This window comes from Lissotriton vulgaris, chromosome 6, assembly GCF_964263255.1.
Source record: "Lissotriton vulgaris chromosome 6, aLisVul1.2, whole genome shotgun sequence".
Classification (NCBI taxonomy): domain Eukaryota; kingdom Metazoa; phylum Chordata; class Amphibia; order Caudata; family Salamandridae; genus Lissotriton; species Lissotriton vulgaris.
The window spans coordinates 1879289064-1879361152 of record NC_141694.1 but is presented as its reverse complement, the minus strand read 5'-3'; positions in this window follow the sequence as shown (position 1 = coordinate 1879361152).

Here is a 72089-nt window from a genome sequence, read left to right as displayed (position 1 = left end):
GACTCCAGGTAATCGGCAAGCACCTTATGCACGTGCTTTTCAATGACCTTCGCAAAAGCCGGCAGGAGCGAGATAGGTCTATAATTCGCTAACACCTCCACATCCAGACCAGGCTTTTTAAGCAGGGGAATAATCATTGCCTGCTTCCAGGACTGGGGAACCACACCCTGTGCAAGAGAACAGTTCAACAGGGGGTTCACGAGTGGATTAATGACAGCTGCCATTTTAGCCAGAAATTTTGCGGGGCAGGCATCCCGAGGGGAACCTGACTTTAGTCCCGCCATCAGGTCAAATGAAGCTGTCAGCGAGAGAGGAGGGAAAGCTGCCAAGGCCACACCGGCGTTCGGTCGGGTAACAGCGGCATTCTCCGCCCGACCTGGCACCTCAGGCTCCAGCACAAGGAAGGAGTCCTGGATCCGCTGGATCTATCTATCTATGTTAATATGGAATCGTATGTATATGTTGACGAAAATTATATCACATCCTTAAAAGCATTCTATCTATCCCTCGGAGAGGTGGAGCAACATTTCAAAGGGTCAAAAGAGATTGCCCAAAAAATCATACATGTCTGAAGGGTGTACACGCTTTGGTAACACAACCCATCAGGGCCCACTACATGTAGTGATCACGCATACCAGATGCCGGACATCTGGACACTCTCACCACTGGTTGCACTGTGTCCACACAAGGTTGAGACCCACCTGTGGTGCGATTAGACAATGAATGTATTACTCCAAACTTTCTCAGCATATATGGATTGATGAAAACATTTTATTACGTACAATGAAATGTACAAAGAAGAACCACAAACTGATTATAACTTGAGACAGTCCTCAGAATCTGTGTCTGTAAATTCTCTCCCAGCCACTCTGTTTTATTAAACAAACTGTTCCTGTTTTGCCAAATGCCTCTTTTATCTTTAGGTATTTTGTGTTCAAGCAACACTGAGATTCTATCTCAAATCTCCCCTGATCACTACAGTAGAATGGGTTGTTCAATTTCTCCTTATGACATCATCAGGAAGTGGCAGAGGGATGGTCAGTAAAATAGCCATTCTCAAAATTGTGACTAATAAGAAAACATAATTAAGGAATACTGTTTGAAACAGGAATTTTAAAGAAACCTAAGTACATCTCATAATGCACATCCTGACAGGTGGGATGATGAGGCTTCACCATCTTTAGTCAAGATTAAAAATAAAACTGTGAAAGCTTCCAAATGCATGCGTAGATGAATTTTAACATATATGTAACAAATCGATAGGATGTAAAAAAAAAACAAATATAAACTGTGATTACAGTGCTCATTTAGTAAGGACTCCTATTTGGACAAGTATTATTATCCCCAAGCATGCTGCACTGGCGCTATCGAAGACAGTGAGTAATATACAATGTGGTGAATGGAAGGAATGACACTGAGTAGGAATCCAAGCATCTTTATAAAATGTTCAAATTTATCTATAGATTATAACTGTGTTAATTTAGCCATTCTTCACCTCCAAAAGAGTTTTCTCTCAGAGTTCAATCCTATAAAAAAGTCATACTTACCTCTCCTATGTTTAAATCAACAACTGCTATGGTATTCTAGAAACCCACATGGAAACCTAGTGTTTTATCAGAAGTCGCCTGGTAATTATTTTACATATTTCAAATGTTTAACATGCAAAAAAGCTTTTTCGTATATGTATATACAAGTTGTGCATTTTCACAGAAAATGTGGAGGTTGTTCCACAATTCCTTCTTTGACATGGATGTACTACTGCCCTTGACAAGAGTAACTTTTCAACCATATCCAGGGTTAGAATATACCACTCAAATAATATTCACCTATATAACAAGGCATTCCGACCAGTCCAACAATCATGTATAATTTTAAATAACAGCAGATCACTTTCCAGTGCATATTTACATTTTCTGAATGCACTTTAGTAGTCTACAATGTGAATGTACAATGAGAAAGTAATCAATTACGCACAACTTAGATCAAATGTATCCAACCTATGGATGGACTTGTCAGTCACAGTGTAAACATTTAGACCTCTCACAGTAATTACCCCTGTTTCAGAATCTAATGGTACCCATTGGTGTCACCTACTTGCATGAAACTAGAGGATCAGCGCTCTTGATATCACAATGAAATGCTTGTGCAGCGATATCCAACAGCTGCATCTCACACCAGAGCTAGTTTGGACTTTTAAGGAATCTTGTAGCCAATCCAAATCCAAAAACACCTGGCCAAATCTTATCAGTTTCCTCTGGAGTGGAACCCCACCCAGACAGCCACTTGGGGATTTCTAATGGTTGAAGCAGAGAGAGAATTGACAATTAGCTTAATGTGTGCACTGCACAGATTCAGACTTGTCCCAGAAGCATGTGTCTTCACATTTCTCATCTTCTTACACCTCATGCCCCCCCCTTTGCCAGAGATGAGGAGAAAGAGATCATCTGTATACATTATCCTCAATAAGCAGAAAAGAAAATGTGTGTTGACACTTTGACAGGGGGGGGGGGAGATATTCTAAGTAGATTAAAATGATTGTCCAAGGAGAAATTTAGTCATGGGGAATTTTGCAGGATTTCAAAGCAGCAAGAAAATATGATGTTGTAGTTGGGATAGCACACCTTAACCTTCTCCGTGCTGATGACGGAACCGCTCCGTCATCAGCCGCGGTGACGCTGTGCTGATGACGGAGCGGTTCCGTCATGGCCCACCTGACGTGCCTGCGTGGCACTGATTTTGCGCCTGTGCGGCGCGTTCTATTGAGCGGGCGGGGCCATGACGGAACCGCTCCATCATGAGCACAGCTCAACCAAGGCTCGTGACGGAGCGGTTCCGTCACCAACATGGGCGCGCTGCGCGCCCCCCTGCCCCCTTATTGGTGCGGCGGAATAGCCGCCGCAGCGAAGGTGATAAAGGGATTAGCAGTGAATCCAGAAAACAAGAGGCACAAGTAATTTGGGTATCTTTGCAATGTCCATGAATCTCTCACATTGTGAATATTTTATAAATGCCACATAGATTTCTGAGGCGCATACGTATTTGCAATTCAGATCAGCGGATTTACTCCCTTCAAGGTGCTAAATCCACATAGCACTAATTACTATCCTAAGATAGTACTGCCTTTCCAAGGTACCTGACTTAACTGAGGAACCACTCTTATTGGATGGAGTGAAAGAAGTCAGCACATTGATTGAGCCTTCTATGATCTTAAGTGACAACAGTAGGATGGGGAAGCAGTAACCAAAATCCACACTTTGTACGTGATGGGTAAAGATGATTACAGTGTTCATCTTCACATATGCCTGCTTTTATGTTATGATGAATTTAAACATCTGTAAACATATTTCAAACCAGTCATACATAGGAAAAACAAAAATGAAACAGGATTGATGCTCTCAGTCAGCACTGCAATAGTCATGGATGATATAATCATGTAGTAGGTGAAAGTAATTACATTTTTTGTTCAATGATTAAGGCTATCATCTTGTCGAAACCCATTACAAACAAGAACTCCAACTGTAGAGATTGAGTTAGTTTGACTCTGGCGTACTGAGCTCCTTCTTACTATGGCTCTTCAAATTCAGCAAAGTACAACATCTTTCACTCTGGAATCTCAGGACAGCAAGGATCAGCTGTCACAGATTTCTCAAAAATGGGGACAAGAGCTCAGAACTCAATAGTAAACCAACAGACACAATACTTAATGTTATCCCAGTGCTTGTCTTTGTGATAATCCAAGTACAATAGTCAAACATCAGAACAAAATACTATTCTATTGAATTGAATTAATGAACACGCCATTGTGTTCCTGGTTACAACACCCTGCCTTTGCAGTGATCTTTCCCAATGAGGAAACTCTATTAGCTATAGTCCATCATTTTCTGTTGGCAGATGTATGAATTAACCACAGGTACTGATTACTTAACATTAACCCCCACAGGTGCAAATCAGCTTTCTAAATTTTAAATAAATTGTACAGAAAGTCTCTCATATCCTCCAGTAGGATTTCACAGAGCATGTCATACTCATGTGTCCCATTCACAATATTAGACACAAAATACGTGTTCAATGGTTTTGCACAGAATGTGGGGTGATAGCATGTGACCTCAGACTTTAAAGTAGCCTCCTATTGGAACAGGAATCACTGATTGGGTTCATCCTGGCTTAACATCATAGTGCTGTCAGTAGAGAGAGCCTTTCAAACTGAGTACAGGAATCTATCTTCAGCCGTTCCAGCATATCATAGTGATCAGGCCACACAGAGGCTGTCAGCGGACATGATAACACATTTGATTGTGATGTCTTTGGGAATTTCTACAAATAAACCGATCAGGATGCCCATTCATGAACAGGTAACTTCCGGCTTCATTTTCTCATGTAGTTCAGATTTTCCATGTTTATCACACCACAATTTTGCTGTAATACTCCTGCTAAGTAGTCTCTGCTCCTGCAGGGCAGGGCCAGGAATACTACTTTCAGCTCCATGCAGTGAGGCAGGCTTCTCAGCAGTAAGGAGACCCTCTGCTTCACCAGCAGATGATGCAGACACCAGATATTAGAGACTCGCTAAGAGGCAGACACCCACCCTGTCCACACACTCGGCAGAATAATCCATTCCATGGTTATTATGGAAAACCAATATGTTTTTTCGATGCAAATTAAATTCACATTTTCCAGACAGGGGATATGGATGCACTCTCTCATGCTTCAGAACTGGATTAGGTTGATTGTCTTTCATATATCTCTTCTGGATTGTGCTGCATCATCAGACTTTGTGTGGAGTGATATTTCAATGCCGCATGTACTCATATTGCTACCCTAAACAACCTAGTTTAGAAAACCTTTATACATTGTTGTCTTCAGCCTTTCTGATGATGTAATTAAAGAGAGACAAAAGGAATACCAGTACTAGAAATTTCCTAATACTCAGCAACAGAAGATTCAGTCCCACTGCTCGACCCTCTCATAAACCTAATGGTAGTGATCAGAAAGAACTAATCATCAAAGCCTTCATGCAATTTCTAATGGTGGCCCTGCCTCCATCCTCCTTACTTTGGAGTATGGATCTCCATCTTCCAGTCACTAGATGTCATGCTATTTCTCCAATACATCCTGTGTCATGCTAAATTAAGGTCAGAATTCAAAATTAAAACATTGAATCCTCTGGTTTCAATACATGCACTAAACCTTACGTGTTATGTTAACGGAGTTGATCATACGCACAGCTACTCAGAAGAGTCTCACGTTGTGAGACATAAGTAAAACAGAGATAAAGGAAAACAGAAAGAGAACATTTCAGTTAAAAGGGAAAGTGTTTTGTTTCCTTCTAAATTAGATGGGATCCTGCAGGCTGCGTAAATCAAAAGTTTCAAGTTTCAAGTTTATTTTATTTTTCCATAGTTAATTAAAACCGTTGCAATAATAACACTTTAAAATTCCTAAAGCATCCTTGCTTAAAACCAGTAAAAAGCCAAAGAGAGAAAATTCATTACAATTTAAAATCACAGTTCGGGTGTGCTAGTTAAAAAAAGTCATTGAGTAGCTGGATGCTGTAATGTGCGTCTCTCAGATTTTCCTTACTCCAGCCCTTCTTTCCCATTTGTCGCGTCTTTCAAATGGACTCTGCTTATTGCCAGATTTGTCCCTCTGCTGCTGGTAGGCATCCTTATTAAGGTTCCGCTAAGTTCTTTTACCCGCCTGCTGGTCAGCTTGTGGCGGCGGGTTTTGTGAAGTTTTTTTCAGTATTTTTTGGCATTTTCTGTTTAGCTACTGTCATGAATTTTAGTTGGATATTTGTTGGGTTTAAGCTGGTCAGCCCTGCTTGTCTTCTGGTGTGGATACCTTTCTGTTTAAGGGACTGTTGCCGCGCTTGATGCAGTTCTTCGCATAGGCAGATTAAATTAAGAATGTCGCCATTGTTAGTGTTACACAGCCTGCAAATATTTTGTCCTTTTCGTCCTCAGCCATGGTGGTAAATGATGGGTGCATGGAAGAATCCCCAGTCTGTACCTTAAAAAGTTCATTTTTTTGGCCCTAGGATATCCCTGGTTAAAGTATGGTTGTGGAGCAAGTGATTTGTAGGAGGTAAGGGTCATCCAGGCATGAGATCTTTTCGAGAAGCTCGCCTTGTCCTCCAGTAAGGAGATACATTTTATGTTTTTCCAGACTTGTTTTTTGAAGTTGGGGTAGCCGAGTTGTGCATCCCAAAGACCAGAGAGTTTGGTAGAGTCCAAAGCTAACTGAAGGTGGTTTCTTGCCTGAGAGATCTCCCTGTGTTGTATGTCGTGCAACAACAAATAGTTTAACATGTTTATAGAGGCACTTCTTATCTTATGCCAACAGATGATGTAAGCGCGATACCTGGCTAAGGCTTGTTGTTGAAGGCCAAACTTCAACCTTATTTAATTGAGCGGGTGATGTATAGAGTGGGAGGCAGAACATAGTTTTATAAAATTTAACCTGTGTGCTATCCAGCTTCTTAGCGTCTCTTTCCCGCATCGCCTCGCTGCCATAGGAAATGGAGGGGAGAAGTTTGACCTGGACTACCGTCAATAATGGGTCCCACAATTGGTTTGCAAGGTTTTTCATCGTCATGGCAGTCAATAGACCTTTCCTTCTTATTTCCTCTTTCTGGTGCCAAACGACCCTTCCTTGTCGAATATAACTCCTAGATACTTGTACTCACAATCTGGGTCAATTTTAATACCGCTGAGGAACCAGTTCCTCTTTGGGTTCTTTTTGGTATTTATTGATATTGTCATTGTCTTGCTTGGGTTCATTTTTAAGTTGTTTTCTGTGGTGTATTTCTGCATTTCCGCCCGTAGACTTTGGAGACCAACGTGAGTGTGACTGAGCATAACTACGTCATCTGCGTACATAAGATTGGTTAAAGTTCTCCCTCCTACCCTTGGACAGTGGGAGTTACAGGCGTCAAGCACCTTTGGGAGGTCCGCCATGAATAGATTGAACAGGGTTGGTGCAAGCACACAACCCTGTTTCAGTTCTTTTGTTGTGGGCACTTTTGAGGAAAGGTTGGTACCACGGCCTAGTTTTACCTGCACCAAGTTGTCTTTGTGTAGAAGCATCAGCATATTTAAGGTAGTCTTTGTTATGCCCCATCGCACCAGTTTCCCCCACCGTCTACCTGTCTCTACATTGTCAAAGGTAGTGCTTAAGGTAAATGTAACACAGGTGTGGAGGTAACATGGACAATTTTTCGGCATCAATTATTAGCGAGGATATTTGCGGAAATCAAAAGGGAGAGAGTTCCAAGCCTACGCAGTCAGATAGGCCAGAGAGCTGCCGCCTTTCCTTTTCAAGCGGAATCTGGGAGTGATTGCCCTTAGCATATTTGACGAGGGCAAGTGCCTACTAGGGACGTAGAACTGAAAGAGCTTCCTAAGATAGACAGGGCCATAATAATACAGGGCAGCATGAGCCATTACTAGGGCCTTGAACTTAACCCTTACTCTCACAGGAAGCCAGTGAAAACTATGCAGATGCTGCATGACAATAGTTTGATTGGGGAGGCAAAGAAGCATTCTGGCAGTGGCGTTTTGGACCATCTGTAATCTATCCAGGAGGAAGCCAGGTAGACCTACATAAAGTGCATTAGCATAATCAATATAGGAGGTGACAAGCGCAAGGGGAACGTTTCTTTTGCTGCTAAGGGGAGAAGAGGCAGAAGCATTTTGAGTAGCTTAAGTATACCAAGACAGGTACCTGTCAATTTACTGATTTGGCTGCTGAAGCTAAGCTTTTCATCAAACCAAATCGCAAGATGTTTGACTGGAAAACCCAAGGAGAAGGCTAAAAAGTGTGCTAGAACAAAGGGGAAAAATCGCAGAAGAATAAAATCTCACTTCTATCTTCATTGCAATTGAGCTGGGCAGAAGTGAGCCAATTGAACACAGCTGCAAGACAAGTGTTAACATGAGCAGTAGCAGACTCATGCTTCTTCCAGGTAAACAAAAGTTGAGTATCAACAGTACAAGTGACAATTTTGGCACCTAACTCCTCCGCCAGCTGGATGAGAGGTGACATATAACAATTAAACAGTAGCGGGCTTAACACAGATCCCGGTGAAACCTCGGTCCGAAGTTCTTGAGTAGTAGACGTAAAAGGGGTATCCAAAGTCCCTGATTTCAACCTTCCAAACGGAACTGAGCCACTTGCTAGCGGAACACATGATACCCAGTTGTGGGCAAGGAGCAGTGAGTGGGGGGACAGTATCAAAAGCAGCAGACACGTCCGAAAGGACCAGTGCTTCCCTGCCCACCATATCCAAAGTTTCGCGAATGGCTGCAGCAAGTTCCACCAAAGCTGATTCTGTGTTATACGAGGCTCTAAAGCCAAATTGGGCCGGTGGAGAAGTTTGTGCAGTTCACCAACATCTTCTCACAGACTTTCTCATGCACTTACGCAATAACCCGGGCACTAACCATGCACTGCTCCAATCACCTCATACACTACCCCATGCACTCCTACAATCACCCACCCACTATCATGTAGTTACCCAATCACTCCGCTGATACACAAGCACTTATAAAATCACCATGCAGTATCCTTGCAGTCCTCTAATCATTCAGGCAGTACCCATGCACTTGTCATACAAATACCGATATATTACACTTACTACTATTCATACAACACTTGCAAATTGATTCCTTTTTAGACCAAATAGGTATTTCTGAAAATAACTATTTTTTCTTCTTTTTTTGTTTAAAAATTCCATTAAAAAAAACAGAACAAAGTAGGAAAACAATGAATAAATTAGGCGAGTGGAGTTCTGTGCCTCACCTGTGTCCCAGCAATAGCGGATCAACGCGGGCGGAAGAAGATTCAGCGTCACAGCATGACTGTGAGCCCCAGGCCTCCTAGCGGCGTGCTTGCCAGCCGCACCTGGTGACTCTTCCCGATTGACCCCGGCCCCCTTTCTGTGTGCTCAAGACCACGACTCGCGGCCCCCCCTCCGTGGGAGACCCTCGTAGTTGTGTGGAGTGGCGAGTGGAGTTCTGTGCCTCACCTGTGTCCCAGCAATAGCAGATCAACGCTGGCGGAAGAAGATGCAGCATCACAGCGGGACTGTGAGTCCCAAGCCTCCTAGCGGCGTGCTTACCAGCCGCACCTGATGTCTCTCCCCGATTGACCCTGCGCCCCGTTCTGTGTGCTCAATACCACGACTCGTGGCCCCCGCTCCGCGGGAGCCGCTCGTAGTTGTGTGGAGTGGCGAGTGGAGTTCTGTGCCTCACCTGTGTCCCAGCAATAGCGGATCAACGCGGGCGGGAGAAGATTCAGCGTCACAGCGGGACTGCGAGTCCCAGGCCTCCTAGCGGCGTGCTTACCAGCCGCACCTGGTGACTCTTCCCGATTGACTCCGCCCCCCTTTCAGTGTGCTCAAGACCACGACTCGCGGCCCCTGCTCCGCGGGGGCCACTCGTAGTTGTGTGGAGTGGCGTGTGGAGTTCTGTGCCTCACCTGTGTCCCAGCAATAGTGGATCAACCCGGGCGGAAGAAGATTCAGCGTCACAGCGGGACTGCGAGTACCAGGCCTCCTAGCGGCGTGCTTAGCAGCCGCACCTGGTGACTCTTCCCGATTGACCCCGCCCCCGGGGCCATTGGATTCTAGTTCACGCCCCCGGATGCGCATCGCGGAACACGCGCGGGACGGCGCCGGGTGAAGCCTGGGCAAAGGGCGGGCCCTCTTAGGCCCTCAGAGGCCGGAGGAGTCCGGACCAGGCCCCCCCCTCTGAGCTGTTAATTCTCAGGGGAGGGAGGAAGGGCCTGCAGTCCGTGTTGTCACTTGTAGCTAAGATATTGTTTTCCATCTGATTGTGGTGGGTTGTTTATCTTCCGATAGGGCTACATTCATATACTTGGCTTTGAGTAATTTTAACACATAGCCCTAAGTCGACATAATGTCCTCATCAATGCCAATTACAACGACCCCAGTAGGCGGGGGGTAAAGCAGGGGACCCTAGACAACTATTTAATTGGGGCCGTAGGAAGAACAGACAGGGATAGTGCCCTGGCAGAACGACGGGCTGAGCGATGTTGCTCGATAGAGCTAATTAAGAACAAACGCTCTTCGCTGGGGCTGTCCCAACTTGCCTTGACTCCCCTCTCTAGTACTAACAGTGATAGTAATGACGTAGAAGACCTCCCTGAAGATAGTATTCCTTTATTGCTACAAGATATTACTTCTCCCCATCCTGATATGACTAATGACTCGCTTATAAATCTCTCTGTAGTCTCAGGTATTAAGTCACCAGAGGCGGAAGCTTTGGTAATTTTATCACCACCAGTGATTGAGCTCACTAATAAACCCAATAAACCCCCGAAAAAAAGGCACGTTCGTATGGTCCTCCCTCGAAAAGAAGGAAAAGAGGGGTCAATTTTGCCCAGAAGAACAACATTTGCAAAGTAGCTTGTGGTAATATTACTACCCCTGTGTTAGTTATTCCAAATACTCCTATATTACCTATAAAATCCCCTTCAGTTCTATCGGATCCTACTGATACCGCCTTGCTGAAAAATATCAAGAAATTAGTAAGGTCTCTCATATTACCTTTGGTAGAGAGGCTACGACTAATTGGGCAACAACTGGGAAATTTAGAACAAGTAATTAAAGAACTTAAAGAAGGAACTAGGACTGCTCTAGCTCCCCCAGCATTAACTAAAACTCTCACATTGCCACAAATATTCCCGCTCAAAACTCGAACAAAACTACCAATCAGATAATCCCCCAAAATATAATATTACCACTCTCTAAAGCAGTGAGACCAAAGGGAAGAAATAGTGATAAGTTAGCACAGGAGGTCCCAAAGACAAACATCCATCCAAATCCCATAGTAAAGATATCCCTGCGAAGCCCACTGCCTCTAACCTGCCAAACGTAGAACTACCTCCAGAAGCAGTCCCATTAGTGGTGGTGCTCACCGGAGTGCCGGAACTGACGAAGGAAATGCTAGTAGAAACGAAAATCAAACTCAATTAAAAAATAAAGTTATATTTTGGCTTAAGAAAAATCGTCCTCTTTCCCCTAATGTGAATGGTGAGATTCTCCATGTTAGACGCCTTCCTTGGTTAGGGCCTAGCAAAAAGAATATTACGGGGGACATCATCGTAATAAGCTTTAGCGACACAAAGGCAGTTAGTTACATCTTAGATTGGACTTCCCCCACTGACAGTAATCTGATTATCCCCCGTAACTTGACATATTTTTACCCCAGAATTAGGTTAACCTATCCAAATTCCATGCCTCACGAATATTATCAAGATGATATTATTAGACCCGTATTATAACATGAGCATAATTACCTTGGTCTTTTTCGGAGTCACGAGTATACCATTCCAGGCCTTTATTGCAATGTCAGGATGCTCCGACCAGGTTTCAACCAATAAAGCAATTAGAACATTATAGAAATGTACCCAATTATCAGAATAATTACATTGACCCTCCAGATAATAACCACTATCCCTTATCATGGAGAAATTCCTCTATTCAGATGGGTGTTTATAATTATAATTACCACCTTTTTTTAATCCCACACAAAATCGTTATAACATTCTGTCAGGTTTAGATGACATTGAATGACCACCACTTACTCTAAATCCTGAGGATAGCTCTGTTTTGCCTTTGCCAGCTAACCCTGGAACACCCCAAAAGGAATGACAAGTGGCCGATCGTTGTGGTAGTTTTTCTTTTACTGGTGTTAGTCCAATGAACAATATAGATATTATTGCTCCTGTAGAATGTTCAAGGATTCCTATACAGGATGACTCCCTATTATTACAGGGACAAATATGGTAATACCAACCTTAACAAGTACCTTGACCCTCTCTATCGTTTTTTGGAATGTCGAAGGTCTCCGTACTAAAATTGATCAACCAAATTGGCTAGAAACAATCAGTCAACATAACATAGTATGTTGCCAGGAAACCTGGTCAGCTACTGCAATTCACCTCCAGGGCTATAGATTGTTTCAGTCAAGTGCACGTCCTTCACCCGCTGGTAGACCCAAGGGAGGTTTATCAATTTATGTATCCAATATCCTTACATTTGAAAAATTGGTAGAAATTTACACCGATGAGAATTACCAGCTTATTAAATTCTCAGTAAATCCAGGGGCTACATATCTCTTGCTAAACATTTATAATAATCTTTCATCTCCTGACTTTGAGAAAGTCCTAAATAGGATATATTTGGTCTTAAATGAGCAACGGATGAAATGTCCTGCCCAGCATTTTAAATTAATTCGGGGCGGCGATTTCAATATCGCTTTGTGTAATGATTATTCCAACTCGAACTGTGGAGTTGTAGATGAGGAGGGGGCTCCCATAACGCATTTCGCACACTCCTGTGCTGGGAGTATTTTAGGTGAAAAATTATTTGCCCTAGGACTGGGGTTTGGGAACAAACTTGTTGAACCCCCAATTGATTTTTCATGGCAGGGGTTGTAATCTTACAATTGATTTTATTTTGATATCCCTACACATGAAGGAGGACGTGATTACATTTAATACTGGTAAACGACATTAGTAGTGATCATTTTTCTAACAGTGTTACCATTTTAGTTTCTACAGGGCGTGATCAGACAGGTAACCCAGGATTGCTAATCCAAAAAGCCTTGTCTTTAGATAAAATTAATGGTTACTCAGTAAAGTGGGCCAGAGTAGACCCAGATGTTATTACATCAAATGTCGTTCTCAAATCACTTCTTATGTTGGAAACATGTCTAAATCTCCACTCCACTGTTGATGACATTCTAAATAACTTTATTAATATTACTAAAGTAATTAGTAAGTAGCTGCTCCGCAAACAAAAGCAGACTGGTTCTCAAGATAATGGGTGGTTCAATTCAGAATGCCGCAGAGCCCTTTCTAAATTAAAGGAGGGACTGCACAAAACCTAGAGGGATCAGCAAGAAATCAGGAAGCTGAGACGGACTTATAACCTGGTGAAAAAAGAATGTAGAAAGGAAAGGAAAAAAGATTTATGGGAAAAGCTCCACAATAGCTATAACAGAAAGGATGGTAAAATGTTCTGGAGTGTAGTTAACTCACCCTTCTTGAAGGAGGGGAATACTGGACCAAGTCTAGAGGTAGCAATTAACGCAGACGGATGGGTATTACATTTCTCAAAAATATTCTCAGTAAACGTAGGTGAATCAACTCCAAGTACAAATACCTCTCCATATCCAATTGATTTAACTTTTAGCCCAGAGGAAGTAATTGAGGCCATGACATCCTCGAAATCTGGTAAAGCCCCGGGCCGGATGGTGTACCGCTAGATATTTACACCCATACCCAGGAACTCTGAGCTCCGGTATTAACCAGAGTACTTGAAGCAGCCCTAAAAGGGGGTCTCATAAAATCTTGGTCAACTTCTATCCTGCTCCCCAATTTTAAGAAGGGCGATCGTAACAACCCGGCTTGCTAAAGGCCCATTTCCCTCCTGGACTCCTTTGGTAAAGTTGCAGGTCGGTTGATTCTAGACAGACTTCGGATCTGGTCAGGAGATAATCACAATCTGACCGACCTACAATATGGTTTCCGGGAGGGACTGGGCACAGGCTTTGAATCTCTCTCTCCTAATGGGGAAGTATGTTCAGGCCAAGAAAGGTAATCTTCACCTGGTCTACGTGGATTTGACCGCAGCTTTTGACTGTGTTTCACATTCAAAGCTGTGGTCAATCCTAATAGAACTGGGTGTTGACCTCCCGATAATATGCTTTTTACGTGAGCTGTACAAGGGAGCAACGGCCAGGGTTAGATTCAGAGTGAATGTGGAGCTTAGTCATCACTTCCCTGTTACAAAGGGGGTTAGACATGGATGTGTACTGGCTCCCTTCTTATTTAACCTCTATACAAATGGGCTTGAGAAGGCCATGTTAGAAGGGAGCCAGGACTTACCTGCTATTGTTCGTCGCCCTATTCCCACGTTACTCTATGCGGATGACGCAGTGATTATGGCGCAAACTCCAGTGCAACTCCAAAAGCAATCAAACTGCTACTGTAATTTTATGGCCTCATTGGACCTAAAGATTAATATTAAAAAAACTATTGTTATGCACTTTGGGAAAAAGGACAACCAAAAATAAATCGATATTTATTGAAGAATCTAGGCTGGAGTGCACTAAAACATACCCTTATTTGGGTATATTATTTGATAGTGCTTCATCTTGAAAACCTGCAATCGTTTGCAGACATCTCCTATTTTTAAGAGCTACATCCGCCCTAATTATGTTTGCACGCAAACTAGGGAAGCCCCCCCAAAAGAACTTTTACAAATATACTATGCAAAGTGCCACAGCGTAGCTGTCTATGGCTCTGGGGTATGGGGCTATGTACCAGTTGATAGTTTGCAGAGGGTGGAGAATACCTTGATCTGTTATTTGTTGGCCGTTTCACAGTGCTCTCCAACATATGCTTGTCATATTGAACTGGGAATGGACTACATAGCTGATTATATAAAACTTCAGCCTATTCTATTGTGGCACCGCATTTGGAAAATAGAACAATGTTCTTTAACTCGTGCTTTAATTTTAGACTGTTTGGGCTTACACAACTGGTCAAATATTCCGTGGCTGTCCTTTGTACATGATACCTTCAGGGATTTGAATCTTTCTATATATTTTAATGAAACGCTGCTTTTATCTGGAATCACAAAAAAGACTCTGAAAATAACATGTCTGTCACATTTAAGAGAGCTACGCTTAGCCCAAGAATCTAATAAAGCTTCAAATCGACACTCGTTAAGCATTCAATGTAACCAGGGTATTCAACCATATTTAACGTATAGTTTGACCAACTATGAAAAATATATGTTGACACGGTTTAGATTTAATACCTTCTTTCGCCTGCTTACATTTCCGAGGAGACAGGACTGGTCTTCCTCAATTACTAGGTGTCCATGCGATGGTATCTCGGAACAATCTAACATTCACGTAGTACTGTTCTGTAAGTTCTATGATGTACCAAGCAAACGCTGGTTACTGCCAATATTGCTGACTCAAGGTCTAAGGAGATGCCGACCCGCGTTTCTGGTTTTACAACATCTAGAAACTGCATCAAATGCCAAAAGTATTGCCATGTTTCTTAAAAAAAAATGTAAATACAATGTTCTTACGACCAACCATAGTCTCAATTTTGTATTATAATATTTTTCCCTGGAGTCTTGAACTGTCTAATTGCTTTTAATGCTGAAAATATACCATTAACCGGAGGTACCCAAACTTTTTATTTCTTCATCTGTAATTATAATAAGACTCTATTCGGTAATCGTAATTAACCTGTTTAATATTAATTTTAGCTTGTTTTCATGTTAAATATGATGAAACTGTATAACATGTTGAATGCTTTTATGATTTTATCCAGCTCTAAAATCGAATAAAGCTTTTACTTACTTACTTACTTACTTATGCAATTAAAACCCTTTGCATAAAGAATAAAAAAACTAACACTTGTGGTTCTCAATTGCAATGAGGATTGCATTTACTGACTGCTCCCCTACACACAATTGTTATCCACACTTTAAGCAACACTGTTTCTCACGGGACAAAAGTGGATGGATGCTGTGACGGAAGTTGTTGTTCCACCAGAAGAGGTACTGGGTCCACTATTTGTATTATCACCAACATCCTTTTCCCTGCTGGTGTGGTAGTTGCTCTCTGGCAAGCCGTCGAGTGTGCATGGTCTGCAGATGCTTTAGCATCGACGACGTTCCACACAAGTATTTTTTTTCTGATTCACTAGGTAATACAGTTTCGCAGATCGTGCAGGTAACCTTCCTGGCATTAACATTTTTCCCACCAGGTGAGAAGGTAAAAAATTCCCGTACAACACTCTCAAATCTCTTCTTTCTGGGCTCTTCATGATCTTCCTCATCCTCTGGTGAAAGCTGCTGTGGTGGTGGTCCAGCTGCTATTTCTGCAGAATGCAAAACAAAAACACCAGAGATGTCAAATAGAGCTCTAAACAAAACAGGTCTGTTTCCATAGACTCTCCAGAAAGAATGAAAAAACCGTCTGGGGTCCTTCAAGTTCTACAATCAAAAGGCCCTTAACTTGGGGTGGGTGGAATTGGCGTTGTCGTGCTACGCAAAGCTCCGCAAAATGGTAAAAAATCTCTGCGAGCACGCAAACATTCCGCAAACACATGTGGAATTGCTTGTTCCGCCTGTTCGCGATGCCTTTTACCTGTTTGCGAACGCTGTTGCCTGCTCGGGGAGGAATATCTTGCGAACATGCATTTTGAAAGCATGAACAAGCAAAAAAATCTGCGAAGCCGCGGATCGCAGAATTTTTGGCAATTCCGTGTTCTTCGCGGAAATTAGCCAAATTCTGAAAATTCCGGAGCGGAACTAAATTTGCCGCCCAGGCCTACTCTAAACCAATAAAAGTCTTTCTTTTGAAGTCACATGGGATTCACGCAGCAAGCGCGCACATAAGATAGCCCAGTCTGAAAAATACATTTAACAAAAATATATCTTTATTCCAGTTACAGTTACATGATATGTACAAATTATGTTAAATCATGTCTTTGTATAATATATAATATAATGGTATATAGATATAGTTTTAAACGTTAAAGATTTGCAGTGAAGTCGCACACCCGGTGCCAACGACAGAGCCACGTATGTGACGTTATGCAGGGCAAAATCCACACATCCTCCTCTGACAAAATATGCATTCTACACGACTTAACCAATATGGCGGCAAAATACTTAGATTCGTGCACACATCGTGATAGGAGCACGATGGGTGCGGAAATTCATTTAAAAAAAAATATTTTTAAGAAATGTAATAAAGAGAAAACATTATATTATGTCCATAAGATTTAAAAAATCTAAAGAAATATTTTTTAACATTACACTTACAAAATATTATTTAAAAAACCTTAAAAATTCACTGAAAAAACATAGGTATTCAGAAACTTTATAGTTAAAAATTTTCATTTAAAAAACCTTTTAAATTCACTGAAAAAAACCACAGGTTTCAGGGACGTCATAGTTAGAAATTAGCATTTAAAAAACCGAAGAAATTTCCTGAAAAAAAACTGAGGTTTCAGGGACTTTATAGTTAGTTGGACAATACACTTGTGCAAAACCAGAGAAATTCACCCATTATATTTAATTGCGCTAACTATAGTTCGCACCGTCGTAATGCACTGCTGATGACATCACATATTACATCACTCATGACACGGTCAATAACATCACTGATTACATCACTGATGACATCACTGATGACATCATCCAGTGACCATGTGTTTCTGTAAAGTTTAAATATGTTTTATATATATACGCTAAGGTAAAGAATGAGTGGGTGTATAAGTGTCTGAATGGATGATTTAGTAGGTGCTGACTGACTGTATAAGTGAATGATTAATTGTTTCTTACTGAATGTATGGGTTAGTGACTAAAGAGTGTGAATGTCTGTATTATTGAATTATTCAGCCACAACCAATACACCCAATGAATCACCTACTCACACATCCATGCACAGAGTCAAACACCCCCACTGACCGCCACAGACACACAGGCATCCATACAGAAACTCATACAACGAATCAATAACCCATATAGACACTCATTTAGCTACTCGCCACCCCATGCAACGACTTACACATCAACTGACAGACTGATACAGACATTTACACAGTTTAGTCACTAACCCATGCCTTCACTAAGACACGGTTAATCAGTAACTTATACAGACAGTCACATACTTACTAAATCATCCATTCAAACACGCAGATACCCACTTACTCTTCAATACACCTTGGCCTATATATATATATATATTCACTGAAAAAACCATAGGTTATAGACCATATATAGTTAGGAATTAGCATTTACAAAACCTTATTTTACTCACACAAAACCATTGAAATTCGCACGTATAGTTAGTTGCATTAACTATATATCGCGCACCCGCAATCCACTGCTGATCATGTCACATATTACATCATTCATGACATGGTCAGTGACATCACTGATGACATCACTGATGACATCTCAAATGACATCACCGATGACATCACTGATGACATCTCAAATGACATATAGGCCTTTTGTCTAAAAATGAGTTCCTTTTCTTAAAGAATGACCACCCCTCACCTCCCATTTTGTACTTCATTCCGAAGGTACGTAAAGGCATATCCCCTGTGCCTGGTAGACCTATTATTTCAGCAAGGAACAATGTTTTGGAGGCTATGTCCAAATATGTGGATATTTTCATACAAGAGCACATGATGCGTTTGTCCTCCTTCTTTTGGGATACAGGAGATTTCCTGAGAAAAATGAAGGAAGTCGAGTGGTAGTCCAGCTATTTGGTAATCTCCGTAGACATAGCCTTATTGTATACAAGTGTTCACCACACTGATGGACGTGTGGCTGTCCAGTAATTTTTTAATGATTGAGCTCTGTGTTTTCATGATCATAATTGCATGCGTCTTATCATGATTGAATTGTGTTTAAACAACAATCTGTTCCTCTTCAACAAAGTCTTATATCAGCAATTGAGGGAAATGGCCATGGGGCGTGCTTTTTTCCCATCTATGCCTGTTTGTTGGATGGCTGGTTGGATGGGGGAGCACATCCTCAGGTCACAACACTAAGCAATTTGGAACACCCATATCAGATACTACTGCAGGTGCATTGATGAGGTTTTTTTTGGTATGAGGTGACTCCCGGGAACAAGCGTTGCAATTTGTGATGTTCATCAATGATAACAGGCTCAATCTTAACTTTATAGCATCCCTCAGTGACAAAAGGGTTGAATTCCTAGATGTGGGAGTGTTTGTTAGGAACAATTGTATAAAAACTAAGTTACACAGAAAGAGAACCGCAGGGAACTCAACTGTGCATGCCCGAGCCAGCATCCTCAACATCTGATACGTAGCATAGCATATGGTGAATTCCTTCACATAAGGCGTATATGCAGTCTTGAATCAGATTTGTTTGAGTGTCAACTCGATGCCTTTATTTGATTTCTCAGGCGTGGCTATAAACACAATGATCAAAAAGTGGCTTTGGATAATGCCAATAGTCATACTTGTGACATGTGTTTAGTACCTAAGAATATATTGACTTTGGACTCTGTCATTCAATGTACTATTGATGAGAATAGTACAGACAGCCCACCTATCAGACTTATTACAGATTTCAGCAAACAACAACAACGAATTTCGTAGGATCATAAATGCCCAATGGCCTATCGCCCTAACAGATTTGACTTTAAAATAGTTGTTGCCACCTGCCCCTACTATAACATTCAGAAGAGCACCCTCCATGAGGGATGCTCTTGTTAAATCCAGCCCAGAATTAACATTCAAAAGTACTTGGCTGTCTAAATCAGGTTTGAATGCACATCATGCAGAGCCTGTAAATTTGGAGTTAATCGTACTGAATTTATGACAGCTTTCAGCAACATTCTGGTCCCCATTAAGGAGCATTACACGTGCCAGACTGAATTTGCTCTGTACATGTTAGAATGTACCTGCCATCTGAAGTATATTGGTAGCACCAAACTGCCTGTGTGCAATCAAATTCTGCATCACTTGCGGCCCATCATTAATTCGGATTCTAATTATCCCGTGGCGCAGAATTTTTAAAGCAGTGCATTCTAACAGAATTGATTACCTTAAATATTCAGCACTTGGGGCAGTTCCCATTTCCATGCGTCATGGCCACAGAGAGACGGGAGTAGCAACAGCTTGAAGATTTTTTTATCATGTTTTGACACAAAATTGCCTAATGGGCTTATCACAAGTGAAGACCTACATACATTTTTATAACTTTTTAGGCACTTTTAGCTTTGGTAGATCTCTTGTGCATCTGATATCATACTGTCATTGCCCAGGCTCCTTGAAGATTAAGCTGTCTCTTCCTCTAGATTGATATTTGCTGCATAAACCTATATTTATATTTATGTATTTGTATCTGAAATGTTCTGCTATTCAGAATTTCTGCTTTCTATGTTATCTAAATTAGCTTTCTCTGGCTTCTTTCATGTTTTGATTGTAAGTATTAGTCATTCATGTTTCCACTCAGGCTATTTTACAATCCAGCACTTGCACTTGCAGGATAACCTGTTGGGTTTAGGCGTCCGTACTCAGTCTCTCCTACAGTTTGTGTACACTTGTACGGTTTTGTGTTTGCTTTTTGCACTTGCACATTTTGCACACAGTTTGGATTTACATTGCATAAAGCAATTGGTTCATCGGTTATTTGTACTTATAGAGTGCACAGCCATCATAATCTCACAATCAGCATTGCTTATATGTTGCCCACTTTGCATTTTGGATACCACAATACATGGAATAGGGGAGCATTTTGTAAATTGGATACAATCACCGGCCCAAGGTGCAATTGTACTTTACCTGTTCAATGATATTTTGCACAGTGTAAATATTTGACATTTGTTTGACAAGGATAGTTTATCTTGTGCATGCAGGTTTTACACATCTCCTCTGTAATCTATTCTATTTTAGTATTTATATTTTAAATGATTTATGGGTTTAACTTTTTAATTAGATCAAATGTTGTTTTTTTCATACAAAGAATCACATGTATTGATCTTATGAATTGCTATTTATAATGCACTCTATTTATGTATACGTTTGGATCAATGGACATTGATACTGAAATTGTCCTTCACACTGTAGTCTGTTTTCTATGTCCCCACACCATCACCTGACCAATCTTATGTTCTTTGATTGGTCATACACTGAATATCTATTATGTTTAAGGGTGGGCGGCAAATTCCGCTCTGCTCACGGAATTTGTAAAATATTGGCAATTCCATTATCCTCTGCGTAGCGGAATTCGTAAGAACGGTTGGTGGGTAGAGGTATTGCACAAAACAGTGGCATCTTCTTGGATAAATGTGCTGGGGTGGATTCATTCTGGCATGATGCTCCTATCACAAAAATTAAACCTCAACAGGAATAAATAAGGATAAATAAAGCAGGTGCCCGAGTTGAAGCTCAAATTTAGTAATGCATTAATCTGCCAAAAATGTTCATGAGCAAGGTCAATGCTGGGCAGGTGTGCTTTCTACCCACATCTATTGTAAAAAATTAGCTGTGATCCTTGATGTTGGTCTTTGCATCCATGAGTTTCTCAAGCGCAATCCCAGTGTAGTTCCTGTGACCAGGAGGTTCTTTCTTCTCATCTGCTGCTCTGATAGGTCTCTGACCTTTTATAAACAAGAGGCATGTGAACTTGCATAGAAGCCCCACCAATTTGGCTCCACCCCACATACACTAGTGGTATGTAAAGTCTTCCCGCCCTTTACCCATTATGATGGACAGCTCACTCAAGGGACCCCAGCGCCTTTCGGCACGGTGGCAAAGTTACAGACACACATGGTCATTGGAGACAACTCTTCTGGCCTGCAGCTGTAGTGTAGGAGAAAAAAAAAAACGGCTGAGCAGATTGAATTATTAGAACAATACAACACCTAGTGAAATCAGTTGCTAGGTTGGACAACCATTTGTGTTGAGTTAATTCTTATTTTATAAAGGTTTTTCGAAAGAGTTTTTTGACATAAAAAGACCAACACGATATTTACACAAATACATAAATACATTCAATCCACTGAAATAAACATGTCAAACAGAGTAATTAAACAAAATAATTGTCACATAAATAGTCACATAGACAACTGTACTATGCCTCAGATAGATCAATTGTTGAGGCACCAGTCCTGAATAATAATGAACAAGTGGACTAACAGATTGTTATATTGGCCTACTTGTCAACACCGACACAAGATAAATAGTAAAGTTCATAATAGAGTGCTATGACTAGGAATGACACATAAACTGTTAGGTGATTGCAAGTGTGTTAATTAATTCCTATCAAGCCCCATCTATTTTGTATCTTGGAGGGAAGGACGTCCTTCTATTTATGACTATTTATGTGACATTCTTTTGTTTAATTACTCTATTTGACATGTTTATTTCAGTGGATTGAATGTATTTATGTATTTGTGTAAATATCGTGTCGTGCTGTGATGTCAAAAAACTTTTTAAAAAAACCTTCATAAAATAAGAATTAACTCAACACAAATGGTTGTCCAACCTAGCAACTGATTTCACTAGGTGGTGTATTGTTCTAATAATTCAATCTGCTCAGCCATTTGCTTTTGTTTACTTCATAGCAGTGGTCCAGGCCGGACAGTGACAGGACCCAGGCCTTTCCTTGTTTTCCTTTGTAGTGTAGGAGAGGCACTATGCATTTACTGACTAGGGTAGCACTTACTGGTACCCGACTCCCGGAATTTTTTTTATGTTTTAAAACTAGATGTATATAATTTAATGTATATATGAGACCAAGATATTATCTAATCCATTAATAAAAATCAGATATTTCCACTTGTAATAAAGTTCGCGAAGTCACATCAGATGTGCGCTGGTTGCATGCTGGGTGCACGACTCCCATGTGACTTTAAAACAAAGCATTACATTGGTTCATATCGTTTTCCATTCTAGCAATTATAGGACCCCACCCATTTTTGTCATTCTCTCTGCAGCTTCACTGGAGAGACACCTGTTGTGTTTTTGCAGCTAGTGTAAAAGAGTAGGATCTGCTTACTATGGTTACCCCTACTTGTTGCTGGTGTTTCACTGTTTTTCGATTTTAGTCTGGCTGGGGCCCTGCTATCCAAGACCCCAGACTAGCTGCTTCCTCTCTAAATTAATTGCATGTACTATAGGTACACTCCACTTTGGTTACTGGGGTACCCTTGTGAGTCACTAGTATATGGTACACCAGGTACTAAGGGCATAGGTACCCCTGAGGTTTACTGTGCTTTATTTCAGTGGACTGCTATTTTTCACTTTCTTCACGCTCTCTTTATGGGGAAGCTCCGCAACCTTAAGCTCTCCACCTCCACTCATCCTCGTGCTTGTTCAGACTTTGACTCTACTCCACCAGACATGGAAGTTTCTGCGTCACAAAAAGCGGATGCGAACTCTGGAGCTGTTCCAAAGACACAGCCCTCAAGTAAGCTTCCGCAGTCTTCATCGACTAAAAGACTCAAGAAAGATCCGCCTTCACCTGGAAACTCATCAAATTCCGCTGCCATGGATCTCATCCTAGAGGAAATTCGAGCATTGAAACCTGTTATGGCAGAAACTACCAAAACTTTGCAATTTTTACACAAAAAATGGTCATCCTTGGAATCCAGTGCTCTTCTTGTAGAACAGTCCACAGAATCTTTTCAATCTTCCTGCTCTCGGATTACTATCATGGAAAAAGATATTTCCCTCCTCAAGAGACAGGTAGAAAACCGAAATTGCAGAAATAATCTCGTCTTTACCGGAACTTACAGAAGGTTCAAACCCGACTGAATTTTTTCAGTCATTTCTGCCAAAGATTTTGGACGTTCCGACTTCCTCTTCTTTCAATATTCAACGAGCGCACAGGCTGGGTCCCAAAATTTCCACCAAACCTCGAGGCGTCATCATGTTGTTCTTGCAATATACTGACCTTCTCCAAGTTTTATCAGCTGCCAAAGCTAAAAAGCAGATTATTTGGGAAGGCCACCGTCTATACCTTTCCCAAGATGTGGCCAAAGTAAACGCAGACTGACGCAAGCAAATCTTGGATTTGCGACCGCAGCTGCGTGCCCTCAATGCCAGCTATGGCTTACTTCATCCTTCCCTCTTTAAGGTCACATACAGAGATAAAACCACGACTTTTGAGGATCCTCTTGCTCTGATGGAATTTCCTCGTCGACATGGAGCTGATGTTATGGACACCTCTAGAGTTGTTTAGTTGTTTGTCCATTTACTATGTAATCCAATTTCACCACGTATTCTTTGAAGTGTCTCATCATCCTTGTGTTCTCCCTTAATATTAATCTATTCTTATGTGTTTATCATATCTTCCCCTATATCTTATTGTTTATTGAACATGCTCTCCCTTTAGTCAACTCATCGCCTTTTTTTTCTTTACCTTCGCAGAACTACCCCTTTTTTCTCTTCACCCCGGCTTTTCTCGTAGTCAAGTATCATGTTGTCCTTTTCGATTGTCCGATGGCGTTTGCTCTTGTTGTTAAGGTCATAATCCCTTGGCGTCGTCGCTCCCACTCTTCAATTTGTATTTGTATATATGTTTTTTATTGTTTTTCTTTGTCTTTTGCTGTCTACTAAATTTCTCTCTCTCTCTTTCTCTTCTTCTCTTTCTCTCTTTTCTCTTCTCTTCTTCTGTTTTTGCATTTACATACTTTTGTACTTGGTATTTTTTCTTTGTTTATACACTTTTATTCTCTCCTTCTACCCAGTTGCATTTTTCCTCTCACTTTTTATCTAGTGACTTTTACGCACACACTTTAATTGTTCCAAATTCCGAGTTGTTACATGGAACGTTAAAGGGTTGAATAACCCTATAAAAAGGCAACGGGTTCTGTCTCATCTGACTAGAATAAAGGCGGATGTGGCTCTTTTACAAGAATCACACCTTTCTGAGACAGAAGCCTTGAAACTTAAACGTTGCTGGGTGGGACATGTTTATCACTCACCGGCTTTAGGTAAGAAAAATTGAGTTGTTTTGTTTTGTCACAAGAAGTTGAATGTTTCTCTTATCTCTCAAGAATGTGATGTTGAGGGTCGGTGGGTACTAGTTAAGTTATCTATTGATAAGATTTCTGTGGTTACTTTTAAAATATATGCTCCTACCGGTATTGATAAATTGTTTTGGCCTGACCTGTCAGACAAAATCGCTACACTTACTGATGAATACGTTATTTTTGGGGGTGACTGCAATCAAATCTTTGATCCCATTTTAGACAGGAATTCTACAGTAAAATGTTCTGCTTCCAAAATGCATTCCCAATTCATTGCTTCTATTCATAACAATGCTCTTGTTGATATTTGCCGTTTATGCAACCCTGATCTTAGAGAAAACAATTTTTATTCCCCCTCCCATCACTCCCAATCCCGCATTGATTATTTATTTTTGAGTAAATCATTAGCCCACCTCACCCTTCATTCAGACATTGGTTCCATTTTGATTTCAGATCACGCTACTGTTTTTGTAGACATTGAGCTCATTCCCTTTCACCCCCACCCCGGGCATTGGAGATTTAATAACTCTCTTCTCCTTGACCCCTCCTTTTGTACCAAATGTAAGACTATAATTATGTAATTTTTAGAATTTAATCAAAATCCCGACTCCCCTTTTGTGATGGTATGGGATTCCTTTAAGGCGGCTGCTAGAGGTTTTATTATCAATTTTGCGTCTCAAAAGAAGAAACAAGCTCAAGCTAAGTCGACTCAGCTTTTGGACAATATTAAAAAGCTTGAATATATTTATTATCAGTCCAACAATGAATCTTCCCTGAAAGAACTTATTGATGCCAAATTTGCTTTTAATAAATTCACCACTACCGCTGCTTCGAATTCTCTATAGAAGTGTAATTCTCGATATTATGGCGGTCAAAATAAAATGGGAAAGTTGCTAGCCAATTATCTTAAGATACGGAAAAATAGACAAAAGGTAGAATCTATTCAGGGACCTCATGGTTTGTCTTTACTGAAGGATAAAGATATTTGACATGAATTTGTTTCTTTTTATAAAACTTTATATAATCCTGAAACCTGTCCTGAATTGTCCGATCTTCTTTCTTATTTTCAAGATATTCCCTCCTCTCCTTCTTCCCACGTTAACTTTCATTCCCTGGAAGCTAATATCACTCTCACAGAACTTTCCCACGCAGTCTTGTCATTAATACTTGGTAAAGCACCTAGCCCTGATGGCTTTACTATTGAATTCTATAACTCTCTTGCTTCCCTTCTTCTTCCAAAATTACTAGCACTGTTCCAATCTTTTTCTGCTTCAGGCTCCTCTCGCGGCTCTTTTCAGGAGGCTTTAATTTGTCCGATACCAAAGGATGATAAGGACCATACTTTGTGTAAGAATTATCGTCCTATATCATTGGTGAATACTGATTATAACATTTTCGCTAAAATGTTGGCCCTCAGAATGGAACCTCTTCTCCCTGACTTAATTGGCCCTGAGCAATCAGGCTTTTTAAAAGGTCGTCTCTCATCCGACAATTCCCGTGTATTTTTTAATATTTTGAGTAAGGCTTCCTCACTGTCTCTTCCCTTGGCTGCCATCTCTTTAGATGCTGAGAAGGCACTTGACAGAATAGGATGGGAATTTATGTTCCAAGCTCTCAAATGGGCGTGTTTTCCCCCCAAATTTATTTCTTTTATCTCCTTGCTTTATTCAAGTCCTCATGCTTCGATATTTGTTAACGGCATGGTCTCAGAATATTTTCCATTACAGCGAGGAGTACGACAAGGCTGCCCTTTATCCCCTTTATTGTTTGTTTTAGCTTTGGAACCATTTCTCACTAAAATTAGGAATGATACTAATATCGCTGGCTTTCAATTTGGTTCTCAACAAGTAAAACTCTCGGTTTACGCTGATGATATACTTCTATATTGTTCTGACCCTCAATCTTCCCTTCCATTTTTTCTGCAAAAAGTTTCCTCTTTTTTTACAGTTCTCGTGGTCTTAAATGGATTTCCCAACTTACTTCTTCTAATACGCTCCTTTCTTTTTCTGATCTTCAGTCACGCTTTTCTTTTCCCTCCTCTTCTCGCTCTCAATACCTTTCGCTTTGTCCTGCTCTCATCCAGTATCTTCAATCACTCCCCCCTACTAATGAAATTCCTACTCTTTTTCATCCCATTTCCTCTGCGTTGGAGAGCGCTCCTTCTGCCTCTTTTCTTTATAAATCCTTTCAGTCTGTGCTAGATAGAGGAACATTCAAGGATGAATTGGCTTGGGAAAAGGATTTCTTTCAGGACTGGTCCATACTTCTATGGGATAAAATTTGGTCTAAAATACATAAAACCTCTAGAGCTGATAACACTAACCAAACTTTATATTTTATTTATAATCGCACTTTATTTACACCATTAGCTTTATCAACTTTTTCCTCTGATTCTCCTGACACTTGTTGGTCTTGCTCTTGCCCATCTGCAGATTTGAAACTCATGTTATTTGAATGCCCACCCATATCCAGTTTTTGGAATCTGGTATGGACTCAGATCCAGAAGATTTTTAAATTTCACTTCCCCTTCCCACTTATCAATATTTTTCTAGGTTCTCTATCTCCTATTTATCCTCAACCCTCGCAACATTATGCCGTATTGGATCTTTTGATAGCTATTGCTTTTCACCTCATCACCTGTAATTGGAAACAAGCTAATGATGTCACTTTTCGTGCTTGGTGGAATGCGGTTTGCTTCCATCATAGGCCGGACACTAATTTTGTTACTCCCATTTCCCTTGCAGTCAAACGCGATCTTTTATGGCTACCTTTGACCAATTATTTATCCCTGGTTGCTTCCTCTTCCCATTCTTCCCATATTGCAACTGCCAAAGTTCGTTAACCACCATGATTTTCTCCTGATGCCTTTTGATATTGCTATTTTTATTATTGATATTGTTATTGAATGTACATTCTTAACTACTTTCAAGTAGTTTGTTTTCCATTATCTCTTTCTTTATTGTATATTCTTTTACCTTGACCTTTTCATGATGCTGTATAATGTTTTTATTTAGTCTTTCACTGTATAAGATGCTTATCAATCGATTGTAATTAATAAATAAATAAATAACCTTGCGGTAAATGGTAACTTTGGAATAGCTGCATCGAAATCTGTCGTGTTTGGTGTCAAACACTTTGGATCCTACCACCCACCAGTCCTGGCAGCGATCCTTCTAAAGGGAGAGACATGTACACACTGGTCTAACCGGTAATAGTTTAAAAGAAGTCTGGCATTACAAAATGGATGCTGCAGCCACAGACACGGGTCTGAACTCCCGTTGCTGGATGAAACTCTGGCATGTGAGGCCTGGACAATAGGTTTCCTGTGACAGGCGGTGTAACCACCTCCCAGACAGGCTTTTGTGTTCTGGGGCTGGGTTGGTGCACTCTGAGAGTGCTTTGAAAACCGCACTGGGGGCACATTTGTAGTCCCTGTGCATAGGCTAGTTCAAAACGGTTGCAGGGACCCCTCTTTCAAGACCCTCCCATAGGTGGGTCTCCAGAGTATGTCCAACACTTTTCTTATTATAAGTAAAGGGCTCCTAGCAACAGGATTATATATTACACCTGGACTAAACTCTGCCACTGAATCCTGGAACTTTGATGCTCTACTAAAGACTAGAGGACGGAAGAATCTCCCTTGGGGTCAAGGAGTGACTCCCCTACTCAAGCAGTCATCAATGAAGCATCTTGTCAATCTACATTGCTGAAGCTCCTGATGGACTCCAAAGTATCTGTGACACAGGAAGAGGATTTCAAGACTTCTCAGAGGCCGACAGGAGTCGCCAGCAAAGCTGAGACCCGCAGCACTCACGAGTGATTTGGAACCGGAACCCCTGGACACGTTGCACATTTGCTAGTGCATTAACTTCCTGAGCTTTCCTGAAGTTGTGCATTGGGTTACTTGTAGCCCAAGCCCTGAGCACCATCTGCACTCAGGATTTTGGGCATACACTAAACAAGTGTTCCATTAGCCTGCTTCTTGCATTTCTGCTTGAGGCTCCTACGCCATCCCCGGTCCGTCAACTGGTGTGTCCTCTCAAAGGTAACTCTACTTTTCCTTGGGCTTCCCTGGTTGCTCCGGATTTGCCCTGATTCTCCATCATGTGGTGAGTCCCTCAGACCTTGCTGGTCTGCACTGAAGCATTTCTTTGATTCCTGCATGAGTTGCTGTTGCCAAGGCTTGTTGAGTCCAATCTGGAAACAAACACCGCAGCACTCAACATCCTTTTAGGGACAGTTTGAATCCAGAATCTGGTCATCATCGACACCTCCTGGTCCTCATGGCTGAAGAGTGAAGCTTCAGCTTCTTTACCTGAAAGCACCTAGAATCGTAGGGAATTCGACTATCGTTCCTCATGGTCACTGGCAAGTGACCCAGACTCTGTCCCCTCTGATTTCAGCTTCTTCTCATCTTTGATCCAGGCTTGGATCACACCAGACAATTTCCACTTTGCAGCAAATCGCCATTGAAAACGAACACGAAACCCGACACCAAAAGACACCTATGCTCGCTGGGTGAGGTAACTCGAGTACTCCGGTGCTCCCGTGGGTGTTGGCTCTAGAACCCCTTAAGACTAAACGTGTTTGCTCAAAGTCCTCTCCTAAGTGCCCCTTTTGTTTAAATTTTCAACTGCGACTTTCCCTATAGAAGTTAATGGTGATTTGCGACTCTATTCACACACTAAACGCGTCCCCCATGGGTCCCCTGGGTCACTACCTTGGGTGGTTTCTGGTGTCCACAGTGGTTCTACAGGCTCAAATCCCAGTGTCCCAAGTCGTGGTTCTTATACCAATTTCTTAATATATGATTTGGTACGCCCCTTGGGGGCAACGTATATTGTGCTAATTTGCTGTGTGTTATTAAGTTTATTGAATGTACTTTTGCCTCTAGCCTCATAAAGAGACTAGAGGGATGTGTTTAGAATAAATACATATATTTTATATATATACCTGGTGTGGTTCTTGTGTACTTATTAAAGCCTGTATTTCAGCCAAAGTCCATGCAATTTGTAGATTATAGGTTTCTTTGGCGAGGTCAAAGACACAGTTTGTTGTAAAAGAATGGCTTTCATTCTGCTTAAAGTATCAAATCGTATAGAAGAGACATTCAGTGAAGGCTATAAGGGCGACTCGTGACTGTCTATTTGGGGGAACAAAACTAGCATGCAACTTGTGACCAGGGCACTAACTGTTACCAGATATGGGATTCCTGGCAACATGCCACAGCAACTGTGATCATTCAACATGAGTTAACTCCCATTTGCAACTTGACCAAATATTAGATTAATCACAGCGGCTGGTGAACATTACAGGTGGCAAGAGAGGTTTGCCACAGAACCATTACAAGCTCTGTCTAAACTATTATCCTGACATATGAGTGAACTGCTAAGTGCATTTTCACAGTGTGTAATACTTCATTCCCCCACTCCAACGTCTGTGTGTGTAAGGTAAATCCCAGGATGTCTTAATATATTCTTTACCCAACTTTTCATATTTGCCCGCTGGCATTTGTTTGAGGCAAAACTGAAAATGGAAAGTTGTAACAGGCGGAGTTATTTTACCATGAATGATCCATTCTGTAGCTGTTTTTTCTGCTACCTTATATGGCACTTTTTCCAGTTTTTCAATGTTCAGCACTGTATACTTTGCTCCCCTTTGTTCCAGTTTGATCTGTTTATCAGTGAGATTGTATTCTGTAAACAGAGACAACATGTTGATGAAACGCCAAGGAACATAACCTACACGCAAGTTTTGTATTGTCCAGTCTAATAACATAGTAGAATGTAATTGAGACTGGCCCTGTCGCAGCATGACCAAATCTTGTTCCAGTATGTGTATAGCAGAGGATACAATGTTGCCATGTAAATATATCCTGGATGACAGAGTCGTTAACCCAATGTCGACCACAGCGAGAGATATCTCTAAAATAATACAATGAATTTATTGTATTCGTTCTTCAGCGTTTGCTTGCGTAACTTTCCATATTTCATTATAAGCAGCATAATACCGGCATATATGAAACGTTTTTGACGAGGTTTTCTTGTTCCTAGCAAGAAAACCCTAAGGTCTGCATCTTCTTTAAGTAAAGATAAGTGTTGTTTAACATCCTTAAGTGTAGATTTCTGTAGCCAATCAAGGCATAATTTTCCTACACTGTATGTTGTGACTACTCTGGATGTTGTCTTTGAACATATCGTGGGTCTGGTCTATTGATAGTAAAACCCTGTATTCTTTTCAGGAATCTTTCTTGACAGATGTTTGTGTCTGTGGGCCAGAGCAACCATTTTTCCCATTCAGGATCTGATCTGTTGTTTTGTAAAATTGTGTCTACTGCGACCGCTTCCTGCGTAGTGCTATTGTATGCAGGTTTTGGTTCAGAAGGTGTGTTCATGTCTCCTATCTTGGCTAACCCAAGGCAAGACGTTTGTTGGATAGTGTCAATCAAAAACATTATTTGCTGTGGGATTTTGACCCCAGACAGAGTGTGTGTCAATTGTGTCTTTCCAAAAGTCGAACCCTTGTGTAGACCGTTGAGTAATAAAGGCTGCAGAATAAATCTGTGTTGTATTAGTTAACAAATTTTTCATTTCTGTTTTGTTCACATTTTTAAAGTAAAACGTTTCTGGATTGGATGTATTATACCCTGAAAAATATGGAAATTAGTTCACAAAAGTTTTTGAGCTACACCTTGGTGGTGTAGGACAATGTTCCCATTGGTTATACATAAATACATTTCTAGGTATACCAGATTTATGCAAGAAATGATGACCATAGTGGTAATAACAAAAACAATAACAATAAAGCTGTTCATAGTCTGATTAATCCCCTACGTTTTCATGGTTAGAGAATGCAGCTGATTTTTCTAGATCGGACATCATTTTATGAACAGTCTTGCAGTCCCAATCATGAGAATAGGTACTAGAGGTAATAAAATCACTTAATGAAAACAAGTGTGCAATCTTCAAAAGTTCATAAAGTGCCAGATATGTCATAATCCCTTTTTTCCCAAACTATATCATTTTGTATAGGACCTACTGTGATGTTCATTGCTGACACGTCTCTTGTTTCATGATGTGATGATTTGTGTGGTTTCAAAAGTAAGTTCACATTTTTACTTGCAGTGTCCAAGTGAATATATTTTCCATTTATCAGCATGCAAATATACATTGCTAAAGCTAGCCAAAGCAGAAAGAAAAATATTCCAGAAATAATCCATAGTTCAATCCATGGTTAAAACAAATAAGTATTTTTTCAGGAACTGAAGTAAGTCACATACTTGATCTTTGAAAGGTATTATTGCTGATGTTGTTTCAGGTTCGCTTGGATCCTCAGAAAACATATCAAAGTTAATGAAATAGCCAGAGGCAGTTCTGTCAATGGTTGGAATTGCATCATGATTCATTGAAGTCACTGAAACCATTTGAACACGTGTTACTTTTGGTGTAGACAGGTGTATCAGGATGAACTGTTATTTGGGTTTCAAGAGGAATGAGTTCCATTGCATTGTTGCTTAGTCCTTCATTTCTTACTGCTGAATTCTCAATGGTGATGAGTCTTTCAGTCTGAACCTCTTGGATAGTAGCTAGAGTAGTGTGTTTGCTACTAGGTCGGAGTCCACAATGCTGCCTGTTTAGTATTGGCCACATAGTGTAGTTTGAAGAGGTTGGTCTACACAAAAATGTACTCCGTTTTTCCAGGAAGGGGTGGCAGAAGTACTGTTATTGTTCCGTGGATGGCTAGGACTGATACTGGTTGTCTGTGAGAAAGCCGAAATTGTCCGCAATCTTCTCTCTGACTAGATCCCCAAGCTTTGTGATCCAGACAGGCCTTGCTGGGTTGGCTGGTTATTCCCCAGTGGTGGTTGGCTTCAGGAACACGTTCCTTTGTTTCAACCTCAGTTCATTTAAGCCCTTTGAAATAGCCAAACGATCTTTGATATCAAATAGTTTATTTTCCACCACTGTGCCTTTACATTCGAGATCTGGAACCCACATTATTGAACCAAATAGGACCTCATATGGAGTGACCCCCCCTAGAGAACTTCTTGGCAAATAATTTAATGAGCGTTGGATCCCATAAAGATGTTTGATCCACCCCTCACCCGAACCTAATACCCTAGCCTCCTGAACATTTGGAAGACCACTCCTTCCAATGTTCTCAGTGTAACTTTACTCTCCCTCCTTGGGCCGAACGCACCCCGCCACTTCCCTCAGCCCCGACTGCTCGCACCTTAAAAGCAGCGCTGATTAATTGTAGATCTCTCCCTCGCCACGCAAATGAAATTTGGTCGATCTTGAACACTTACAACTGGGACATTCTATTCCTTACCGAGTCTTGGACTAAGGATACTTCAAACCCGGATATCTATTTAGCCACCCCCCCGGACTATCACTTCCTGGGTATTAACCGAGAAGGTAAAACTGGGGGTGGTCTGGCTATCATGTTTAAATCTCACCTTAATTTGACTATTAAAAAATTAACGAACATTGGGTTGATTGAAGCCTTATTCTTTTCAATTGCCGACTCTGCATCAGCCTACCTAACTGGCATTTTAGTTTATAACCCTCCCAAAGCCTCTCCCTCCTCTCTAACGCAGTTGGTTCACATCATAACTGATCTGTCTCTTAAGCACTCGCATTTTATAGTATTGGGGGATTTCAATTTACATGTGGATGACCCTACCTGTACCTTGGCCACTCGATTCCTTGATTCCCTTCAGAACCTGGACCTGGTACAATTAATCCAAGGTCCTACGCACGAGGCGGGCCATACATTAGACCTAATTTTCTCTAACTTTCCAGGTATCTTCACCCACCCCTCTATTCCCCTTACCTGGACTGACCACTACCTACTTTCAGTCGATATCTCATTCCCCCAGACACCCATTCTGAAGGGACAGGGAACAGACTACAGGAGGAAATGGCACAATATTACTTGCACAGCCTTAGAGTCGGTATTTAGTTGTCCTCTAGAGCCTCACATAGACAGCATTGATGTTAGTGTTTCCAAGTTCAATGCTGCACTATTATCTGCGATAGACGGCATTGCGCCATCTCTACCGGTTTCTTCTGCAAGATCTCGTCCCTCCGCTCCTTGGTTTTCAGCTGCCTTACGTAAAGAAAAAAGCCGCTGTAAAAAATTAGAACGCAGCTGGAGATTAACTTATGACTTAGAGGCTAAATTTATCTATAAAACGGCTTTAAAGCAATTTACTAAGCTTAAAAAATCCGCCATGAAAGAGTTCTTTGCCTCGCAAATAAAAGATGCAGACAACTCGGCTAAAACGTTGTTTAAAATTGTCAAAGACTTCGTCAAACCTCCTGCTATGACACCCAACAATGTTGCTAACCAGTCTCTTTGCAACGGCTTATCAGACTTCTTTCAGGAAAAAATTGAGAGAATCGCTGCAACCTTCCCTCCAGCTGTGGAGTCTGATCATTCCATCTCTCCTACTTCAATCAGCCACGATACTGTTCCTACCCTAGTAGCATTTAAGGATCTCACTCCCGATCTTGCACTTAAACTTCTTACACAGTGCAAATCGGGTTCTCCTCTGGACCCGGTTCCCCCTAAGATCATGAGTGACCTGGCTACTCTATTATTAGAGCCGCTTGTTTCATTATGGAACGCCTCTTTACAATTAGGCCAATTCCCCTCGGCCTGGAAAGAAGCCTTGCTGGTGCCTATCTTGAAGAAAACAGATGCGGACCCCACACAATTCTGTAATTATCGGCCTATCTCCCTCCTTCCGAAACCAGCGAAGGTTCTGGAGAAGGCCGTCCAACTCCAACTTGCAGAATATCTCCAGACTAACTCCCTACTCCACGACTCCCAGTCCGGTTTCCGTGCGGGCTTCAGCACGGAAACGGCATTACTAGAGGTATCTGAGACGGTCCGAGAGTGTGTGGATAAGGGCGAGGAGGCCATGTTGGTCCTCCTCGACTTATCCGCCGCTTTCGATACGGTGTCGCATCAAATACTTCTAGATCGACTAGAGCAGATCGGACTGAGTGGTTCTGCATTACTGTGGATCACTTCTTTCCTCCAGGGTCGATCTCAGAGGGTTCTGCTCAGACCTTTTAAATCGGAGTGTAAACCTCTTACCTGTGGAGTCCCTCAGGGCTCGGCCTTGAGTCCTTTATTCTTTAATGTCTACCTCGCACCGTTGGCCAGGGTAGTGGAGGCATGCGGAGTCAGAGTGATTTCTTATGCTGATGATACTCAGCTGATTTTCTCCTTTAGGGATCACTCTGACTCCAGCCTCTCTAGTTTTCGCTACTGCTTGGGAGAAATCTGCTCCTGGATGGCTTTGAACCATCTCCGTCTTAACACAGACAAGACGGAAGTTTTGTTTTTTAATCAAAAAATGACAATACCCCCCTCACTTTGGTGGCCTACGGTTCTCAACCCCCCCCCAACTCCGGTGCATTCTGCTCGAAATCTGGGATTCCAGTTTGATGATACGCTCTCTTGTAGCCCACAAATTAATAAAGTCACTGCCGCCTGCTATGGAAAACTAAAAATGATGAGAAAAATCTTTCCATTTCTGCCAATGGATGCGCGCAGAACAGTTACTCAGGCCTTAATAACATCACATTTGGATTATGCCAACAGTCTGTACGCAGGGGCCCCATTGTACCAAATTGAACGCCTTCAAGTAGTCCAAAACGCGGCGGCTAGACTAATTGGCAATATTCCTTTCCGTCACCCGATCTCAAGGTTTCGTAAACAGCTCCATTGGCTTCCTATAGCCTGCCGCATTAAGTTTAAAATACTTACTCTTGCGTTCCGTGCTTTGAACGGGTCTGGACCCGAATACCTGAGAAAGAGATTGACTTTATCTCACTCAATGAGAGACCTACGGTCTAACAGTCTTCGTCTTATGGTGGTGCCACGTTTCCGCCGCGCCCGAATGGGTGGCAGAGCCTTTGCTGTCCTTGCCGCAAAACACTGGAACAGCCTTCCCTTAGACCTCCGATTTGCCCCATCTGAAGCACTGTTCCGTAGACGCTTGAAAACTTGGCTATTCTCTTCTATTTAGACAGGCCCTCCCTTTTCCTGCTGACAGTTTCTAGCGCCGGGACACCCCCGACGGGGGTAGCTGTGCGCTCTACAAGAATCATAAATAATAATAGCTGTTATAGACTGCTTTACGTCCCGGTTTTTCTTTCCACAACAGAATTTCCCTCAGTACCTCAATGCTACGCCCAGACTGGTGGTGATGGCCTCTTTGTAAGCCAGAGAGATAAAGGCAGGACCCTGGTCAGAATGTAGAGTGCCAATTGCCTATGTGCCAATAAAGACTTGCAAATCTTTTATAACAGTTTGAACGTCAGCCAAGCGCTGAGGCCACATCCATTGGAACCTTGAGCATGAGTTCGCCCAAGGGGAGCTCTCCAAACCGTCCACCAACAAACAGTCAACAGGCATGACGGCCTTACAGCTACCTGAAGAGTACCGGAGACCCCCCACTCAAAGGGAACCTGAGCCATTGGACAGTGGCTCTCTATGTTGTCAGTGGCAACAACTCGGAAAATGCATGAGGGACAATCTGCTCTTGAGACACCAGGTGATACTTGTGCAGGTCCCACTGGAGCAGACTGTGGGGCACCTTAGGATCACCCTTAGGGTAAGATCGGTTATCATGTGCCTCTCTTCATGTTCCTCATATTTAGTGTCTTTTAACACTTTTAACCTTTGCAATGCAACCTTCTGTCTTCTAAATGAAGATATGCCTGTGAATATCACTGAATTTACTGACCCTTTTCACCCACGAGTGTGTTTTCGAGGTTGTTGATCTTTTGACCTTGTATTATAACACATGCAGAACTACAATTATCCCTTTGTTATGTATTTTCCTTAAGGTTGTATGAACATCCCTTTTCTAGACTCTTACTGTGTACTACGGATCACTTAGGTCCTGACGAATTGCCATCCGGGCAAGAAACACGTTGACCTGATCAGGGGGTTGTAGGTATCTTGCTTTGTACTACCTAACGCATATATCTCCCCTCCCACCATTTTAATCAAGGGCGTCAGCCACGTCAATAAAACTTATTGTGGACTGACCCACCTTTTTTAATTCACCACTTTCTCACGACTACACCTCTTTTTATTCCCTCTCACCCGCATGCACCATATGGCCGGAACAAAAGATCTCAGATAAAGAGCCCCTTTCGGGTGCCCGTCAGACATTGCAGCACCAGTCTGACGATGAGCAGAACCCATATGATGAAGCATGACATCTAGCTTGCTAGGTGTGTGAGGGTTTTAGTTCCAACAAGGGAAATTCCCCTTCTTTTTCCACGCTCCACTCTCCACACTCTTGCTTCTACTTCTCCCTTTTTCCACCTCCCCTGGGGAACTTTGTACATTGTTTTGTTACCCGATACTTGACAGTTGTCACACTGGCTCCTGTGTCTCTAAGAGCCTCCACCTTATGGCCATTGATGGTCACCCACTGCCCATATTTCTTAGTGTTGTTGTGCAGTTGGGTCACTGGGACCACCTCACAGTCTCCTAAAGAGACTTCTCTGCAGGACCCCTCCCACCTGGGACGGCAATCTCTGCCCCCAAGGATACACTCACCATCTGCCTGGGTGGAGCACCAGGGGGTGCTGCTTTTCCAAATAGGCGGCACCTGGGGTAATTCGCCTTATGACCCAGGTCCCCACATTTGTAACACTTTAGGGGTCCCCCTTGAGCAGGGTTAGCAGTCGGGCCCTCTGCTTCCTCTCAGGGGCAGGCTGGGATGTTTCCCTTGGTCCCATTGGGAATTACTTTGGGTCCCTTTATGGAATTTCTTCTGTTTACCCTTGTCCCCCCACTTTTCTGCTGGGGATTCTGCCCACCTTTGGCTGAGTCTCCCATGTGACCCTTATAGACCCGGGTGCTCACCCAGCCGTCCGCCTCCTCAGAGAGCTTCCTAGGGTTAGTTAGCCTGCTATCATTCAGGTGCTGGGGCAGCTCTGGAAAACAATTACTGGACAAGTGCTCCCATGCAATTAAATAAAAGAGACCTTGAAAATCATTAACTTTGCTGCCCTTCACCCAACCATCCAATGCTCTGCAAAAGAAAGTGACATATTCCACCCAGGTAGTATTCTCTATCTTCTTCCAATTCCTGAATCTCTGCCTATACAGTTCAGGGGTCAAACCATACCTGGACATTAAGGCATCCTTCATGTGGCTATAAGAATTATTGATCCAAGAGTAGAGAGCCCGGAAGGCTTTGGAGCAATACCTTCAATATATGAACTCCCGTTAGGTCAGGAGGCTAAGGGCTTACCCTTACGGAAGACTGAGGCAAGGAATTATAAGGACTTTAAGGGAGAAGTTATAGCTAGTGCATGGAGAATTTGGAATAAAGTGGCCAAACATATGCATTTTGGGAAGATTAATCGATATACGCCGCTCTGGCGCTCTAATAGTTCAAGTTTGAAAATTTGTATAGTGCACTACGCACCCAGGGGGTCTCAAGGCGCTTGAGGGAGGGATGTGTCTTATTTATCGAATATCCAAGTTTTTAGTTGCTTTCTGAAGGAGAGGTGGTTCTGTGTAAGGCGGAGGTGGGCGGGGAGAGAATTCCAGGTTTTGGCCGCTAAGTAGGAGAAGGATCTTCCCCCCATGGTGGATCTGTGGATGAGCGGAATTGCAGCGAGGGCTTGATTGGATGATCGTAGTTGTCGAGAGGGGGTGTAGAAGGATGGGTAGGACCCGGATGCCTCAACATGTTGAGGCATTCGGGTCCTAGGTCGTAGAGGGATTTGAGTGCGTGGGTGAGGAGACGGAACGTTATTCTCTTGTTTACAGGGAGCCAATGGAGGTCTTTCAGGTGGCCGGAAATGTGATCTTGCCGAGGGATGTCCAATATGAGTCTGGCTGAGGCGTTTTGGATGCGTTGGAGTTTTTTCTGTAGTTTGGCTCTGGTTCCGGCGTAAAGGGTGTTACGTAATCCAGTCGGCTTGTGACCAGTGCGTGGGTGACCGTCTTTCTTGTTTCGGTGGGGATCCATCAGAAGATTTTCTTGAGCATTCATAGGATGTTGAAGCATGATGATGAGACGGCGTTGACTTGTTTGGTCATCGAGAGGAAGGAGTCCAGGATGAAACCCAGGTTACGTGCGTGGTCCGTAGGTATGGGTGCGGTTCCGAGGGCCGGTGGCCACCATGAGTCGTCCCAGGCAGAAGGGGATGGCCCTAAGATGAGGACTTCTGTTTTGTCCGAGTTTAGTTTTAGACGGCTGCTCTTCATCCACTCGGCTACTTCTTTCATTCCTTCGTGTAAGTTGGTTTTGACGGTGTTGGGGTCTTTGGTGAGGGAGAGGATCAGTTGGGTGTCGTCTGCATAGGAGATGATGTTGAGGTTGTGTTGGCGTGCAATGGAAGCGAGGGGACTCATGTATACGTTGAAGAGGGTGGGACTGAGTGATGATCCTTGTGGTACACCGCAGATCACTTTGGTGGCCTCTGATTTGAAAGGTGGAGGCGGACTCTTTGGGTTCTTCCTGTGAGGAACGAGATGATCCAGTCTAGTGCTTTTCCTTGTATTCCGACGTTGCTGAGGCGTTGTATGAGGGTGCTATGACAGACTGTGTTGAAGGATGCGGAGAGGTCAAGTAGGATGAGAGCAACTGTTTCTCCATTGTCCAGTAGTGTTCGGATGTCGTCTGTTGCTGCGATGAGGGCGGTTTCGGTGCTGGAAGCCGGACTGTGAAGGGTAGAGGGATTTGTTGGATTCGAGGAAGGCGGCAAGCTGACTGTTGACGGCTTTTTCGATGACTTTGGCAGGGAATGGGAGGAGCGAGATGGGGCGGTAGTTCTTAAGTTCGGTTGGGTCTGCCGTGTGTTTCTTCAGAAGGGTGCTGAGTTCTGCATGTTTCCAGTTTTCCGGGAACGTAGCGGAGTTGAGGGAACAGTTAATGACATTGGACAGATGGGGTGCGATGATGGAGTCTGCTTTGTTGAAAATGTGGTGGGGACATGGGTCGGTTGGTGATGGAGTTCATCAGGCGGATGGTGGTGATAGGGTTCCAGGCGCAAAGGTTGTTAGAGTGCGGTATTGGTTCAGAGGTGGGTGGAGTGGACTGGTCTTCGGACTGGTTTTCAAAGCTGTTATGCACTTCGGCGATTTTGTTATGGAAGAATGAAGATAGAGAGTCGCAGAGGTCTTGGGAGGGGGTGATGTCGTTAGTGCCAGTGGAGGGGTTAGTGAATTCTTTGACGATGTTGAATAGTTCCTTGCTGTTTTGGGCATTGTTGTCAAGTCGATCCTTGAATGCTGATTTCTTGGTGGATCGGATTAGATCAGTTGGTGGTGTTTGTGGGTGGCGTTCTTGAAGGTGGATAGGTTGTTAGTGGTTGGGTTTTTTCTCCAGGTTTTCTCCAGAGTACGACAGAGCTTCTTGGATTTCTTAAGGTCATCGTTGAACCAGGGGGCTTTTTTGCTGCCTTGCTTGATTAGATGGTTTTTCAAGGGTGCTAGTTCGTCAGCGCTGTGGGTGATCCATTGTGTGAGGTTGATGGCTGCTTGGTTAGGGTCTGATGAATTGGTAGGTGGTTTTGGTGAAGCGATGTGAGGAGCTGGTCGGTGGTGATTTTGTTCCAATTTCTTCAGGGATAGGTTGTGGGGGGTTGTGGGTCGTGGACTTTTTGTAGTTGAAGTGAACGCAGCTGTGGTTCGTCCAATGGAGAGCTGTGGTGTGATCGAAGGAGATGTGCTTGCTGGAGGTGAAGATAGGGTCAAGCGTGTGTCTGGCAATGTGGGTGGGGGTGTCAACGAGTTGTTTGAGTCCGAGATTGGCCAGGTTGTCCAGAAGGGTGGTGGTGTTGGTGTCGTTTTTCTTTTCCAGGTGAAAGTTGAGGTCTCCCGGTAGAATATAGTTCTCGGAGGGGAGGGCATGTAGGCTGATGAAGTCAGCGATGTCTTCGCTGAATTGTGTGCGAGGTCCTGGGGGTCTGTAGATGAGGGTGCCTCTGAGTGTGGTTTTGAGGTCGGTGTGGATCTGGAAGTGAAGGTGTTCAGCGGTAGCGAGGTAATCGTCTGAACTGGTCATGATGCGGATGTTGTTTTTATGGACAATGGCAATGCCTCCTCATGTTTGGTTGGTGCGATCTTTTCGGATGATCTTGTAGGTGTCCGGGATGGCTATGGCTATGTCGGGGGCTGATGAGGCGTTCATCCATGTTTCTGTAAGGAAGTCGACGTCCGGTGATGTAGTGTCAAGTAGGTTCGAGAGTTCAATGGAGTATCTGTGGACTGAGCGGGTGTTGAGCAGGAAGCACTTTAGGTGCTTAGTGTCAGAGATCTGTTTGGAGTTTGTGGATTTGGTGTGGGTCCTGATGCAGTCGAACTTGCAGGAGTTGCAGGTGAAGGGTCCATGGGTGTGTCCTGGGGCGGCTTGGTAGCTGTTTGGTGGTCGGCCGGGGTTGAGGGCTGAAAGGGTTGCGGCGTCATATGTAATGCGGGTGGAATGGGTATTGCGGGGGCCAGAGGGTCTGGCGCTGGGTGCGGTCCAGGCGCAGACGGGGGTAGAAGGTCTTACCTTTGGCGCACCTTCGGCCCGCATGGGGCGCGTTCACTGTGCGTGAACGCTGTGCGCAAAAGCATCTGACATATGCGGATAGTGGGAGGGGAGGGGCGAGGGAGGAGCAGCTGGGAGGCGGGAGCGGGGTGGAGATCCGGGCAGGGAGACACAACAACAACAACAAAATGGCAGAAAGCCAAAATCGAAACAGGATTGGGGCACAATCACAAAAAGCGCGATGCAAATGGCAGTGGCACCGGCACAATCAGGCACAAATGATTTCTTTAGGCAGCACAGAACAATTGAAAAGAATGTTAAAGCGCACTTTGGCAGACTCGCGCTACGAAATAATTATGATTAGCAATTATTAAACAGTCAGGCAATCTAGTGCTACGATATAATAGTGAAATCGATCTGGCAATAGCAATAGTGGGAGCAAGGGGAGGTAGCAGGCAGCAGTTTGGCGGTATAGCGCTACGATACCAGGCGGCAGGTAGAGCAGGGGAGCAGCGTGAGGAGCGGCTGCTTCTGATGGGATCAAGGTCAGGATCTCGCTCTTGTCGCAAGGAAATGGGACAATCTGGGAATCAAAACAATTGGTGAATTCTTAATAAATGACTTTGATACCACCTTTTTCGATTTGAAAGTAAAACATAATCTACCAAATGGAGATTTTTTTAAATTTGCTCAGATATTTGCTAAATTAAAGGCCAAAGAGTCCCTAATTTGCCTTTCTAAAATTGAAATTATGGATGCTATACCTAGAATAACCTCCAGGATAGGGACCTTGTATAACATTCTCTTGAGCAAGAAACATTATGATCTTGATAAAATTGAAAATAAATGGGTAACAAAATTAAACAATCCTAATGTGGACATTGATAGAGAGAAATTATTTATGGCTAGCAATCTTAAAGCGCAACTTTATAAAACTTTATTTGATCTTTATTTTACTCCTGCTAAACTGTTTTCGTGGGGCAAGCGTGAGAATGATTTCTGTCCTAGATGTACCCAAGGGCCGGCAACCCTTATTCATATGTTTTATAATTGTCCTGATTTTATGCTGATCAAAAGTATGATATTATCCTTTTGGGAAGAGGTATTTAGTCACAAAATACCAGAGTCAGAAACTTTGTTTTTACTAGGACATGATTATTCTTTAAATTTAACAAACTCAGAAGAAAGATTATTATTTATAGGCACAGCGGCATTAAGGTTAATTCTGTCTGCTCGCTGGAAAGAAGCTGACCCGCCAAGTTTTCAGAAGTGGCTAGCGCGCTTCCTAGCGGTCTATAGATATGAAATTGCTATTTCTGAAACAAGAGGAGTCAAATCTAGGGCACGTGGGGAAGTACTCTGGCGTCCAATTACTAACTGGAAAGCTGGCGTAATATCCTAGTGGTATTGGTTGATCCAAATATTTGTGCCTTAATTCCCTATGCCCTAGGTGTTTACTGTTTTTTTCTAAGTAACCCTTGTTATATGGTTTATTTATGTTGTGTTACTCGCCTCTACTCTTTGTAAAACGACTCTTGCTTTTCCTGGTTAATAAAAATTATAAAAAAAATTTAAAAAAAGAATTATTGACTTCAGAAGGCAAGTCTAACAGTATGTCCCGCCCGTCACTAAGGAACCGCCCCCACAGCTCCACTCCCCAATCTCTCTCAGGGACTCGGTGGGATGAAATGGCTACCTTATAGGCTCTGAACCACTGCCCAGTATCATCATTCTTATAAAATTCCTTCAGCACATCCTCCGGAATATACACTCTAGCTTCCACAGGCACTGATGGTGTGCTACCACCAGAGGGAGTAATCTCTAAGCTTTTGGCCTTCAATTCCAACTCCCTCTAAAACTTTTCATGTTCAAACTGCAATTTCTTTTCTTCCAGGGCTAACTTCCTAGTTTGCGTTTCAAATTATAACTGCCCAAAAAGTATGCGGTCGTGTTTTGGTCTGTACTCACTAGTAGCGTTCACCAATCACTGTACATGAGTCACAAATGCAAGTCCAGAATCTTCAACGCTGACCACCAATTATAGATTTGGGGGGTCTCCAGTTGGCACAGATAGGTACTTGTGACAAATAGGAACACTTACTTCTAGTCAGGATAAGGGGGTACACTCCTAAAATAACCCCTGCTCACCCCCATGGTAGCTTGGCACAAGCAGGCAGGCTTACCTCAGAGGCAGTGTGTAAAGCATTTGTGAACACATACAGTAATCAAGTGGCAACACTACAGATGGACACCACATAGATTTTATATCACAAATAAGTATTCTTTATATAGACTTATCACAAGACCACAAACAACAAAAATCCACAACACTATACTTAAAATGGTAGAATTAGCTCAGTTCTCTTTAGATCTTAACATGCAATACTTTGAGTCAATGTACCTTAAGATGCGACACGCAGGCCAACAAAAGTGTTGCAAAGATGGTGATGTGTTGATTCCTTACTGCGTTTCTGGGGTGATGCGGCGAGCAACGCTGCGTTGAAATGGAATTTTGGTGCAAAGAAATAAAGATGTTGTTTTCTTCTTAATGCGGCACGATTCTCCGATGTTGCGAGAAGTCTCGACTCGATGCTTCAGCTGCAGTGGCGACACCCTTGTTCCGTGATGCAATGACAGCAGCTTTGGCGGCGACACTCTTCTCCGACAATGCAAGATGCTTCCGCTCGATGCAACAGCGGCGCCCGCGACATCCTTGTTCCGTAATGCGATGACAGTGGCTCCGAAGGCGGCCCGCTTCTCCGTAGTTGCAAGGCACTTCTGCCATGCAATGCGACAGCTACAGCGGTGACACCCTTTTTCAGTGGTGCGACGGCAGCGCCAGGTGCGATGGCGATGCGCTTCCTCGATGTTGCAAGACTCTTCTCTTGATGCGGTGGAATGCGACAGCTACAGCGGCAACATCCACGATGCAACAGCAGCGGCTGCGATGGTGATACGCTTCTTCTTCGTTGCGACACGCTTCTAGCTCCTTGCGACACGCAGTCCCTCAGAAGGCTCAAAACAGCAGTAGGCATTTCGAAAGAACTCTTGGGGAGCTGGGGTTTGAAGTCTGTTGTCCCTGAGACTTCAGCAGGAGGCAAGCTCTTCTCTCAAGCCCTTGGAGATCCTTTACAAGTTGAATAAAGTGCACACAAAAAACTTTCTCCTTTCTTTGGCAGTCAGGCAACCACTGCGGGACAATCCCCCAAGCAGCACTTCACCTTAGGAACAGTCTCTCCTCAGTTCTCTCTGGTTCCACTCCTCAGCAAAGGGTTCTTCTACTTGTCCAAAAGTTATCTAAATTCTTTGGATCAGGGTCCCAATACGTATACCCAAAAATCATTTGTCCTCTGAGGGCAGAGGGGCCTTTGTCTAGTCTAAACCAGTTCTGGTCAGTCCTGGAGCACTCTGTTTACATGACTCCTGCCTTCCTTTCATAGTCCAGGGCAGAGACATCAGGCGCCCCACAGAAGGTGGAGCCAGCACTGTGGAGGGAAGGCACAGCCCTGGAGCACTCTGTTGACACGACTCCTTCTTTCTTTTCACAGTGCAGGGCAGAGACATCAGACGCACCACAGGAGGTGGAGCCAGCATTGTAGAGGGAAGGCACAGCCCTATTCAAGTCCCAGGTGCAACTCCTCTCTCCCATCTAGATGCAGATCTCTCTATTCACCACAGGGCTGGCTCACCCTGTCTCCTGGAATCCTACAGCCCCTGTCACTCAAACTCCAGACAAGGAATACACAACCTAGCAGAGGTAGGCTTAGCTAGTTAGACACGAAGATACCTACTTTCTAAAAGTGGTATTTTCAAACACAAAATGTTAAAATCAACTTCACTAAAAGATGTATTTTATCATTCTGAATTCAGGCATACTAAACTCGAATGTCTACCATGTTCCCAGAATCAGTTAGGATTATAAAATATAATATTCTAACTGGCCATTCTGGCCTATAGAGAATAGGTATTCTTGCAATATGAAAAAGAAAAATGGCTGTAATTCATTATTAGGACATGCCGCACACCAGAGGTTGTCCTACCTTATACTTACAATGCACCCTGCCATTGGGCCTACCATAGAGGTGTCTGACATAAAGAAAAGGGAAGGTTTAGGGACTGGCAAGTGGGTGCACTTGCCCGGTCAGCATGGCAGTACCAGACTGCACACAGGCTCTGCAATGGCAGACCTTAGACACACGTTTACATATAGCTTCTGTGGGTGGCACAACCAGTGCTGCAAGCCCACCAGCAGCAATTTGATTTACAAGCCCTGGGCACACTCAGTGCCCTGTACTAGGGTATGGCAAGTAAACCAAACAAACCAATCATGGAATCACTAATTCATACATCAATTTTACTATAGGGAGCACTCGCACTGTGGCACTGGACAGCAGTGGCCAAGTGCCCAAAGCATCTAACACCAGCAGAAACATATGAGGCAACAAAAAAAATGGAAGGGAGACCCACGCCAAGGTGCCAGGTCTAACAAGCAGTAAGTCCCAACTTTGTAAATGACCAAAATCAAGCAGTTCTCCCCGTTGTGTAATTTCTTTTTCTTTCAGTGAATCTTCCATGCTATTCTTATTTAATACCATAACTTGTATGCTGATCCTAATACCTTTAATTACATTTTTTTAAATATTTTGGATGCCCAAATTTATAGAGACAGTGGTCTTCATCACTGGCAGCTTCCCAATAGGAAGAATAGTGTTCATGTGGTCCAAGTAGAATCCTTATATTTTTTAATTGGAAAGCTCTGTAGTAATTCAAAAGGTCTGGGCTTGATATACCACCTCGATGTTTCCTCTGAAATTCCTTTCCCCACTCTATCCTTACTGCTTTAGAGGCTGATACAAAACAATTGATTTCACTTTGTATCTTTTTTTTCATTCAGTCTAATGGAATTGGGTTAAAAAGGAAGGTAAACTTCGGCAAGATGGCCATTTTAATAACGTTGGATCTCCACAGGAAGGAAAGAGACAGGCAGTTCCAAGATCTTAGCAGCTTTCACATTTCTTTTACTTATAAGTTCATATTTACTAGAGCAATATCACCAATGTTATTTAAAACTTCTATCCCCAGGTATTTGATTCTAGTTTTAGTTCCTGCTACTGCTAGGTCTATATTCCAATGCATGATCTCCATCTTTTGATGATTAACTTGAAATTCAGAAATTTTCCCAAAATCTGTTAACAGAGTTGTTAAGAGGGTGAGATGTTTTTAAGTCACTCGTGTAGACTATTAAATCGTCGGCGTGTAACGCCACTTTCTTGACCCAGTCCTTGAAGTTAAAAGGAGTGATTTCCTGAGATCTCCTAGTTATATTAGCCAGCGGTTCTATGTATATATTAAAAAGGTGAGAAGAGAGCAGACATCCTTGCCTTGTACCTCTTGTAATCTGAATTTCTTTTGATAGACTATAATTTATTAAAATATTTGCTACCGGAGCCTTGTATCTATTCATTATGGCTGTCAAATAATTCTCCTCTAAACCATAGATGGCTTCCTGTAGGATTTGCCAATTCACGTGGTCAAACGCTTTAGCAGCGTCAAAGGTAAGGACTGCGAGTGCTAGCTTTCCCTGAGTGGAAATATCGATGGCACCAATAAGTTAGTGTGTGAGATCGTGTAGTTGCCTTCCCTTAATAAAGCCTTTTTGGTCGTTATGAATAGGTTTGTCTGTTATGATTCCAAGTCTTGTGGCCAATATTTGAATAAATATTTTATAATCATCGTTTAGGAGGGATATGGGTCTATATGACTCACACTTTTAAGGATCTTTGCCTGGTTTCAGAATCAAACTAATAGTTGCATCATTCCATGCTTTTGGGAGTGGTAGGCCTTCTAAATAAATGACATTGAAGAGGTCTGCTAGTCTAGGAGCAAGAATTTCTTTTAGGGCAAAGTAAAGGTTGTTAGGAATGACGTTTGGGTCCTCTGCTTTCCCTTTTTCATTTTTTTTATCGCCTTGAGGACCTCAACTGTAATTCTTGCATTTAATGGTTCACATAAATCAGCCTCCAGCTTGGAAATCTGTGATATCCTTAAATATGAGTCTACATCTGGACCTGAAATTATTAAGTCGTCATATAGAGAATGAAACAAAGCTCCTTCTATTCCTGACCTCTCCTCTACTTTCCCACCTCTCAAGCCATTATGGACAGCCATCATTTTGTTCCTTTTAGAGTCTATTTTGAGCTTTCATGCCAAAAGTTTCCTGCTGTTTTCACATACTCGTAATTCAACAATCTACTAGCTTCCCATCTTCTCCTTATCCTTCCTTCCTCAAAAATTGCTAAGTCACAGCGAGAAGTGTGGCTCACTGGATAGAGCAGGCAGACCTGGAAGCAGAGGTCAGCCCGGGACCAGGGTTCAATTCCCGGCTCGGCGGGTCTTGAGTCCTAAAAAGGTCCATGGACTCGACAATTCTCACTCCGGTGCCTACTCCATTCATGGGTTCACACTCTGCGACTCTGGGCAATAGCTTGCTTAATCTCCACAAGGGCCCCTCGCGGCGAGATGCCTGGCTTTCACCTTGCGGATACCCTGCCGGGGTTATCTCACAGGTGAATACCAGGACGGGTTCCCTAAGCAAGCGCTTAGAAACCAGTGGTGATTTGCGCTATATAAATTCCTGTACATTTACATTTACATTTTCCATAATTTCGTCTTTTGCACAGTCTTGCTCATCCTTGGAAGTTGCAGATTCGTGTATCTTATACTTATCTAATATGTCTAGCTCTAATTGACTTATTTTATTTAAATTCTCCTTGTTCCTTTTTGCTGCTAAGCCAATCAGAGCTCCTCTGATTATGGCCTTATAGGCATCCCAAACTGTTTGAGTGGATACCTCTCCATTTAGATCCTAAAAATGATAGATACCCACCATGAAAAATTTTGAATCTCCCTAAAATGAGGGAATAGATGAACAGATTCAAAGAAAATTTGAAAGTAGTTCTCAGTTGTAACTTTCACATTTTCAATAATTTGTTCTTCAAGTAAAAGAGTAAGGTCTAATGTCCACCTTATTTCACCCTGAGTAATGTTTTGGCTTATATTTCATCTGAACTGGAGAGTGAGCTAAATGGTGGGCAGGTAAATGTTCTATTTTTATCACACCTTTACTTAACATTTCATCTTTTAACAACAAGTCATTTCTTGAGGCGAGGCCGTAATTTTGATTTTTGTAGTTGAACCTGTTGCTTTGGTAACCTTTAGTCTTCAAAATAACAACCAGACCCAAATTTTCTTTGAATCTGTTCATCTATTCCCTCATTTTAGGGAGATTCAAAATTCTTCATGGTGGGTATCTATCATTTTTAGGATCTAATAAGATGGTAAAATCTCCGCCTAAATTAATGGGAGTAGATATTTTAATTAGCTGAGCGAAGAGGGAGTGAAGCGGCGCTGAGTTGTCTATGTTTGGGCCGTAATATCCAACCACTAAAAAGGACTTGTCTTCTAATTTTATCTCTGCAATTGCCCATCTTCCTTTCAGATCCACAACTTCTTCTGTAATTGATATATTCAAAGATTTTTTGTTGATTATTGCCACCCCTGACTGATTTGTACAGATGCTACTTTCTACCCATTTTTCACGTTTTATTATGTCAGACCACTCAGACTTTAAAAGATAAGTCTCCTGCAGAATTATAACAATAGCCTTTATTAATTTAGGATATTTAAAGGTTTTGTTGTCGTCTTTTCCTTACTCTAAGTCAGTTTACATTCCAGGTTAAGATTTTAAGTTTATTTTTAGGTTCAATCATTTCTGTTCTATGTTATTATGGCTGAGATACCCGCCACCCCCTCTCAACACAATCCCCAAAAGGAGGGAAACCGGAAACAGTTCTTGAAGTTTTTGGATGTGGGGAGGGAGTGACCCTCCCCGGCCGTATTTATTAAAACAAAAAATTAAACATTAAACGTTTCATGTTATGTACAATTTCATTATCACATTGCGACGTTTGGCTAACCTTAACATATTCTCTAATACAGAGGTTCTCCTAGCCGAACTAGCATCCTACAAAAAACATTCTCTAGAAACACTGAAATTGTACATCCTAACGTTTAAGGGCCAACGGCAAGGTCATAACCGGTGTCAAGATCCCTAACCAGACTTACCCCTCCCACTGGGGAGGGGCGACAGCACAGAGGCTTACCTCAAGTGCAACTACTACCAATTTCCCTTGACTTGACGGGGGCACTTAAGACTCGACGCCATTTAAAGGTCGTTCGAACACGTGTGTGTGGTATCTAGAAGGTATCGTGGACCTCCCCCCACCCCACACAACTTACCGCATCTGCCGTCGCAGATGACACTGGCCCCGGGAAATTCCCCAGGAGGGGGCTGTAACCCCTCCTACAAAGGAAGGGGCCTTGACCGCCTTTCCTTTACTTCCGGCGACCCGCCCTTAGACGGGACCGCCTCCCCACTGAGGGGCCAATGGCCACCTCTCCCGAGCGCTCCCATCCGTGTTGGGTGACGCCCACTCATAGGGATCTACCAATTAGTGCTCACCGATCATGACCTTACCGCCTACCAAAAATAAATACGACAATTATACTCAAACCTATGAAAACATTAGTCCTTATGACCTAAAGAACATGCTTAAAATGCAACACTACATCTATCATTTTAATCGGAACAACCTAGACGATAATCACCATACTTTATTATGATCAACAACAAACTGATACTTTCACAGCCTGCAAACGAAAACGGAAAAAACAAACTTATAAATCCACTTTATTGCATAACAAATTGCTGTCTTCAGGGGCTGGTGGGTGGGTCAAAAAATGGCTCTTCGTTCTGTCCCGAGCTCACGTGTAGCGAGGAGGTGCAGCTTCGGAGCACAAGAACAAGAGGACGTCTTCTGGTCTTGCGTCTCTTCTTATCCATCTTCAGGGCGGGCGAGAACCCGCCCCTGCCGGCCCCTAGGGCGGGGCTGGCTACGTCGGTGTCTAGGCCAGCCCACTCTAGGGCGGGAAAGGGCGCGCCCCGGCTACGCCGCTTCGGGCATACCAGCCGAGACACGCCTCCCGCCCAAAAATGGCTTCCCGGGGGGATCGAGGCACTCCGCCATACGTTCGGGGGGACCGAGTGGTCGCCCCTTTCCATATGGCTGAGATACCCGCCACCCCCTCTCAACACAATCCCCAAAAGGAGGGAAACCGGAAACAGTTCTTGAAGTTTTTGGATGTGGGGAGGGAGTGACCCTCCCCGGCCGTATTTATTAAAACAAAAAATTAAACATTAAACGTTTCATGTTATGTACAATTTCATTATCACATTGCGACGTTTGGCTAACCTTAACATATTCTCTAATACAGAGGTTCTCCTAGCCGAACTAGCATCCTACAAAAAACATTCTCTAGAAACACTGAAATTGTACATCCTAACGTTTAAGGGCCAACGGCAAGGTCATAACCGGTGTCAAGATCCCTAACCAGACTTACCCCTCCCACTGGGGAGGGGCGACAGCACAGAGGCTTACCTCAAGTGCAACTACTACCAATTTCCCTTGACTTGACGGGGGCACTTAAGACTCGACGCCATTTAAAGGTCGTTCGAACACGTGTGTGTGGTATCTAGAAGGTATCGTGGACCTCCCCCCACCCCACACAACTTACCGCATCTGCCGTCGCAGATGACACTGGCCCCGGGAAATTCCCCAGGAGGGGGCTGTAACCCCTCCTACAAAGGAAGGGGCCTTGACCGCCTTTCCTTTACTTCCGGCGACCCGCCCTTAGACGGGACCGCCTCCCCACTGAGGGGCCAATGGCCACCTCTCCCGAGCGCTCCCATCCGTGTTGGGTGACGCCCACTCATAGGGATCTACCAATTAGTGCTCACCGATCATGACCTTACCGCCACAGGTCCGGATAGTTGACCGGCTATCCGGACCCCCCACAAAACTCCTACCTAAAGGTCATGCTTTAATGATTTTAACCAAGCTAGGAAGTCTCCTATGAGTAACTCATTCCCCACCCTCGACAAATGCACCCCATCCTTCAAATACATACTGTCATCATTAATACAACTATGCGAGATCGAATGCAATGTCTTGGAACGGAACAACCTACTCACTTTGTTATTCAATTTTCTAACGGAATGATTCAAAGCAGGGATGGAAATAGCCCCCCGCCACACTTTTCGTGGGATCATATGAGACCACGCAATTGTGCACCCCGGAACTCTCCTTGCTAACCAACTTACCGTGGAAAGCATAGTCTCCAGGAGAAGTCGTCTACCGGTGGTGACCAAATCATTGCCCCCCAAATGCACTATGACTATGGACGGCGGTGACCTCATCCGCTCTAGCAAACCCTCAAAAAACTTCTGAAACTGGTCAATACAGAGACCGCCCCTTCCGTGGAAGGAGACTCTGTACCCGTATTCCCCAGGTACGTGAAACATGTCACCTGCTTTGAATACGTCTGCGGCCCGTCTCACGTATGAGTGGCCCACGACCCACACCTCCTTCCTCACAGCTGGTGACGTGCGACCGCTGGCCTGGAGTTGGGTCGACTGCACAGTTCGCCCTGCCGCGTAGGCTTGCGCAACTGAAAACAAACAAAAGACAAGAAGCGTGAGTACATGATTACAGCTTCACAACATGTGCAATCGCACGTACCTCTTATAACAATTGGAGGACCAGCGCCCCACACGTTTCACTTGCTCTACATTAAGACCCCTGGCTGTAGCTTCAGTGGCAGCCCCTATTCGAAAGGAATGGGTCCCAAATTCGCCCGGGTCCAAGCCCGCTGCGGCAATGGCCATTGCAAGCACCCGCTGAAACTGAAACCTCGTCAGCGGGGTGGCGTCTGCATGCCTCAACAATGTCCCCCCCCAAGATGCCACCCTTCGTGCTAGGTAATCTTCTAAGCACCGAACCGGACACATGGGTGACTCGGGGTTCCTGCGAATGATCGTACAGTCCCCTTTCCCATCCTGGTCAGTCTTGGACCTGAGAAAGGAGACAATCATCGCATCACCCCTGATCTGAACATGTTCCCTGCACAAGCCCCCCGTCACATCCTGTTTGTTCCTTGCAACTAGCTCACTAACTCTCATAGCCCCGTGAAATGCCAGCGTAAATGCAGTCCGGAACAAACAGGCCTCGAACGGGGACGAGCATGAGTTCGGGAGTGTGGTCAGTAACTGGGACAACCTGTCTAGACCTATCGGTCGTCTTACGTCTACTCTGCGACCCTCTAGACGTTGCCACCCACGCAGCGCTTTCTGTACCGTGAAAGACGCTGTTGGGTCCAGGATGCCATGGGCCCTGGCAACAAAGGAAATGGCGGCACGATGCCTTTGGGCCGTAGCCACCGATTTCCCAGCCCTACGTAAGGACATCAGAAAAAGTACTACCAACTCCTCCTGACCCCAAAGTCCCCCTCTCTCTGCCCCCAAAAAGGCTAAATAGGCCTGGAACGCCCCTTCATATGCCTTCCTTGTCCTGGGTGCTAGACTCTCTCCCACGAGGTGACGAAGTTCGGGGCACCGAGAGACCAGAGAGCTTCGGGGAAGGGTGCCGGCTCCGGGTCCGCTGAAGGAAGGAAACCCGAGAAAGCCTGCATGTGAAAACGAGACAGTGCATCAGCGGCCTGATTCATCACCCCTGGGACATGTTTTGCTCTGAATACCACGTTCAGTTGCATACACAGTAAGACAATTTCTTTGAGCAGCCTCAACATCAATTTACAACGGGCTGCCTGACTATTGATACATTCTACCACTGTCATATTGTCGGACCAGAACACAACAGAATGATCTCTGAACCCTTCTGGCCAGGTTCTCAGGGCCACCAGAATGGGGAATAATTCGAGGAAAGCGATATTATTTGTCAGCCCCTTCTCGTGCCACCATAAGGGCCACTTTTGTGCCGACCATTTTGTGCCGAAGATGGCGCCAAAACCTACGCTTCCTGCTGAATCTGTCCATAGCCCAAGCTCATCGGAGGACATGGCTGGCTTGTTCCAGACGACTCGGCCATTGAAGTCCGCCAAGAATGCTAACCAAATCCGCATGTCCTGGCGGACCTCGGTCGATAACCTTGTGCGATGATGACCTTCCTTCAGGCCAACCATCGCTTGGGCAATTGAGCGGGAAAAGGGGCGAGCCATTGGTATCACCCTCAAGGCAAAGTTCAACTTTCCCACTAACTGTTGCAACTGATGCAGTGTTACCTTGGATGCATTTAAACATACTTGGAGGGCCGCCCTGAATTTCGACACTTTGCTAGCTGGTAAACGGAAGCAGCCCTCCCTTGAGTCCAACTCGATCCCCAGAAACTCGAGGCAAGTCGTGGGACCCATAGTTTTACCCGGTGCCAACGGCACGCCGAGATGACCCATTAACACACAGAATTCGTCTAAGGCCTGGGCACATTCGGGACTATCGGCGGGGCCAAGGAACAGAAAGTCGTCAAGGTAGTGCATTACATTTTGGAAACCCGTTTTCTTAGTGAACACCCATTGCAGGAAAGTACTGAATTGCTCAAAGTAAGCACATGATATAGAGCATCCCATTGGCATACACCTATCCATGTAAAATGACCCCTGGAACCCGAATCCTAAAAGACGCTGATCGTCTGGGTGTACCGGGAGCAACCGGAACGCTGACTCGATATCAGATTTCGCCATCAACGTCCCGTGCCCCAGGCGATTCAAGATGGCTACCGCCTCATCAAAAGATGCGTATCGCACCGAACAAACTTCTGGATCAATTGCGTCGTTCACCGAAAGACCTTGTGGAGCAGACAGATTATGGATCAAACGGAACTCACCCGGGTCCTTCTTAGGGACCACCCCTAACGGAGAACAGACGAAATCTGGTACCGGGGGTTCACTAAACGGGCCGGCGACCCGTCCCCGGCTAACTTCTTTCTGAATTTTCTCTTGCACTACCGATGTATGTTGTAAAACGGAAAGTTGATTTTTGCACGTCCCTACACCCTGAAAGTCCCCTACCGGGATGCGGAAACCATGTGTAAAACCGTTCCGTAGCACCCCGGCAGAAGTACGATCCGGGTAGTCACTGAGCCAGGGAATCATTGCCAAGGTATCAATCGGGGTTGGTAAGGGCGCCCCTCGGCCTAGCTTAGACCTGTTTGGCGCCTCCCTTACCCCCATTCTCACCCGTTCTGGCTCTGCACAATGACTCAGGATGGGACGACCCACATGTACCACATTCATGTTTGAACTTACACGATCCCGGAGGCCTGGTACATTTCCCCTTGTTGAAATTAAAACAGAAACCCTTTCTCCCTGTATTGCCTGCGGGCCTCGACTGGTCGTCGGTGCTCGTACTCGGTCGAAAGGGCGTCCCCACATTTTGGCGGGAGTAATCAACATTGCTCCCGACCAATGGCATTCTTAACATCCCCGATTCTTTCATTTTGTCCCAAGTTAACGAATCGTAACAATCCCAAGTCAAACTCTTGTTATGTTCCTTTTCTTTCCTGAACAGATTGTCATAACAAAACCAATGGTTACCTTGATACGTAGTTGAGTAACCCATGATTCGTGATTGGTAAACGGGGAACTCAGGGAGCAACTCGGGCCTACGTTCCCCCAAAATCGATGTGAAAATACCCCATGCATTGCCCCAGTTACCAATGTTCTCATTTACCTTAAAGGCGGCCATCTTTGCGCGCCAAACACTCGGATGCATCAAGTCCTTCTGACTTTTCACATGCTCCACATCATAATGATCAACAAGCAGGGAAAAAATATTCACGTACTCTCCCGCCCAGATCTTTTCCTTTATAGCTAAAGGCACATGTTGCCCCAATCTCTCTCTACGAGAGGGTGCTGACTCGTCCCTTGCAATCGGCAATGGCCGCTTACCTGAACCGGACGCAGCTTCTGCCGCTTGCGGCTTGTCTATCCCCGCCACTCTAGCTGCCTCCTTCTTCTCACGAAGCCCTTTTATCAGCGCCTGTGCCTCGGCAGCCGTGGCGCCATCACCACTATCCCCCAACCATGCTGCTAGCTGTGCTGCCAGCTCGGGGGGCATGTCTTCCTTGGATGTCGGGGTGACGACAACGGGGATTGGATTTCCCCCTGTCGGTACTGGGGTCGGCGCCTCGAGAGGGGCAGAGGGAACCGGGACGTCCCCACCGGCTGGAACCTTTCTCGGCCTCTTAGGTCTCCCTCCAGCCGGCGAAGGGCCCGAACCCTCCTCCCCGTCTCGCTCCGCCAACCGTTTCTTTATGTCGGACATATCTTTGAAGAGTGCCCGAACCATCTGCTCAGTCGACATTCTCTTTTCGCCTTTCCTGGGCATCTCTCCGACGGAGTATCTAAAAGACAAAGAAAAAGATCAAAACGCTCAAAAAATGGCTCTTCGTTCTGTCCCGAGCTCACGTGTAGCGAGGAGGTGCAGCTTCGGAGCACAAGAACAAGAGGACGTCTTCTGGTCTTGCGTCTCTTCTTATCCATCTTCAGGGCGGGCGAGAACCCGCCCCTGCCGGCCCCTAGGGCGGGGCTGGCTACGTCGGTGTCTAGGCCAGCCCACTCTAGGGCGGGAAAGGGCGCGCCCCGGCTACGCCGCTTCGGGCATACCAGCCGAGACACGCCTCCCGCCCAAAAATGGCTTCCCGGGGGGATCGAGGCACTCCGCCATACGTTCGGGGGGACCGAGTGGTCGCCCCTTTCCAATTTTGGCCTCTTAATCCTCACCAGCATTATTGATTTTTGTTTATTGTATGTTTCACCGTGACTAAGGCTACCATAGAACTTACAAGTTGAGCAGTCATTTTTTTAATTTTTTCCCACTTGCACCCCACCAACAAAAAACATAAAAAAGTGCACACAAAAACTTTTACCCCTCCACCATCCCTAGCGAACCCTCCCTACTGGCATCAGACAACTTAGTTGTCCTGTTTGAGTTTCGTTGTCTTGAGATGTGTATATTACTACCTCTCTGACCCTTACATTTAGCTTTAATTTGTTCTAACAGTAACTCCATTTCCTTTGGTTCCCTGATAATATATGTTTGATTATTCCACATATCCTCAATGTTGCAATGAACTTCATTTGGACCGTGGCCCCTAAGGATCTCAATTCTTGCATATAACTCCCTAGAGCCCATTGTCTATCTACTGTTGTCCTAGATATGTCAGAGCAAATGTTTAAATTATGATCGCCTTTGGAAAGAGTACCTGCCTTTAGAGCCTTACTTAGAATATTTTCTTTTATGGTATAAATTTTTAAATTAACGTCAATTCTCTGTGCAATTTTCCTTAAGTTATTCGTCCTAAATGGATCTTTGTGTACTCTTTCGATGTCTTCGGTGAAAGTGTTTTCTTCTACCTCCGGAAAGGTTTCTTTTAACATTTTAACTACAAAAGCCTTTATATTCTGACCTTCCAAACCTTCCGGGATATTCAATATTGGTATGTTGTTCCTCCTCGAATTATTTTCAAAAGCCTCAAACTTATCTCTGAGCTCCTTTTCACTCGATCTTAATTCAGTGATGTCGTTCCGACAAAATTCCACCTCTTGCTTGGTCTGCTCCACTGCATCTTCCATGGCTGATACTGGATCCATTGACCTTGGATTCCAAAGTTTTACAGGTTGCTTTTTTCCTCTCCTGGTTTCTTTCCGATTTAGTAAAACTCAGTTTCATTTCTTGCATTTACGATCGCATCAGGTCCCCAAATTCACCTTGCACAGATGATTCTAAATCTGAACCTGAACTTAAACCCAGATAATTAGATGGCGTATTATGATGTAAATTATCTTCCAGCACCAGCCCTTCCTCTTCATCTGGTCCATTTTCTTCCACAGGGTCATTCGACATGAGGACTTGGAACCGGTTAGGGGATTCCGCAAAATTTCCAGCAAAGAAAAGTGCTTGCTTTTGTATGGTATGGGCCCCTCTGTTACCGTCTCCTTCCTCTTGTGTTTTACTATTAGGTACAAGTTTCTCCTGCAACGGAGAGAAGGTGACACTTTTAGGTTAGCTCCTTTCTTAAACTGCTTTTTTTCCGCTGCTTTGGCAGTTCGGGTTGAGACCACAGATGCAATTCCGCTTTTTGTTTTATGACCCCTCTGTTTTTTATTGGGAAGTTTAACTGAGTTTCCACCCAGAGAGACTGCTTGCTATTTTGCTTCAAATGTTTGACCTATTTCCTCTAATGGGGCCGGTACCAGGGATCTATTTCTTTTTTTTTTTTTTTTTTCGAAAACCTTTATTGTACCTTCACAGTTTTACACAGCTTGTCGCCTACAACCCGAATGGGCCGGCCGCTAATCAAGGTGTGAAATGAGAACGTTCTTTACATTACACACTGTGCAGGTTATTGCCAAAGACATTGAGGTAAAGATCGCTAAGAGAGTGATGAAGGTTAAATGCAAATGGTCCATGCTTAGTGAATGAGGTTTTCATTTTCTATTTTTAAACCTAAAGAAAAGAACAATCAAACTTCGGAAAGTCACAGTGCGATCATTGATTATGCATATTGCCAGATAGACATGAGATTATACCTGAGGGGAAATCAACCTCATGCACGCCCACAAGTCAAATTAGGGTATGAATGAACCATCTCCCCCCCCCCATCCTCCCCTGAAATACCCCCCAAATCAAGCAGCCCCCCTCATTCCAACCCGTCGTCCTCATCCGAGTCTAATGGGTCGTCCTCGGGCAGTGGATCGCAGATGTCGCCCCGGTAGGCGTTCCACGGGGACCATACCTTATTCCACTTGGCCGGACAGGCCCTGTTCAAGTATACCGCCCTTTCCGTAACCATGGTCCTGTCCATATTAACGCACCACTGTGAGGCCGTCGGGGGGTCCGCCACCCCCCAGCGCTGCGCGATGTCTCGCTTGGCCACCATCATCCCCAATGTTACCCAGAGGCGACCATGCCGGGACAAATCAGTAGGCTCCCACACATTGAGGAGGCATCGCCGCGGCTCCGGCAACACCGAGACCTCCAGCACCTGTGACACTGTACGCATGACCTGACGCCAATAGGTGTGTATGCTCGGACATTCCCAGAATATGTGAAAGAGTGTGCCCTCCTCCCCGCAGCCCCGCAAGCAGAAGGGTGTAATACGTTCTGTGTAGAACTTTAAGTTGAATGAGCCTCATTCTGGCCGATATGCCCGCTTCCTTAGGGGAAGCCAGTGCCTCGTTCCATTCATGTTCATCAAGCGCGCCCACCTCCTGCTCCCATTTCTCCTTGAGAGACACTAGTGGGTCTGGGGAATTGTTAAGGAGCTTTCGGTAAGTGAGGGAGGTGGCCTTTTCTATCATATAGTCCGCCAGGAGGCGATCTTCTAGAGGGGAGGACTCGGGGAGAGTCGAACCCGCCGGGATAGCTGACAGTAGTGCATGACGAATTTGGACATACCGGTAGGTTTCGTGTGGCCCCAGGTCATAGATCTCTTTCAATCGGGCGAAGGTAATAACTCCCCCACGCTCCCACATGTCCCCCACCGTGGAGATGCCAAAATCGTCCCAACGGGAGAACCCCTTACTGACCCGAAGATTGCCCAGGGCTTGTGCGTCCCAGAGTGGAGTGAGCTTAGTGAGTGTATCTTTCCACCCTAGCGCAGCGGTGGCTGCGTGCCAGGTGGCCACTGTGAGCCTAGTGGGGCCCCTCAGCGGGCTGAGTTTCCGTCGGTCATAAAGCGGTGCCAGCAGGTTATTGGCGCCCAATTGAGCTCTATCTGCCTGGAACGCCGGATCCGCATGCGATGCATGTCGCCATTGATTGATAGGTCGGAGCTGTGCCGCCCATTAATAGAGATGCAGGTTCGGGAGTGCGATGCCGCCCTCGTACCAGCTCCTGCAGAGTTTGGTGTGAGCTATACGCGCCGGGCGGTTGCCCCACAGCAGACCAGAGACCACTGCCGCCACTCTCCTGAAGTATTTTTTTGGTACCGCGAATGGGGTATTGTCCAGGATATATAGGAAGCGGGCAGTGACTTCATCTTAAGCAGGGCAGCTTTCCCTAACATCGTCAGCGGCAACCCCGCCCAGAAGCTTGCATCTTGTTTGAGGCGGTCCAGCGGTGGCAAGAGATTCAGCTTATCGTGTTCAGCCGGGTCACCCGTGACGTGGATGCCTAGGTATTTGAATGAGGAGCCGGCCAACCGCAGAGGGCAGTCCGGACCAAGTGTAGGGTGATCTCCCGTCTGGGCGTATAGCTCTGATTTGCCCCAGTTGATAGTGTAGCCTGACACTTTGCCGTGGTCGTTACAGAGGCGCAAGAGGGCTGGTATGCCACGTTCGGGGTCCGTCAGGTACACCAGCATATCGTCTGCGTATAGCGATATGCAGTCCTCCCAACCCTCCTTCCACTTGATCCCTTTAAGTAAAGGGGTAGTCCTGATACGAATAGCCAGAGGCTCCAGTGAGAGTGCAAAAAGAAGGGGGGAAAGAGGGCATCCCTGTCGGGTGCCACGCTTGAGTGGGAAGGAGCGTGAGATGTGGCCGTTTGCTACCACGTGTGCCACCGGTGCAGTGTACAGCAATTTGATCCAGGAGATGAAACTTTGGCCAAATCCCATATACTGAAGGACCTCAAAGAGATAGGCCCACTCCACCATGTCAAAGGCCATTTTGGCATCTAGCGCCAATATAGCCGCGGTTTCGCCTATGTCATCCGCCCTCGCTAGCACCCCGTGCACCCCGTGCACCCGTCTGAGATTGAGCGAGGTGTTTCTGTGGGGCATGAATCCCGACTGATCCGGGTGGATAAGATCGGACAGATGAGGCATGAGACGATTTGCTAGTAGTTTTGCTAGGATTTTACTTTCTGCGTTAAGCAGAGATATAGGGCGGTAGGAGGAGCATTCCTCGGGGGGCTTACCGGGCTTAGGAATAGCTACAATCAAGGCCGTCCGTTGGTCCAATGGGAGCAACCCCTTACCACGACATTCCTCGTACATTGTGAGCAGGTGCGGGCTAAGAGTGTCAGTGCGCGCTTGGAACCATTCGACTGGAATGCCGTTTGGCCCCAGCGCTTTGCCCGTACGGAGGACCCCAATGGCTATCCGCAGTTCGTCAGCGGTAAATGGTGTCTCCAGCTCCGCTACGGCCTCCGGTTGCAGCGTTGGGATGTTTATGTCGCATAATGCGCATTGGGCTGCAATCGCGGTGACGTCTCGTTCCGGGGTGTACACTTTTTCAAAGTGGGATGCCAGTGCCTCTGCTACTCGATCCGGGTCTGTCTGAATCCTACCCTCATCGTCTTTCACCTGCTGGATCCCTCTGGAGCTACCCCCTCTCTTATCGAGCCAGGCCAGCATCTTTCCTGCTTTGTCTCCGACATCGTATACTCGATTCTGTGTGTCTGTGATGTGTCCCAGTGTATAGGCGCTGTTCAAGCGCGAGTGCGTGTGTTGTTTCATCTGTGGGGTCGGCTTCGTGGGCAGCGGTGGCTGCGCGCAGCCGGAGTTCAAGGGCTGCGTGTTCAGCTGCCTGTTCCCTTCTATGTGCCGTTATAGAGCTGATAGCTTGCCCCCGCAATACTGTCTTATAGGCCTCCCAGAGTACCTCAGCCGAGGCTGCGGTCGGTTTGTTTTCAATTAAATAATGTGTCGTGGCATTCTGCAGGACCTTCCTGACCTGTGGGACTTTAAGATAAGAGGTGTGCATGGGGAAAACGTGGCGGCGGGATCGTGTCCGTGAGGTGATGGTGAGAGTCAGCGGTGAATGGTCTGAGATGCCCCGGGGGTCTATGAGTACCTCCTCTACGCGCTGCAGCCCGTCCCCCAACGCCAGGAAGTAGTCAATGCGGGATAGACTATTGTGAACGGTGGAGTGGAATGTGTATTGGGATCACTGAAATAATATCGAGGGACAAAATATCGACTTGCCAAAATATCGTGGACAAAATATCGACAGTCAAAATATCGAGTTTGTATCTACAAACAGGTAAGTACAAAAATATCGAGTACAAAATATCGTTAACAATAATATAGATGTAAAAAATATCGACTTTATTAAAAACAGTGTTAAATTAAATTAATATTAAATTGTAATTACTAAAATATACTTTAAACGACTTAAATTAAATTATAATAATTAAATAATAAATGAAAATAATAAAAAAAAAAATTTACAATCTTATTTGTTGACCCTGAACCCTAAAAATACCCCTTTACCCAAAAACCCAAAACTGACCCTGAACCCTAAAAATACCCCTTTACCCAAAAACCCAAAACTGACCCTGAACCCTAAAAATACCCCTTTACCCAAAAACTGAAAACTGACCCTGAACCCTAAAAATGCCCCTTTACCCAAAAACTGAAAACTGACCCTGAACCCTAAAAAAACCCTTTACCCATGAACTGAAAACTGACCCTGAACCCTAAAAATACCCCTTTACCCATGAACTGAAAACTGACCCTGAACCCTAAAAACACCCCTTTACCCATGAACTGAAAACTGACCCTGAACCCTAAAAATACCCCTTTACCCATGAACTGAAAACTGACCCTGAACCCTAAAAATACCCCTTTACCCATGAACTGAAAACTGACCCTGAACCCTAAAAATACCCCTTTACCCTAAAACTGAAAACTGACCCTGAACCCTAAAAATGCCCCTTTACCCAAAAACTGAAAACTGACCCTGAACCCTAAAAATGCTCCTTTACCCAAAATTTATCAATATTATTTAATTACCAATTAATTATTAATTAACAATAAGAAATAAAGTAAATATATTAGAACATTAGCTGTAATTATTTTAATAATTAATATTATTTTTTCCAAATTAATTACTTAAAAATAACACACAATTATATATATTAAAAATGTACTCTAATTAATGTAATTAACTAATTACAATTAATTAATTAACAATTATTTACTAATACAAAATATGTTCAAAATTATATTAATTAATTAACTAATTAATATTAATTAATTATCAATTAATTATTAATTAAAAATATTAACAAACATATATTAATTAATTAATTATTATTAAATTACTTCCCACCCTATTCCCCTATAAACCCACAACCCGCTACAGAATTACATTACGCAATTATTATAAAAACAAAATTCATTTAATAAAATATTTTATAACATTAATACACACTATTCACACATATTATTACATAAAAATACACTATAAAATATTATATATTATTAAAAAATCGATATTTTTGCTATCTATATTTTATACAGTCGATATTACTTCACTTACCTGAAAAACAATATTTTTGTAGTCGATATTATGTCCAGTCGATATTTTGTCCAGTCTATATTTAAAACTCGATATTATGTCCAGTCGATATTTTGGAGTCGATATTTTGTCTCTATACCGTGTATTGTTGTATTGTAGGGTGAACATGGCCCCAAACGTCCACCAGCCCCAGTGCTTCTATGAAACGCTGAAACCGGGAGGGACCCCCTGGGAGGGTGGTCGCCGGGAACTTGTCACGCTGCGGGTCAGCAGTTGCGTTGAAGTCCCCGCCTAGAAGCATGTCTCCCTCAGGGAGGGACAGTAAGAAGTCACCCAGGGCTGGCAACATCACCGAGTGTAGTGAAGGTGGGATGTAAACTGAGACTACTGTTAAGGGGCGCCCGTCCCACTGTCCTGCCACTGCCGCAAAACAGCCCTGTGTATCAGTTCTAGTGCTAAGGGTGATGAAGTTGGAGGATTTTCTGATAAGTATGCCTGTACCCCGGGACCCAGTGGAGAATTCAGAGTGGGCTAACATTTTGTACCCCCTTCTGTCCAAGGCCTTGGTAGCGCTACCCACCAAGTGGGTCTCCTGGAGGAGTATTAGGTCAGGTTTATAGCGTTTCACCTCGGACAGAACAAGGCCGCGTTTCACTTTATTACCCAGGCCGCGCACGTTCCAGGCAAGGAGTCGGAGGGTGGAGCCGCCCATCCGTGTCTCCTCCACTCTCATTGCGTTGAGGGGTTCATCCGCCATCACTATAAATCAGAAACATAAACCATCGGTATAGACTCCATCGCCCCAGCAACATTCCAATAACAATCAAAGCACATTGTACAGTTCGAGATCGATTCCGTGAATATCCCGTAAGAACAAACAAACCCCCCCCAACCCACCCCACCCTGCCTCCCTGCCAAACGGACTCAGAACTGCCCGCCACCCCAACTCAGCAGAGCGCTTATCCCATGCCAAAAACAGAGTACTTGCACGTCGGGGGAGAGTGTCCCCCAAAGCAGGCAGTCCCTCTGCTGTCCTCGGGCTATCCGGGCCAGCGTTCAAGAACGACTTGATAAGCAATCGTCGTGGGAGTAAAGTCGAGTTTAGACATCTAGTCCCTCACGGTGGTTTCATTCGCCTCTAGCGGCCCCAGCGTGGTCCTGTGACGGCGATCCGTTTGCGCCTCCCCTGGTCGACGATCGTGAGCCCGGCCGGCCATCTTCTTCTGGCCTGTTGCGTCGACGATTGGAAGTGCGGTCCACCGTGCGCCATCCATCCAGCCATTCTCTTGCGGACTCAGCCGAGTCAAAGAACCAGACCTTTTTGTCAGCCACAACTCTCAATCGGGCCGGAAACAACATAGAGTACGGCAGTTCTTGTTCGCGGAGCGTTTTCTTAACCTCGAAGAAGGTCCTCCTTCTGCGGGTGACCTCTGCCGTGTAGTCCGGGAAGAAGGATATCCGTGAATTTTGGATTTGGATGGGCGGTGCCACTCTGGCCGCCTGGAGGACTGTGTCGCGGTCCCTAAAGTTAAAGAGTCTCGCCAGGATGGGACGCGGGGCAGCTCCCGGTGTAGGTGTCCCTCCGGGGACCCGGTGTGCCCGCTCCACTGTGAAGAAATTGGAGAGTCCCTTCGGGGCCAGTTTTGTATTTATGAGTTCCTCCACATACAGATCCATGGCCCCTTTCGTTTCCGACTCTGGAACCCCTAAGATGCGGACGTTGTTGCGTCTGGAGCGCCCTTCATGGTCGTCCAGCTTGCTTTTAAGGAGTTTATTGTCCGCTTGTAATCTCTCCACGGCCACTTGTAGGTCGGAGACGTCTTCTATCAGTGATTTAGCCACCACCTCTACCTGCTTCACCCTTTCGCCCATCTTCTGGAGGTCGGCTCTAATAAGGGTCACCTCGGCAGCAGCCTACCGTGGCCTGGACCTGTTCCAGTGCGCGTAGGACATCATCTAGCGTGGCCTTTTTCGTCCCATCGTTGTGTGCGCCCTTTCCCAGTGATTTGCGCTGCTCGGGTTGAGTGGACGTCTGGCTATCATAGGCAAATTTACCGAGTTTCGCCTGAGCGGCGGTCTGCCTTGGCCCCTTCCCCGCCATTTTCCCTCTGCGGCGAGACACAGTTTATGATGGAGCGGGCCGATCGCCCGTAGCCGACCGTGTGGGGGTGGCTTTATAGGAGGTTCAGTCTGGGCACAGGCCAGGGGTCGCTGACGATGACAAGGTGCTGCCGGCGGCCGCGGAACTGTTGCGGCCTCGGCGAGTGGAGGCAAGATGCGGACCGTTGCGTAGCAAGTTCCACGTTGTAGGCCGAGTGTAGTGAAAGGGCACTACGGTGTAGCGCCACTGGATAGGCCGCGTAAAGGGTGAAGTGGTCCTAGGGAAGGATTGTCAGCCGGTGGTGTCGAGTGTTGTCTTCAGTGGCTACTTCCGGTCGACCGTGCCGGGGAGGGTTGACTTCCGCCCGGCCAAAGGTTCCACTCGACACCGCTGCTCGCCTCGTGCCACCAGGCCTCTCGTCCGTGAGGGACGCGGATGAAGATTCGTCCCGTTTCCGAGGTCTAAGCGCTCCCAAATTTTTCTTGTGGGCGCCGTTCGGTCACCGCACCCAGGACACCCCTTCTGGAGCGATCAGTGAACGGATAGGCATGCGGATTGTTGCGGGACGCCGCCTTGCTACGGGAGCCTCTCTAGGTTGCTGCCGCCATCATCGGCTGCTAGCCACGCCCCCAGGGATCTATTTCTTAAAGCAAAACATATATCTATCTATCTTGGATTTTAGTAAGCTCTTTGTTGATGATTATTTTCTTTCTCTTGTTTCCCCTTTGTCGATTCTTGAGCTTGAACTTCCAATAATGGTTTTGTTGCAGAGATCGGGGCAGTCAATCCCCCCCTTGCCCCTTTCCCGCCTCTTTACCGAATTCATACACATTGAGTTTTCTGCACCTTTAATTCCATCGATTTTATTTTCCAAATTTATATTTCCCTTAACACTGTTACCAGAATTCATTCTGTGTAATAGGGGGCTACTTGGGAGAACTTTGAAACTTACTTTTGCAGCTGCCTTGCAATGTAATTGTATTCCAGCTGCTGATTCCGCCCACACACATCCACTTCTCCCTGTCTCCAGTGGCAGTCTGAGACACGGCTTCCCTATGGTCCCGCCTTCACCTCTGCCTCCGATCTGGTGCTTTCCTGGAGCCGTTTGCCCGGCGCTGTTCTCATGAAGATTTCGCCTTCTATCCGTTCCGAATTTTCCCTGAGCGGAGGTAGGCTGAGAAAAGCCAAAAACCAAAGGAAACTTTAGCCTAGAGGGAAAAGTCTCATGTTTACCGACCACTGCGTTTACTTTTGCGGATCTCACTCAATGAAGCTCGCGGCCAGAGCTCCTAGCTGGTCTCCATGTTTTCGTACCTCCTCCCCTCGAGAGGGGTAACATGTTGTTAAACCAGCTCATTAGTGGCATGAAGCCCCCTTGGTAACCACACCTCTGGGTTGTGTTAAGGAGCTCTGGGTGTCGAGAGAGGGATTCTGCCATGTTGGGTTTGGGCAAAATGGTGCATCATTGCAACTTGGGATAGCCAGATGCAACACCTCCCAAGAAGTAGTCATCAGGAGGGAGGGAACCGAGGCGCCCATTGGCTATTGACCAAGACTATCGTGCTGGCACTTTATGAACATAAACGGGGCATTACTGGACTGTAAGACTGATAAGAGCAGGACTGCTCTCCTGTACCACGGAATTGGCAAAGAGAGGCTGCACCAGCATGGACTGCCCCTGACGAACCTTGTGGCTGAAAATAAGAGTGACTGTGCCTACCATATCCAGCACAGGAGAAGTTGTCTCTGGAGCTCAGACAAACCAAAGCGACTACAAGGGTCATTTGGCTGACCTCCAGTTCACATCACAGGGTCACAATAGCTTAGAAACCTGCGAAGGGCAAGATGGCAGGCCAGGCTATTCAGACTACCACTAACCGTTGTTGTGCAGCACCAGAGGCCAGGACCCTATGCATAATGTTATCTGTGATGTCACTGAGCATAAGAGAGTCTTCGGAGTGAAGCTTGACTGAGTCACAGTATTGTCTGGCCAATACTGTGAAGGTTAGTATTGCCCAGGGAAGGATCTGGATGAGACTGCTCTACAGGGCAACTGGTAGCCCTTTGGCAGCTGGACTTTTACCAGCACCAAGAGAACTTTAGGGAACTTAGACAGCATTGAAAGGTCCACCTTACCCCTTCGTGCATTGACAAGTAGCTGCAGGAAGACTCCAGACGACCACACCTCATCCACAGCATTGTTGAGCATCTTCAACATCCTTCATCCCTTGCATCTGGACCACTTCCATAGGAATTCACTGCAAAGGAAACTAAGTGCCTGGAACTGCTTGGAGACTGATTCACCTGCAAAGGAAAGTTATTCCGTGGACCATGTTGCCCCCCCCTGAGTGGCTCCCTACTAGAGCTGGCCATCTAACATGAAAGTGACTGCAATACAACTATCCTAACTTTTTGTCTAAGTTTGTCTTTATGGTTGAATGACATTATTTACTACATCTTGTACTTTCTACATTCCTGTGGCCCTCTGTTGGATCTTTTTTGTTATTGTGTCAGAAAATACATAAAACACAACAATATTTTAATAATTGGTGTCAGATTTCGTTGGTGTCTTATTGGTTTCTTCATCAATTGTTGTGGTGCTCTTTATGAAGCGGAGGTAGGCTGAGAAAAGCCAAAAACCAAAGGAAACTTTAGCCTAGAGGGAAAAGTCTCATGTTTACCGACCACTGCGTTTACTTTTGCGGATCTCACTCAATGAAGCTCGCGGCCAGAGCTCCTAGCTGGTCTCCATGTTTTCGTACCTCCTCCCCTCGAGAGGGGTAACATGTTGTTAAACCAGCTCATTAGTGGCATGAAGCCCCCTTGGTAACCACACCTCTGGGTTGTGTTAAGGAGCTCTGGGTGTCGAGAGAGGGATTCTGCCATGTTGGGTTTGGGCAAAATGGTGCATCATTGCAACTTGGGATAGCCAGATGCAACACCTCCCAAGAAGTAGTCATCAGGAGGGAGGGAACCGAGGCGCCCATTGGCTATTGACCAAGACTATCGTGCTGGCACTTTATGAACATAAACGGGGCATTACTGGACTGTAAGACTGATAAGAGCAGGACTGCTCTCCTGTACCACGGAATTGGCAAAGAGAGGCTGCACCAGCATGGACTGCCCCTGAAGAACCTTGTGGCTGAAAATAAGAGTGACTGTGCCTACCATATCCAGCACAGGAGAAGTTGTCTCTGGAGCTCAGACAAACCAAAGCGACTACAAGGGTCATTTGGCTGACCTCCAGTTCACATCACAGGGCCACAATAGCTTAGAAACCTGCGAAGGGCAAGATGGCAGGCCAGGCTATTCAGACTACCACTAACCGTTGTTGTGCAGCACCAGAGGCCAGGACCCTATGCATAATGTTATCTGTGATGTCACTGAGCATAAGAGAGTCTTCGGAGTGAAGCTTGACTGAGTCACAGTATTGTCTGGCCAATACTGTGAAGGTTAGTATTGCCCAGGGAAGGATCTGGATGAGACTGCTCTACAGGGCAACTGGTAGCCCTTTGGCAGCTGGACTTTTACCAGCACCAAGAGAACTTTAGGGAACTTAGACAGCATTGAAAGGTCCACCTTACCCCTTCGTGCATTGACAAGTAGCTGCAGGAAGACTCCAGACGACCACACCTCATCCACAGCATTGTTGAGCATCTTCAACATCCTTCATCCCTTGCATCTGGACCACTTCCATAGGAATTCACTGCAAAGGAAACTAAGTGCCTGGAACTGCTTGGAGACTGATTCACCTGCAAAGGAAAGTTATTCCGTGGACCATGTTGCCCCCCCCTGAGTGGCTCCCTACTAGAGCTGGCCATCTAACATGAAAGTGACTGCAATACAACTATCCTAACTTTTTGTCTAAGTTTGTCTTTATGGTTGAATGACATTATTTACTACATCTTGTACTTTCTACATTCCTGTGGCCCTCTGTTGGATCTTTTTTGTTATTGTGTCAGAAAATACATAAAACACAACAATATTTTAATAATTGGTGTCAGATTTCGTTGGTGTCTTATTGGTTTCTTCATCAATTGTTGTGGTGCTCTTTATGAAGCTTTACACATGTTCCTTTGTGTAAGCCTTGCTGCTCAGAGCCACAGTTACCGAGGGCTGAGCTAAATATTTGACAAACTAAACCTACTGGTCCTAAAGTGATTGGTAAATGTATTACAGAGTGAGGCCCCACAACCATACCATATAATATACCTCATTTCCTCACAGAGGGTCACACCTGGAAAGGTTTCCCTAGCCCTAAGGGAGTATTTGGTTAACATCACTCTTTGGATAGAAGGAGCACAGACAGGTGTCGCTCAGTCTTCACTATCACAAGTTAAGTGCATCTGGATTCAGAGAGGTATGAATCACTCAACCCTGTCAGAGATACTCCTATCTGCAGGAGTTATTTGTTGTTCTGGGGGTCCTTACCCTGTTCCAATGAAAATAACAGATATGAATAAATTGGGGTTTATAACAATGTTTATTTATTATGTATAAACAGCACAGAAGCCTTGTGTACCATAGTGATACATATTATTACTCGTATTATTATTATAATTATAATTATTATAATAATAATAATTATTATTATTATTAATATTATTATTATTATTATTATTATTATTATTATTATTATTATTATTATTATTATTATTATTATTATGATTGTTGTTATTATTAATATTATTGTTATCATCATCAGTATTACTATTGTTCAGCGGCCATTATTAAAAAAAATGAATATTAGAAACAAAGCATTATATATAACAAATTACAACATTTGTTTTGAAATTAGTCTAATTCCTACCTATCTTTATACCTGTTTTTGGCTGAATTAGTAACATCCTCTGTTTCTATATTATGTCAAGCAATGTATTACCCTTGTATTCCTATGAGAACATTTGCAGTCCGATGCCAGACCTCCCATTATTCTTGAAAACCATTCGATGTGGCTTAGTGCATGTAGCTTCTTAGAGCTCTTTGTGGCCATTGCAGTTCCCTGCATCTTTCCCTGTCATGGTGTGGCAGCTAGAGCCTGCTGGAGCCCCATCTTCATTAATGTTATGTGGTACTGCCAGATAGCTCCTGATGATGATGCAACTGGGCGATGAGGGGCATTGAGGTATGAGACGTTGGAAAACCTGCTTGTTCCCCTACTGTTTTTTTTATTGAGCAGTTAGAGTGCACCATTATATCTCTCTACAGCACTTGGTTTCACTTTGAGGGAATTGACCCCACAGTAAGCCCTCTGTTATATCCACTGCGCACAACTCCCTACGTAGGCTGATCATGCCCCCAGTAGACTCTTTTGACAGATCACTGTACTTGGGGTAATCTAGTCCTACAATTATTAATTATTCTTTACTACTTTTCTGATTATGGGATCCTGAAGACATTTGTTTAAAACTCACACTAGTGCACATTTCCTGGAATTCGTGCTTAATAGTAAACTAGTTAATTGTAGACAAAGGACTTCCACAGTGACAAGGGATGCAGAGCTAATAAATTAAATATTATTTTAGTGGCCATAGCAGAAATTCACTCAGCCATGGAGGCCAAGATGAATGTTTTAACCATCGATTTTGCCCTATTATAGGAGAACCAGTGAAAGATTTCAGAAAAAGCCAAAGCCAATGCTCTTGATAATAAAGAATCAACCACCTGTACCACAGATTTATCCAAGTGCATCTGCGTAATATGGAAGACAGGCTCAAAGATGGAGAAGACTGATACAGCAGCAATAGCATTTACTTTAGTTAGTTAGTGTGGAAGGTAGCAATGTTTCTGGTTTGATTGAAAATTGGCTGAAGAATCATATAGCCAAAGATTTCTTGTCTTCATCTCTATTGTTTCAGGAGGTGGCTGAAAGGCTAGTGGATCGTTTAGGATCTGAATCAGGTTTTAGCTCCTTCAAATTATAATAGTGGATACCTACATTTACCACTACTTTCCACAAGGTGCCGCAACCTGACCCCCTCATTGTTAGGAGCCTTATCATGTATTTGGCCCTCACAACACATGTGGTTCCATATGCACCTACACTTCCCTTCCTTAGGCTACTGTCCCAGACTGATTAAATCCATCCCACCCAGATTTGTGGACCGATCGGGGTTCATCAACATTAAATGTTCTGTTCGCTAACTTATGTTAAAAATGATCCACAGAGAACCCTGATGATATTAAACGTATATATTTTTTTACTTTAAGCAGTTACTATCGAGTCGGAGAATTGGCATGATTTTTCTCTTTTCTTAAAAAATATCTTTAATCAGTTTTTTAACAACAATTTACACACTCCTCCAACCCCAACCCCGGTCAGGCAAGTATGCATACAGTTACATTTATTAAATCATTACATTCGAAGCATTGCCATTCCTAACTTCAGATTAAACTAAGAATACATTTATTTAGTAGAAGATATGTACAGAGTCAGCACTATAGAGCCTGCATCTAGGACAACACATGCTCCTGCCACTTACCCACTTGGCTATTTTATCTGGTGTATGATATAAAAAAAAGGTTTAAAAATATGGTGCTTGCAACTTGGTTGACATAAATATCGTTTGTGACATTATAAAAGCATAATTAAACTTGTCATTTGACATTCCAACTTTCTCTTGCTATTTCTGCAAGGTTGTTACCAAATCATCCAGAGACAGTGCATTAATAAGAGAATAAATTCCCCCAATCGTGTGTTTTTTTGCCATGCGTTAGTGTTTCTACTAAATTGTCTTTTTCAAAACCCCTTTACCCCCTACCTTACATGACAAAAAGTCTCTAATTTGAAGGTACTTAAAAAAGTCCCGACAAACCAGACCATAATTATTTTTTAGTTCTTCAAAGGATTGAATCCCGACCGAGGAAAGGAGGCAGCCTATTTGGACAATTGCCACGTCAAGCCATTTGTGTATGTAGCTATCATAAAGAAAAATGGAAGAAGTGGATTTTTTTTAGAGGGGGTATAGAAGAACATTCTCCCTATACCAAGCATTTTTCTAACAGCCTTCCATGCCTTGAATCTACTGTATAATGTTTTAAATTTAACTTTTTTGTGGTCGTTATAGTGTAGATGTCGCCAAAGATACCCTCTGATCTCACTGCCTAAAATAGTTGAAAAATATTTGGCGTATGGTCCTCTCTCACCTCCCCTTCCTTGCTATTTTATAATAGCTCATTACTGTGTAAAAGCACTGTTGCCCAATAATACGCTTTTAGGTTTGGGAGAGCTAATCCTCCTCTATCTTTGTGCAGAGTAAGGAGCTTATATGCCCGCCGAGGTTGTGAATATGCCCAGATAACATTTGAGAACATCTGTTCTATTGATTTTAACCAGGAAGATGAGAATTCTAGGCAGATTGCCCTAAATAGATATAACATTTTGGGAAAGAAGACCATTTTAATTGCATTCACTCCTCCAATAATAGAGAGGTGTAAATTGTCTAGGAGTTGGAGGTCTTTCTGCATTGCAGCTGTCATTGGTTTCAGATTTAGATTAACCATATTTTCAAGATCAGATGTTATGCAGACTCCTAGATATGTAGCTTGTTCCACAACATGTGCATCCCTCATTTCCCTTTTCCTATTTAGCACAATCTGTGTTTTTCCTTTGTTAAGTGCATAGCCGGACACCACACCAAATTGGTTCGCCTCTCTTTCAATAGCAATCATAACCGTGTTCGGATCGGATGTCACAATTGCGATATCATCTGCATAAGCCAGCGAT